This window comes from Dama dama, chromosome 10 (assembly GCF_033118175.1).
Source record: "Dama dama isolate Ldn47 chromosome 10, ASM3311817v1, whole genome shotgun sequence".
Classification (NCBI taxonomy): Eukaryota; Metazoa; Chordata; class Mammalia; order Artiodactyla; family Cervidae; genus Dama; species Dama dama.
This window is the reverse complement of record NC_083690.1, coordinates 28,148,362-28,202,523: the sequence shown is the minus strand read 5'-3', so window position 1 is coordinate 28,202,523 and position 54,162 is coordinate 28,148,362. Positions and strand designations below refer to the sequence as shown.

Here is a 54,162-nt window from a genome sequence, read left to right as displayed (position 1 = left end):
ATTCCTTCCTTGAAAGGACTGATGCCAAAGCTGAAGCTCCTATATTGTGGCCACCTGATGCGGAGGGCCAACTCATTTGAAAAGACCCTGATGTTGGGAAAGACTGAGAGCAGGAGGAGAGGGGGGCGACAAAGGATAAGATAGTTAGATACCATCACCGACTCAATGGACATGAATTTGAGCAAACTCCGGGAGATAGTGGCGGACAGAGGAGCCTGGCATACTGCAGGGGTCACAAAAAGTCAGACTTAGCAACTAAATGACAGCTAAGTAAGAAAAGAAGGGTGGAGATTGCAGAGATTTATTCTGAACCAAGGGATCTCCAAAAGTAAAACCAAGGACAGACTTTCCCAGGTTTATCTGCTTCTTCACCAGAGATTTATGGCCCTGTTTATTAGTAACTTTGGGGTCGTGCTAGGGTAATTTGTCACTAGAAATAATTTACTTTTTAACCCATCATTAAGCTCCTAGCTGGCTGAATTCAACACAAGCTTCCAACGCAAAGAGGCTATGTGGACTTTGAGCCTTGATTGCTTGTCCAAGGGCTGCTGCCTCGAGGTACAGAGGCCCTCTTCTTTCCTGGGTCAGTTAAGGACTCTGGAGATCTTGAGGCCATTATTCTTTCAATTTAAGGAGGGAGAAAGTCATTTCAAGGGTTCTGAAGTCAGAAAAAGAAGGTGGGTAGGACCATTTCAAGGTGGACTTCCCTGGTAGCTCAGTGGTGAAGAATTTGCCTGCCAATGCAGGAGACATGGGTTCGATCCCTGGGTCAGGAAGATTCCCTGAGGAAGGAAATGGCAACCCATTCCAGTATTTTTGCCTGGGAAATCTTATGGACAAAGGAGTCTGGAGAGCTATAGTCCATGGGGTTGCGAAGAGTCAGACATGATTTAACGACTGAATAGCAACAAAGATACAAAGGGCCATTTTCTTATGCGTCACCCTTCGATGACATCTTATTGCATTTTGAATAAAACTGAAACTCCTCACTCTGGCTCACAAAGCACATAAGCCCAGGGTCCCGCCCAGTCTTCCAGCCCCGAGCATGCTGCCCTCTGACTGGAAGGCTCCTGCCCGTACTTGAGTCAGGGGTCGCCTCCCCCAGGAATCTTCCCTCACCTGCCCTCCGTCCTATCACATCTGGAGCAGATGTCCATCTAAGCCATAACTTCCTTGTCTCTAAATGAACTGCATGTACTTGCCATTTTTATCAACCTCCCTCACGCCTGCTGCAGGCCATTCCTCTGAGGCCATCAGGACAGCAAAAGAGAAAAGCTATGGAACCAGACTGAGCCAGGTTTGAATCCCACCTCCATCCCTTCCTTATCTGTATGAAAAGTGAAAGTGTTAGTTTCTCAGTCCCGTCCGACCCTTTGTGACCCCATGGACTATAACCTGCCAGGCTCCTCTGTCCATGGGATTCTCCAGGCTGGAATGCTGGAGTGGGTAGCCATTCTCTTCTCCAGGGGACCTTCCCGACCCAGGGATCGAACCTGGGTCTTCTGCATGGTAGGCAGATTCTCTACCATCTGAGCCACCAAGGTAGCCCCACTTAGCGTATGACCTCAAGCAATTAGGATAATCTTGCAAAGCCTCAGCTTCTTTGAAAGTGAAATCCAGGGTAAATACCAAGATATGGCCACTTAGCAGGACTGGTGTGACAAGTAGAGTGGGTGCTAAGAGCAGAGTGGTAGGTGCTACATTGGCGAAGGTTGGAAGAAGGGCAGTGGGAGAACTCCCCAGAGGAGGGAAGGCTACCTAGAAATAGGTAGCAAAACTTCACCTGTACACACTCGGGAAAGTAAGTGCAATTGGTGCCCTGCCCCGACCCCTGCAGGCCGTGCCAGGGCACAGCTATGCTCCCCTGGCGGACTTCCAACAGGCAGCATCTGCAGCCCTTTCGCTGGCCACCAGAGCCCGCTCTGCCTATATTCAGGGCTGGCTGGAAGTGTCAGGGGATTAACCCTTCCTTCTCCACTAAGAGCAACTCTCAGCCAATAACTATGGGGCATGGTGTATCCATTGAAAAAGACCCTGATGCCGGGAAAGATTGAAGGCAGGACGAGAAGGGGATGGCAGAGGACAAGACGGTTGGACAGCATCACTGACTCAATGGACATGAGTTTGAGCAAACTCTGGGAGACAGTGAAGGACAGAAAAGCCTGGTGTGCTGCAGTCCATGGGGCTGAAAAGAATCAGACGCAACTTAGCAACTGAACAACAACATGGTATATCTATCTGTGTACCTTCTCTGCACAGGTGGGAAGTGTCGAGGTGGGTGTTCTTCTTTATCTCCCAGACGTCCCCAGCCAAGTTACACTCGACAAGCTCATAGTGGTACCTCTGTTGATAATACATCCTTTACCGTCTGCCTTTCCCTCCCAGCTCATGTTCCTCCCCTATTGATATTCCCTGGGGTCTATCTTAAATAAGCATCTTTCACACAAATTCTTCTCTTGGGATTGACTCTCAGAGAACTCAAACTTCTGGGAATGTATCCTATAAATTAGCTTACACATACGCAAAAACCACATACATTCAGTTTATTAATTCACCATTTTTGTCACTGTGAGGTTGGAAACAATATACCAGAAGGAGACGGGCTTAGGATCCACCCACACAGTGGAATACAGAGCCACTATATAAAAGAATGAGAAAGTACTTTATGTCATGATAAAAAAACAATGTCTGAGCCATATTCATGAAAAAAGCAAGATGCAGAACAGTATAAATAATGCATGCTGCCATTTGTGTAAAAAAAAATTGTGTGTGTGTGTTTGCATATCCCTAGAATCATTGTATAAGACGAGAGGAAAAAAAGAATCTTAGTGAAGACCTCCAAATACATAACCTGGACTACCCTTTACAAGAGGTCTGAATGGCTGGGAGACCAGAATGGAAAGGAGAGACTTTTCATCATATACCTTTGCACATCTTTTGATTTTGATACTACAGACAGGTTCATTGTTTCAAAAAATAAAAGTACCATTAAAATAATAAATAAGTGAATACACGAAGAAAGGTGCGCCATTGTGCACTGAACACATCAGCTCTAGTGTGGAATGGTCGAACAGGCTCCTGCTGGTGCTCAGCCCCAGCTGCTCGGGCTCCTGCCAGCCTGCAGGCTCACCCACCAAAGTAGGTCCTACTTCCTTCCGGGGAGAGCAGGGGAGGATTTGTTGGCCTTGCCTTTGTGTTCACCCACAAGAGCTGCCATCACCTCTGCCCCCAAGGAAGGACCAGTGGCATCTTCACCCACACACAAGGAAGCCCAAGCAACTCCCTTTGGCCCCAGACCTTGTGCTGAAGGCACTTATCTTGGTTCAAGGGAGATCTGAGGCACACACACAACTCACACTCACGCACACACACACACACACACTCACGCGCACACACACACACACACACGCCTGTGCACACAGATGATAATGGAAACCCAAGCAGGTTGCTCCTGAGTGAAATGTCACAGCCCCGACTGCCTAACAGAGGTGTCCATCCAGCAACCTGGGCACCCGCTCTTTGGTCCCATCATGTCCTGACTGCTGCGGAGGAGGCCACTTGTGGGGAAGGAGCTGTTACTGGGGGGCGGCCGCATCAGGACCAGCTTCAGTCATCATGTCCTTGTACTGTCGTTTGAAGAAGCCGAGCTGTGGAGGCAGAAGCAAGTGAGTGAGGGCACCCAGGCTGGGGGAAGGGGGTGGGTGAAAGTCATGCAGGATAGGCAGGGAGACTGTGGGACCGAGAGATGCAAAGAAAAAACATGGTGGGGTGTAGAAGAGCCCCGGGGAATGTGGAACAGGAAGGGCACTGCTGCTGGGAAAGAAAAGAAGGAAAGAAATAGAAAACATAAGAAGAACTACTCCTTATACAGCGATTGTACCAGAGACCATTCTCAGTTCTCTAGAGTTATGAACCCAGTGACCTCCACAAAATGGGTATTTCCCTAGTGACTCAGAAGGTAAAGCATCTGCCTGCAATACAGGAGACCCAGGTTCAATCCCTGGGTCGGGAAGGGGAAGGGAATGGCCACCCACTCCAGTATTCTTGCCTGGAGAATCCCATGGACAGAGGAGCCTAGTGGGCTACAATCCATGGGGTGGCAAAGAGTCGGACAAGACTGAGCGACTTTCACTTACACTTAACCTCATTGTACAGTTGAAGAAACTAAGGTTCTGTGACCCGCCCCCCCTCCAGGTCACCCAACTGGCGGCAGAAGTGGGAGTTGAGCCCAGGAAGGCAGTGTTGAGTGAGATGCAGTGGCGGGGGCGGGGAGGGGGGGGGAAGGGGAGCGGGCAGGAAGAGGGTCCCGGGGGAGTTACCTTGTACAGGCCAGCAGAGATGAGGGCCAGGAGCACAAGCCCCCCTACCGAGCTGCCCGCGATCAGCGGGACAGGGTTATGTACTTCGTAGGATTCCACCTTGGTCTCTGTCTGGAGCAGGGAGGCAGGAGGGGGTACATCAAGGAGAAAGACTCTGGGTTTCTGGGGGGTCCCCCACCAGACTTGGGTGCTCCCTGAACCCCATGATTAACCCCTCCCTGTCCCCTGTCTCCTCCAGGCCCAGCGCTCACTCCTCATGCCCATCCTTCTCTGCCCCCCACAAGCCCAGACTCCTCTCCTGCCTCCAATGATCGCTCTGTGTCCCAGACACATACCTGGGCCATCACAAACCCGTCCTGTCCTGGAAGCAGGGTGAACTCTGACTCATCAAATAAGATCTCCGCTTTGCTCACAACTTGAAGGTGGTTGTGTGAAGTCTGTGGGAGAGAGACAGGGTGGGAGCTGGACCCCTGAGCCCTGAAGGATCATGACTCGTGCCCAGCCGAACCTCAGGCCCCCACAGACCTGGATGTACCAGTCAAATGAGAGGTTGCTCTTGAGGGTGACCTTGAACTCCTCCTGGACGCCAAAGGATGGGATCGCACACTGGATTCTCTGGCAGACAGCAACAGAGCAGTTCTGGGGATGGGAGGAAAAGAGACAGGTGAGCAGGAAAGCTGGATGCGGGACATGCCCTCTGAGCCCAGGCTGCTCAGTTGAGAGGTGGTCCTGGGCATGGTGAGGGGGTGGCACAGAGTCTGCATGCAGCCCCGAGGCTGGGACTTAGTCTCACCAGCACTGGGCTCTTCTTAAGCTCTGCCAGGAAGTCAGAGTGACGAGGGGCAACCTCCGTGATGTTACATCCACCGGATACGTTCTGAGGAAGAGGCACATGGTGAGGAAGGGATTGAAGTGAGGCTCCTGGGTCCACCCTCCAGGTCAGGAGAGGGTCGGAAATGGCTCCATAACCCAACAGAAGAAGCAGAAACAATTTTAGGAAAGACCAGGGGGCTGTGGAGGGAGGAGTTGGGCCCACTCCTCAGAGCCAGCTGGGCTTACCTGGGAGAAGGTGACCTGGGGCTGGGACCACACAGCCACCTTGTTCAGCTGGATGGGAATCCAAAAGACCACGCTGATGGGCAGTTTCTTCCGGCCCAGGTTGTTGAACTGTGTGGTGGGGGAAGGGTGAGTATCAGGGCTCTGGCCTTTCCACCCCCACCAGCAACTAGAATCAGGTTCCCCACTCCCGAATATCAAGGGAGTCCTGGGAGAGGGCCCAGGACTGAATAAGGCCTCCCAGACCCAAGCACCCTGCCTTCTGATGCTTTCTGAGAGGTAGGAGAGTGTGGTGGTTAAATACCCACTCCTGAGCCAAACAGGCTGTTGTAAGCAGTGGCTCTTCCACTTACTAGGGGTGACACTGGGGGGGGGGGGGGTGGGGATGATCTGTTAACCTCTCTGAGCCCCAGTCTCTTCATCTATAAACTGGGGGAGATGACAGTGCCTCCGTCACAGAGTCGTTATGAAAATGAAGAAAAAAGAGGTAACTACATACGTGTGTGTATACACATGTGTGCTCAGTCACTTCATTCGTGTCCGACTCTTTGCAACCCCATGGACTGTAGCCTGCCAGGCTCCTCTGTCCATGGGGATTCTCTAGGCAAGAATACTGGAGCAGGTTGCCTTGCCCTCCTCCAGAGGATCTTCCCAACCCCAGTATTGAATCTGGTCTCCTCCACTGCAGGCAGATTCTCTACTGCTGAGCCACCAAGGAAGTCCCATGTATACACATATGTGTGTGTGTACATGTGTGATGCATGTGCTTGTGTGTGTGTGGAGTCAGAGCAAGCTTAGAACAGAGCCTGGCCCAAAGCAGGCACCTCATGCATGTTTCCCATCTTTCATTTTGTTTTTTTTTTTGACAACATAACATGTGAGATCTTTGTTCCCTGACAGGGACTGAACCCTTGTGCCCTGCAGTGGAAGAGTGGAACTTTTTAAAAAGATTTTTTGATGTGGACCATTTAAAAAAGTTTTTATTGAATCCGTTACAATACTGCTTCCGATTCATGTTTGGGTTTTTTGTCCTGAGGTATGTGGGGTCTTAGTTTCCCGACTAGGGATCAAACCTGTGTCCCATGCAGTCAAAGCGTGGAGTCTTAGCCACTGGACCCCAGGGAAGTCCCTCCCGTTGTTCTTTCCTATCATCCTGGTTTCCCTCCCCAGGCTCCTTCTCCACTCCCCACCTGATACTGATGCTCCATAACGTGTCTGGTCTTCTCTGAGGCTGTGAAGTTGAGATATTTGGTGGAGGCCTCGAGGCTGACGGGAGAAAGAAGAAGGGGCAGGAGGTGACAGAACATCAGGGGAGTCCTGGGAGGGGGTCTCCGGCTAAGGGTGTTAAGGGGTGAACAGGGACATGGGAAATGCAACTGAGAGAGCGAGAGCAAGATGGTGTGCAAGGACCGTGTCAGGGGGCCCACATCATGTGCCACTTTGGCCCCCCCCACACACACAAATGCACACGTGTGCACACATAACTGCAGACACACACAGGCACACGTGCACAGACTCGCACGCAGATGCTCGATGCGCCACGTCCAGCCCAGGGGCGAAGGCAGAGCGAAAAGCCCCGGAAGCCAGTACCTGGTGACCACCATGTACACGGCGTATTTCACAGGCAGCTCCAGCTGGAATTGAGTTTTGTTGTTCCCGGGCATGTTGTTCTCACTGAAGGGAAACAGAGAGCTCTGACCAGCTCTTGAGAATTGAGAATCAGCCTTTCCTTCTCCTTTCTCTCCCTCACCCTCTAGCACCAACCAACCACTGAGTCTTGTCCTCTCAGCATTTTAAACACTGTCCTTTAAATCCAACAGAGGAAATAGAGATTGTAGGAAAGACCAGGGCTGCCCCATGGAGTTCAGGCCCATCCCAACTCACCTGGATGGATGCCTGGAGCATCTGCTTTTTCTCACCGGTCCCCTGAACTCAAAACCACTCCCACCCTAATCCCCCCCGCCCTCCTGGAGAGAGATCTTTCTAGCATGTAAAGGTGATCACATTCTGTCCCTCCCAAGTTCAACTGCAAACTCCCTAATAGGACCTGCCGGTCACTACACGAAATGGGCCATATCTAACCAAATCCAACTCTGCCTCCTGTGTTCAAACTTAGCCTGACGTTTGCAGTATCCAGGCATGGCTTGGTCCATACTTCCTTCTCTCTCTATTGAGGCCCACCCTCAATTTGTGCCTTTGCTGGGCCTCCCTGGTGGCTCAGATGGCAAAGAATCTGCCTGCAATGCAGGAGACCCTGGGTCAGGAAGATCCCTTGGAGAAGGGAATGGCTACCTGCTCCAGTATTCTTGGCTGGAGAATTCCATGGACAGAGGAGCCTGGTGGGCTATAGTCCATGGGGTCACAAACAGTCGGACATGACTGAACGACTAACACTTCCTTTCACTTTTTTTTGGCTAACCCACAGCCCAAATAAATCTTCCTCTCTGAACACCAAACTCCCAAGAACACTGGACATCATTCATTTCATACTGTATGGCAATCATCAACTTTCCTGTCCATCCTTGCCACTTAAATTATAACTTCCATGAGGCAGGAACCACAGCCATCTGGTCTGCTGTTATCCCATCAGCCCTGGGCAACATGCCTGGCATGTGATGGGTGCTCAGTTGGCATTTCTTGAGTGAATGAATGAGCTGAAGGGAGAACCAGTGGGGAGAGTGTAATGATCCACCATCAGCATGCGGCTGGGACCTCAAAACTGATGATGTGGTGGGCAGCCAGGCATAGCTCACCTGGTAACATTGGCCTTGAGAAGTAGCTTGTTTCCAAAGTAAGTATCAGGGTTCACGTCAAATGTGACATTAAAGGTGATCTGGAGTTGGAGAAAGGAGAGACAGTGACAAGAGTAAGAGAGAAGAAACTTCCAAGATGTTCATCAGCTGAAGAATGGGTAAATAAAATGTGGTACGTCCATACAACAGAGTGTTATCCAGCAGTAAAAAGAATCAGAGTATTAATACATCTTGCAACATGGGTAACCCTTGAAAGCGTGATGCTCAAAGAAGCCATCATATTGTATGATTCCATTTATATGAAATACCAAGACAGAAAATAGATTAGTGGTTGCCTAGAACTGGGACAGATGGGAAGACATAGGCTGATGGCCAAGGGGAGCAAGGTGTTTTGAGGGGGAGGTTATAAAATACTCTAGGACTTCCCAGGTTGTCCAGGGGTTAACAATCTGCCTTGCAATGCAGGGGACTCGAATTCAATACCTGGTCAGGGAACTAAGATTCCACATGCCTTGGAGCAAGTAAGCCCAAATGCTACAACTACTGAGCCTGTGGACCACAACTAGAGATTTCAAGAGCTGCAGTGAAAGATCCTGCATGGTGCAGTGAAGACCCCACATGCTACAGCTAAGACCCAATGCATCCAAACAAGTAATATTTTAAACATTAAATTAAAAATATAATACTCTAAAATTGATCACGCTGATGAATGCACAACTCTGTGAACATTTCAAAAGCCATTGGATTGTATACTTTTCTCAGTTTATTTATTTATTCATTTTTGAGTGCATCAGGTCTTGGTGTGTGTGGGCTCTCTAGCTGTAGCACTTGGGCTTAGATTGCCCAGTGGCATGTGGCGTAGGATCTTAGTTCCCTAACCCAGGATCAAACCCGGGTCCCCTACATTGCAAGTCAGATTCTCAACCACTTGACCATCAGAGAAGTCCCTGGACCATATACTTTAAATGTTTGTGTTAGTCATTCAGTCGTGTCTGACTCTTTGTGACCCCATGGACTATATAGCCTGTTAGGCTCCTCTGTCCATGGAATTCTCCAGGCAAGAATACTGGAGTGGGTTGCCATTCCCTTCTCCAGGGAATCTTCCCAACCCAGGAATCAAACCCAGGTCTCCCACATTGCAAGCAGATTCTTTACTGTCTGAGCTGCCAGGGAAGCCCTATGGGTGTATTGTAATGGTAGATGGATTTTATCTCAGCAAAACTTTAAAAAAAAAAAAAAAAAAAAAGACAGAAAGAAAGCTCTACTTTTAAAAAGAAGAAGGAGAAGGGAATTCCCTGACGATCATTGGTTAAGATTTCACGTTTTCATTGCCAAGGGCCTGAGTTCAATACCTGGTCCGGGAACTAAAATCCCACAGGCCATGCAGTGTGGGAAGAAGGAGAAGAGGAAGAACAAGGGAAGAATTCAGAAGAAAACAAAGGAGAAAAAGGGAGGAGGAGCCAGCAGTCTGACCTCCGAGTTGTCTGGGAAAATGGGGTGGTTTATGCTGCAGGTGGTGCTCTTCAAGGTTTCAGACCCTTCAGTGGAGACATCAGACTCACAGGCCAGGCGCCAGGATCGATGTGAGCGCTGGTTCTGGAAGGCCAGGGAGGCAGAGCTGGTGAAGTCAACTGGGAGCCAGGGCGGGCAGGGCAAGCAAAGTCAGATGGAGCCTGAGAAGGGTTTGGCTACCTGGCCGGCTGACACCCTCCGGTAGGACAAGCCAGATGGATAGAAGAAGGTGACCTGAGTTCTGTAGGAGTCCTCGCCCTGGTTTCTCACAGTCAGCGTCACGTTCAAGTCCCGGGGACCACCCACCACCAGGGTGTCCAGGCTGTGGAAGGAAGAAGCCAGGCCATGAGAGGCTGGGGGCTTCCCTGCCGCGAATGTGCTCTGGAGGGAAGGAGGCGCAGACACTGGGAGAGAGAAGGTAGTGGATGAGGCGGCAGCAGCTGCTCTGCGCCGGGCTCCCTTGGGGGCCAGGAGGAGAACAGAGCGCCAGCTTACCGTGCAGGTTTGGGGGTAAAAACGAGGACAGGGAACTCACTCCAGAAAACTGAAGGTGATGCTGAGGTCATCCTGGCAGACGGTGTCATTGCCACAGTTCTTCTCAAAGGGAAGCTGCCAAACACAGAATATGAGAAAAACGAAAGGAAATCAGGACAGGATGTGAAACGAAACAGTAAAGTGAAATCCTGAAATAAAGTGAAAGTGTTAGTTGCTCAGTCGTGTCCGACTCTTTGGGACCCCGTGGACTGCAGCCTGCCAGGCTCTTCTTGCCTGTGGGATTCTCCAGGCAAGAATACTGCAGTGGGTTGCCCTTGCCTGCTCCAGGGGATCTTTCCGACTCACCGAGGCTGTGAAGAGTCTCAGAGCGTCCACAGCCAGCACTGGCCTGAGGCCCCCATAATTGCGCGCGGGCTCCCCCACAAGAGAGAAGTTGAGGCGCAGAGCAATGGGGGTCACTGAGTCCTCCACACAGTCCTGAGAGACAGTGGGGGGTTGGTGATCCAGCCTTCTCAGCTTCACAAGGCCACCCCTGCTTGGAGGACCCAGGAGGGTGGTCACCCCCTGCTCACCAGTAACCGGATCGTCAGGGTCTCGCATTTCTGACGCAGCCTCAGCGTCTCTACATGTCTGCGTGTGTTGTTCTTTGTCTCATCAAAGACGGCCTGGGAATGGGGGCGACCTGGGTCCAGAGCCAGTTCATAGGTGATAGTGCTCTGGGTATCTCCTGAGGGGCAGAGAAGAATGGTGGTAAAGAGCCTGGCTTTGGAGTCAGACTGGCAAGAGGTGGAGGCCCCTTTCCTCTGCTCCCCAACTGTCCAACTTGGGCCACGTTAGCTGACCTCTCTGTGTCTCTCAGCTCCTTATTTAAAAAAAAAAAAGAGTTGGATATGACTTAGTGACTGAACAACAACCTGGGGTCTTCAGTTTCAGCATGTGGGATCTAATTCCCTGACCAGGGATTGAACCCTGGCCCCTGCATTGGAAGCACAGTGCCCTAGCCACTGGACCAGCAAGGAAGTTCCTCCTTATTTTTAAATTGAAGATAATAATTCTAACTTCCCAACAGTGAAAATAAAATTGTGCCTATGAAGCCTTGAGCATAGTGCCTGCCACATAATAAGTGCTCAGTAAATAATAGCTATTCTGTTACAAGCTAGAAAATTAAGTATATTTTTTAAGTATATTGCTTTTCACTTTTTCTCTTTGTCTTTGTTCTTCAGCAGTTTGTACCTTGGGATGATACAGTGTCTAGTGTTGTGGGCATTGGTGTAATGTACCAATTTATGGTTCCTTTTATATTTATCTTGCTCTGACTTGGTAGAGAATCTTGATGTCTTTCACCAGTTTTAGAAGTCTTTACCACCATTTCTTTTTTAAATTCTGTTTTATATTGAAGTATAGCTGATTAATAGTGTTGTTTTAGTTTCAAGTATACAGCAAAGTGATTCAGTTATACATATATATTTTTTCAGCTTCTTTTCCATTATAAACAAGATATTGATTGAATATGATTATCTGTGCCATACAGTAAATCCTTGTTTACCTATCTTATATATAGTAATGTATATCTGTTTGTTCTGCTTCTAATCTGCTATTAAATGTATTGAATTCTCAATTCCATTCCGTGTGTTTTTCAGTGCTAGTGTTTTGATTTAACTCTTTCAGGAAATCCAGATTTTTTTATGAAGTTCTCCATCCTTTCCCTTTTTTCTTGAAGATATTAATTTTAGTTATATTTTAAATTCTGATTTGATAATTCTGAATCATCTGTGGGTCTGTATCTATTTTCTGTTGTTTCTCTTGCTTGCTGGTCTCAATGGACATTTTCCCAATAGAAGGACCGAGGTGTTTTTCAAGGCCCCACTCAAATCTCTGCTTCCTCAGCAGCTGGATTTCTTTTTAACTCATTAGCTCTCCAGTTGTTATCTTCCACTGAGTTTCTGGAAGTATTGACCTGGACATGCATGACTTAGAAGTCAGCCAATGACTTGTATGGAATTTCCATGTAGATTTTGGGGGATCTTCTCTGTAATTCTCTACTCTCCAAGACTTCACTCTCAATTTCTAGCCATGTTGTTTGCCCCAAACCCTGGCTGCTATCTCCTCAGTCCAGTAAGATTACTGCTAGAAAACTAATTTTATCTTCTCCCCTTGTTTCCCTCTAGAACCACCATTACTCTTCCTCACCCCAAGCACAATGCCACTCAGAATAGAGACAAGGGAGGAAGTCAAGTTAGTTGTGATAAAATACATGTCTGAATGCTTTGTGAGTTTGTGTTTAGCTTCATCAACTCAATCTCCCGTTTGACCAAATTATCGTTGCTGCTTAGTTGCTAAGTCGTGTCTAACTCTTTGCAACCCCATGAACTATAGATTTCCAAGCTCCCTCTGCCCATCTCTCAGTTAAAAAAATATTTCTGATTAGTTCACAGGGTGGGGCCCTTCATTCTATAGAGAACTGAAATTGTAAAGAAGTGCCAGAGATTTACTTCTTTGGGGGTGCTTTCTGGGCCTCCCCACCCATGCCCTAGCAGGGGAACCATCTGCTTACTCCATCCAAGCTTGAAGAAGGCTATCAGAGCCCATCAATGTCCCAGTCATTTAACCTCTTGAAATTCACCCACCCAGCCTCACCTTCTCCCAGCCGATCCCATGTACTCTTGCGAACTTGGAGACAGACTTTGACCTGCCCAGCAATCCGGTCTTTTATCACTAAGTCACGACACTCATACACATTCCTCTTCACTTCCTTGGGTGTGAACTCCATCGTCGCCTCAACTTTCAGCACAGGCTGTGACCTGGGGGGACACCAGAGGGCCATCAGGAGCCATCGTACAGCAAACTCACTCCTTAAAAAGAAGATACCCGGTATGATCTCACCTGAGCAGCAGCACATGCCCCTGAGCCCCGACAGCCAAGTCTACCAGTCCATCCATTGTGAGGTCCTGGCCCCCGCTCAGTGACTGCCCAAAATACTGAAGCTTGGGGGAGATCTGTGAGCCTGTGATCCGCTGAGGGTAGAAAAGAGGAGGAGAGAAAGAGATGGGAAAGAACAGAGAAGAGAGTAACTCAGTCTCCCAGGGTGACCCAAGGAGAGATTGTCTGAGCTCCACTCAAGTCACACCTCCCACAATTTCTTTAAAAATTAGAGTAACTATTCAACTTTAAACTGCAACCTTGAGATGATATCAAAAATTTCCATAATTGCTGGGTTTTTCAGAGAAAACAAGAAGCTTCACAGGAAAGAAGAGACAGTATACTATTTGACTAAGCTGAATCTCTTGACTCAGTTGGATCTCTCTTACGTGGTCAAGAAAATGCAAACACTCTGTATTGACCTAACCAAAATTATCAAATAAATTTAATGTGGGGGGGTGGGATGGAAAGCATGTGAATACCTGAAAAGAGAGGCCTCAAAGAGAGTTCAGTCCTCACCTTCCATAGTAGGAAGTCAACGCAAAAACAAAAATCAAGCAGCAGCAATATAATTGTGTCCTTGGGAAGTATGGAGAATTATTGAAAGAGCTGAAAGCGGTTTCCTCAAGAGGATGAAAAACAAAGAGGAAATCACAGTGAGGGTATGAAAATTGTTACTTTTCATAATAAGCTGTTAGGAACAATTTTGACTCTTCAATCTATGTGGAAGATTAACACTGAAAGGATCAGTTCAGTTCAGTCACTCAGTCGTGTCTGACTCTTTGCAACCCCATGGACTGCAGCACGACAGGCTTTCCCGTCCGTCACCAACTCCTGGAGCTTATTCAAACTCATGTCCATAGAGTTAGTAATGCCATCCAACCATCTCATTCTCTGTCGTCCCCTTCTCCTCCTGCCTTCAATCTTTCCTAGCATCATGGTCTTTTCCAGTGAGTCAGTTCTTCACATCAGGTGGCCAAAGTATTGGAGTTTCAGCTTCAGCATCAGTCCTTCCAATGAATATTCAAGACTGATTTCCTTTAGGATGGACTGGTTGAATCTCCCTGCAGTCCAAGGGACTCTCAAGAGTCTTCTCCAACACCACAGTTCAAAAGCATCAATTCTTCGGTGCTCAGCCTTCTTTATAGTCCAACTCTCACATCCATGCATGACTACTGGAAAGATCATAAGACTATACAGAGCTTTGTTGGCAAAGTAATGTCTCTGCTTTTTAATATGCTATCTAGGTTGGTCATAGCTTTTCTTCCAAGGAGCAAGCATCTTTTAATTTCATGGCAGCAACCACCATCTGCAGTGATTTTGGAGCCCCCCCAAAAAATAAAGTCTAACTGAAAGGATAACAGCCAAATATATTAAAAAATTTTAAAAGTGACTTTGTCATGTACTTAATGCCGCTGAAGTGTGTACTCTTAAAAATGGTTAAGGTGGTGAGTTTTAGGTCATGTATATTTTGCTGCCATTTTTTAAGTGAATTTGTCAACTGGAAAGAAGAATGAGGAAGTGCAGGACGCTGGAAATGTGCTATATCTTCATCTTGGTGGTGCTTACTCGGGTTCACAGATGTGATAATTCAACACTTAAGATTTGTGTGTTTACTGAACATACATTATACTGCAAATTTTTCTGAGAAAAAATTATTTTATCCTATTGGGAGGAAGTTTTGTTTTGAAATTATATAATATGGTAGTTGGGAGATCCACAAGACATTTGCTTGTTGAAATACTGACCATCCCCAGTTCCAGTCATAGAAAAAGAACAACTAAAAATTACAAACAGTAGAACAAGCTTACATGATCCTTTTTGTATTTATTTTTAATTCCAAAGTCTGTGGTGTGGGAGAGGAGAATGTGAGTGGAGTGGGAGTGTGTGTATGGGTGTGAGTGGATGTGGGTGTCTGGGGGGGTGTGGGTGGGTGTGAGTGTGGGTGTGACTGGGTGTGAGTATGGGTGGGGATGGGTGCACGGGGGTGTGGGTGAGGGTGGGTGAATGTGTGGACCCTCCCCTTACCCTTGTTTTCCTTTCCAGGGCAAGTTCTGGTGAAGATAAAAGGGCAGAAGGAGCTAGGGCTTTTGCTGTTTACTTTAGATATTTTAACTTATACAAGCATGTAAAGTGTTGTAATAAAAATAAAGTAAAACCAGAGCCTTCAAATCCCATTTACACAAAGAAGCAACAGATGCCAATGAGATAAAGGCTTATCTATAATATTCACAAAATTGTGGAAAGAGGTTCCGTGACACAGAAGGAAGAACGTGAGGAGTGCTGGGCTGTAACTAAAGAACGTGTGACTACTGAAGACCTCGAGCCCTAGAAGCCTGTATTCTGCAACAAGAGAAACCACTGCAATGAGAAGCCCATGCATCGCAACTAGAGAATAACCCCTGCTGGCCACAACTAGAGAAAAACCAGAAAAGCAATGAAGATTCAGTGCAGCCATAAATAAATAAGTAAAATTATTTTTTTTAAAGGAGTGTGTGAAAAATACTAGGGCTGACATAGCATAGTACTCCATACACTAGAATGGGCAAAACTGATCTATGGTGGAAAATAATTGGAACAGTAGCTTCCTCTAGGATGGAGTGGGGTCAGAAATTGACTGGGAGGGGACAGGTGGGAACTTTCTAAAGTGATAATGATGTTCGGTACAGTAAGTGAAATTGCTCAGTTGGGTCCGACTCTGCAACCCCATGGACTGTAGCCTGCCAGGCTCCTCTGTCCATGGAATTTTACAGGTATGTATCTTTGTAGAATTATTGGGGGTTGTTTGTTTGGTTTTTGGTTGTCTGGTCACCCCACACAGCTTTCAGGGTCTTAGTTCCCCGATCAGGGATTGAACCCAGGTCATGGCAATGAAAGCACTGAGTCATAACCGCTGGAGAATTCCAGAGAATTCTAGAGAATTCCAGAGAACACCAGAGAATTCCCAGGATTTGGGGTTATGTTTTTCAAAATTCATTGACTGGCCAAAGATCTGTGCATTTTCTGTCTATACATTTTATCTTAAAATTAACGGTAAGCAAATATTAAATTCTAGTTAAAGATATACATGGTGAGGTATTTAGGGGTGAAGTCAGACTGGTGTTGCAAATTACTTTGAAATGCATTTTAAAATGTGATGAACTGATGAACAGGCAGAAAAGGATGAATATAAGGATGGAGATGTGAAAAAGTAAATCAAGTAAAATATTCATAGATTTTAGCTTATAAATACATGGGTGTTCACTGTACATTAAAATTTTTCTTAATAAAATGGAAAATTTTTACTGATGCCTGGGGCTCTGTCCACATGTGCTTCAGTCGTGTCTGACTTTTTGCCACCCCATGGACTATAGCCCACCAGGCTCTTCTGTCCATGGGATACTCCAAGCAAGAATACTGGAGTGGGTTGCCATGCCCTCCTGCAAGAGATCTTCCCGATCCAGGGATCAAACCCTTGTCTCCTGCATTGGCAGATGGGTTCTTTACTGCTGGTGCCACCCGGGAAGCCCCTGGAGCCCTGACCTCAGACCAATTAAATCAGAACTCCTACTGGCAGGGCCCAGGCACCCATTTTTTAAGAACTTCAGGTGATGTTAGTGGGGTTGAACCTTGTGAGGGATTTGGCAGGAGTGATGAAGAAACAGAGAAAGGACATAAGAAAAATTTGGGGGGGAAAATGCTGGAAAAAAGTCAAGAGACCAGAAGACTGGATGGCCTCAGTGGGCTGTAAGGGAGAAAGCCAGACTGTGGGGGTCCCTCTAGATGGTGGGCTTCATCTGGCAGGAAAGAGGGCGCTTCTTCAGGAGGAAACAAGTTGTGGCAATCAACATTTCAAGTGACCAGCCATCAGGATCAGCTGCACAATTTGCAGGACCCCATGGGGGGAAAACCATGTAGGACTCCTTATTCAAAAGTTGTTAAGAATTTCAAGATGGCTGGAGCAGAGCATTAATCTAAGCACAGCGCCCGTTTGAGAGAGGAGCCCTGAGTGACTACACAGGTCACACACCTGTGAAGAATGCAGTCCTGGTAGAATGACCAACCACAGGGCTTCCTGTGTTGTGAGACTCTCACTGCTAAAATCAAGAGGTTAGTTAGTTACTGTTAGTTGCTCCGTCGTGTCTGACTCTGTGCAACCCCACGGACTGTAGCCCACCAGCCTCCTCTGTCCATGGAATTCTCCAAGCAAGAATACTGGAGTGGGTTGCCATTTCCTCTTCCAGGGGATCTTCCCAAGCCAGGGCTTGAACCCCGGTCTCCTGCATTGCAGAGTCTTTACCATTTGAGCCAACAGGGAAGCCCCAAACCAGGACAGATGTGGGGCAAACCAGGTCTACTGGTCATCCTACAAAGACTGAGATTCAGAGGAGAGGAACGTCTACATCCTAACACTTCTGGCTCACCATTCATTACCTCTGAGCCTTCATCTTCGCTCCTGTAAAGGGGCAGCAGTGATGCTGGCCCTGTGCACCTCCTCTAGTTGTCAGAATGAATCTTTTCTGTGAAATGTGTATTGTTTTTGAAGGTTCTGAAAAGGGCTTCTGGGAGAACTAGCCTAGCAGCTGCGGGAATGTCAATTTAGAAAGGAATAGATGACCCGGCCTCACCTGGCTGTGGGAGGGGTTGATGCCCAGTTCTGAGGTTCCGTGGAACAGGTAGACAGCACCCTGGTTCTCCTGCTCTCCTGGGGCCCCAATGGCCACATCCGCCAGCCTGTCCCCATTCACATCCCCCAGTGCTGTCAGGGCTGCCCCAAAGCGGCTCCAGGGGTGGCCCGGCTCCCCTCGCAGGACAGCATCACACTGCCACTTAGCTCTCTGCAGAACAAAAATAGTGTCAGGTCCCACCCCAGGCGACCCCTCCATCCCACACCCAGCCCGGGGTCTCATCACTACTCACCCCCCGGGGAAAGGGGCACACAGACACCTGGCCCCCTCGCATCTGCTCATAGAAATGGGGGGCCCCGATGAGGATCAGGTCAGAGCTGCCATCTCTGTTGACATCCACGGAGTGGAGGGAGGCCCCAAAGTAGGAGCCGATCTGAAAGAGATAAGGCCAAGATCACATACCTCTTCCCACCTAAAACAGGGCATGGGGGTTTTCTCCCTGGGACGTAAAATCATGCCTGCTGAGGCAAGCCCTTTGGAGTGGATGAGATCCTCTCCCTGTTTCATGATCAATCCTTGTTTGAATGTACTGCCAGCTGAAGAGCCTGTTATAGAGTTGATGGGTGGTGGTGAGGATTCACCCTGAACCATGTTCCAGGGAGATGATTAAGGTAGCAAAGAAGTTGGATTTGAAAATACAGACAGGGGCTTCCCTGGTAGTCCAGTGGTTAAGAATCCACCTTCCAATGCAGAGAAAGTAGGTTCTATCCCTGGTTGGGGAACCAAGGTCCCACATGTTGTGGGACAACTAAGCCTGAGTACCATAACTACTGAGGCTGCACACCACAGCTAGAGAGAAGCCTGCATCTGCGACAAAGAGTCCTCAAGTTGGCTCCTATGAAATATCCCACGCACTGCAACTAAGCCCTGGAGCAGCCAAAAATAAAATAAATATTTTTTTAATTAAAAAAAAAATAAGGAGAGAAAAGCCTAGAAGGCCATACAGGATATCCTTTCAATATGTTGGAAGTCTTTAGGGGGTAAATCAAAGTTGGCAGTCTGGCTAATAAGGAATCAACTGGCTTGGATGAAAAATAACTATTGCTACAGGAATTTTTTTTGCATGATACTGAGAAATAATGTTTACCTTTTAAAACAGTTTTAAAATATGTTCAAAAAATATCATGATATGTTCTCTGTAAATGGGTAGACTTCATCCATAGAAATCACCCGTTAAGTCATTCATTCATTCGTTTAACAAACAAAGGGTTGCTCTTTGCTGAGTGTGAGGCTGGGTAGTGGAGACGGTGCCTTCAAGGCTTTCGGTTCAGGAGGTTGGAAGGGAGAACAGTACCAGATAAAAGGGAGATGTATATGGAAATTTCTCATTTGTGGGGCAAGTTCTAGGAAGGAAAAGTGCAGATGGCACCAAGACAGTGACTTACCACTGTCTGATTTCTGCCCCACACACCTCTGAGGGAAGCCTCCTGATAAGTCTGAGCATATGCATGCTAAGTTGCTTCAACTGTGCCTGACTCTTTGCGACCCTATGGATTGCAGCTTGCCACGCTCCTCTCTCCATGCAGAGGAGACTCTTGCCTGGACTCCCCAGGAGATCTTAATAAATTCTTGCCTGGATTTCTCAAGGCAAGAATCCTGGAGTGGGTTGCCATGCCCTACTCCAGGGGATCTTGTCCACTCAGGGATCAAACCCATGTCTTCTGTGTTTCTTGCACTGCAAGAGGCTTCTTTCCTGCTGAGCCATCGGGGAAGCCCCACCTCCCCCACCCCACCCCGCCCCCGCCTCCTCCCCCATAGTTCAATAAAGGCATTTAAGCTTCATCATAAATTCAATAGGATTTTTTTTTCTTTTAGGTCAAGTTTATTGGGTATAATTTCCACATAATAAAATCCAACCTTTTTACTACAGTTTTATGAGTTCTGACAAACACATAAAGTCATGTAATTACCATGATGGTCAAGATTCAGGACAGTTTCCTCACCCCCAAAATATTCCCTTTTGCTGTAATCAACCTCTTTCCTCAGTCATCAGCCCCTGGTAACCACTGATCTGTTTTCTGTCCCTATAGTTTTGCCCTTTCCAGAATGTTATATAAAGGGAATTATACAGTAGGTAGCTTTTCAGATCTGGCTTCTTTCAACTAGAGTAAGCATTTGGGATTCATCCATGTTGTTGCATGTATCATTAATTTGTTCTGATTTATTTCTGACCAGTATTCCATTGTACAGACGTACCACAGTTTGTTTATCCATTACCCAGTTGAGGGATATTCAGGTTGATTCCAATTTGGGGCATTTATGAATAAAGCCACTAGAAACATTCATACGTAGGTTTTCATGTGAATGTCTATTTCTATTTCTCCTGGATAAATACCTAAGAGTGTTACGGCAACTACATATTGAACTTTATAAGATACTGATGAACTTTTCCAAAGTAGTCATTTTTCCAATGCCATTTTTCCATTCTGACAGCAATGTATGGATGTTTTAATTGCCACACATCCTTGCCAGAACTTGATATTGCAAGTTTTTTGTGTTAATCATACTAATAGGTGTGCAATTGTACCTCACTATGGTTTTAATTTGCATTTCTGTGATGAATTAATGATATGTGACATTCTTTCATGTGCTTATTTGCCATTCACATATCTTCTTTGGTTAAGTGTCTGTTCAAATATTCTGCTTATTTTTGAATTGAATTATTTAACTTCTTGTTGTTGAGTTTTGAGAATCCTTTATGTATTCTGGATATAAGTCTTTTGTCAGATATGTAATTTTATTTTATTTCAAATATGTCATTTTTAAAAAGGAAGGGAAATTTGCAAATAGTTTCTTCCAATCTGTAGCTTATCTGTTCATTCTCTTAATAAACAGAGCAAAACTTTTCTTAGTTATCTTTTTTTTTTCTTTATGGGCCATGTTTTCAGTGTTATATCTAAGAATTCTTCGACTAATGCAAGGTCACAAAAATTTTCTCCTAATGTTTTCTTTCACAAGTATAACAGTTTTACATTTTACATTTAGCTCTATAATCTATTTTGAATTAATCTTAACATGGATCAGTTGACAAGATATGTGTAAAATGTTTTGTTTTGTTTTCTTACTATGGGTGTTCAATTGTTTCAGCACCATTGAACTCTCCATTGAATCGTCTTTGTGTCTTTATTGACAAGCAATTGACTATACATGTGTCAGTTTACTTGAGGCCTGTTCTGTTTCTCTGATATTCCTGCCACACTGTTCTGCTTACTGCAACTTTCATAGGAAGTCTTAAAATTTGGTAGGTTATGAATCTTCCACTAAATACCTAATAGTATTCACCTAAGATCTTTTTCAAACCTGTTTTGAATATTTACTTTCTTTGATTTTTTCATATAAATCTTAGAACCAGCTCATTAATTCTACAAATAAATTAGAATTTTGATTGGCATTGTGTTGCATCTATAGATCAACTTGAGAAGTAACATCTTAGCAATATTGAGTCTTCCAATCCATGAACACAGTATATCTTTCCATTTATTTAGGCTTTTGATTTCTCTCATTAGTGTTTTGTACATTTCAGTATAAAGATATTGTACACATTTTATTAGATTTATACTTAAGTATTTCATGGTCTGGGCTTCTCAGGTGGTGCTAATAGTAAAGAACCCACCTGCCAGTGCAGGAGATTCAGGAGACACAGGTTCAATCCCTGGGTCGGGAAGATCCCCTGGAGAAGTAAATGGCAACCCACTCCAGTATTCTTGCCTGGAGAATACCATGGACAGAGGAACCTGGCAGGCTACAGTCTATGGGGGGGGTCACAAAAGAGTCAGGTATGACTGAGCAACTAAACAACTAAACAACAACAACAATAGTAAATCTATAGTTAACTTAAATTGCCAAACTGTGTTCCATAAGAGCTGTATTATTTTACATTCCCAGCAGCAAAGTATGAAGGTGCCAATTTCTCGACATTCTCACCAACATATGTTATTTTTCTTTTTTTTTTTCTCTGAAATAGCCTTTCTAGTGCTATCTCTATTGTGGTTTTGACTTACATTTCCCTAATGACTAGTAATGTCAAACATCTTTTCATGTTCTTATTGGCCATTTGTATATCTTATCTGAAGAAATATCTATCTGAATTCTTTGTCCATTTTTAAATGAAGTTGTCTTTTTATTGTTGAATTGTAAAAGTTCTTTATATATTCCAAATACCAGATCTTTATCAGATATATGACTTGTAAATAGTTTCTCCCATTCTTTTCATTTTCTTTACAGTGTAATTTGATACTCAATGGTTTTAAATTTAATGAAGTCCAACTTACCTATTTTATATTTGCTTGTGTTTATGGTGGAATGTTCAAAAACTCATTGCCAAGTCTAAGGTTACAGAAATTCACCTAAGAATCTCTCTAAGAGGTTTATAGCTTTTATTTTTACATTTAGGTTTTTGATCCATTTTAAATTAATTTTTGTATATTGTGAGGTAAGGATCCAAATTTATCCATTTGCATGTGGATATCCAGTTAACCCAACATCTTTGTTGAAAATCTTTTTTTCCTTAGTGAATGAACTTGATACCTTTGTTGAAAATCAACTGGCCATAGTTATATGGGCTTATTTCTGGACTCTCAGTTCTATTCCATTGATTATAAGTTTGTCCTTAGCTGTACCATCCTGTCTTGATTACTGTAACTTTAAAGTAAGCTCCAAATTGGAAACTGTGACTCCTCCAACTTAATTCTTCTTTTTCAAGATTGTTTTGGCTACTGCGGGTCTGTTGCATTTTCATATGAACTTCAGAATCAGTTGGCCCATTTCTGCAACATTGTTGAACAAGCCCTATGTTTCTGGGATAAACCACACTAGGTCATGATGTATTATTCTTTTTATAGATTGATGAATTCAAGTTGCTAACACTTTCTTAAAAACAGTTTTTGCAGGGGTGATATTCAAAATATTGACCTCCTAGGACTGCTCAGGCAGCAACCACAGGCTTAGCTGAAGTGGGTCCTAGAAGTCTTCTGAGTCAGGTTGTGTCTGACATCATAGTTGCTAGATTATGGTGAAGTTCAAACAGTACTGGGTGAGGGGACCAGTGTGCATGGTGGGGGTGGGGAGAGAGGTGGGGGAGGATGTCTCAACGAAGCAGTTATTTATTGACAGATGTAGAATTATTTCAATATTTTAATAACTAATACAGTTTACTTGTTAGAAACAGTGAAAGTGCTAATCACTCAGTCATGTCCCACTCTTTGTGACCCCAAGGATCAAACTCAGGTCTCCCGCATTGCAGGCAGATTCTTTACCGTCATAGCCATCCTGGTTATGGACTGGTCAAATGCCAGTTTTGTGTACAGATAGACTTGTAGAGAGCTCTGGACAGGTCAAGTGTTGGTATTTACTATTATCAGAAAAGTGAGGACACAATATTTTCAAATGCAAGTTTGTCCCAGAGTTGGTCCCACTGCTGTCTAGCTTAAAGCCCTCTGAAATCTGCTTTACAAAACTCTGCCACACCTTATATATATGACTGAGTCCCTTTGCGGTCCACCTGAAACTACCGCAACACTGATAATCAGCTATAATCCAATACAAAATAAAAAGTTTAATAAAAAAAAAACTCTGCCCCATTGGCACCTGGTGATGCCCATCCTGGAAGCCCTCAGTTCCCAGGGTACTTCTGTTGGTACATCCATGCCCTACACACTCGGCACTCACCTGGCTTCCTTTGATTTCAGCGTTTTTCTCCCAAACACCTGCATTCTGTCTGAATATCACCACCAGGCCAACGTGCTGATATCGAGGCGCTCCCAGAAACAGGCTTTGCACCCGGTTCCGCAAGGTGACTTCGGCAGCATAACCTGAAGATGACCAATTAAGAGGAGAAAGTGCTTTCCCTCAGAGACTCTGCCCCCACCAACAGGACTGTCCCATGAGTAGGGGCAATGGGGCTGCCCCGCGGTTGTGAGATTGGGGTAATTGAACCCGGCACTCTATTCCTCTTCATTTGTTGTTGGTGGTAGTGGTGTTATTGTTTAGTCACTAAGTCACATCCAACTGTTTTCGACTCCATGAACTGTAGCCCACCAAGCTCCTCTGTCCATTGGATTCTCCAAGCAAGAATACTGGAGTGGGTTGCCATTTCCTTCTCCAGGGGATCTTCCCAACCCAGGGATTGAATCTGAGTCTCCTGCATTGGCAGACAGATTCTTTACCTCTGAGTCACCAGGGAAGCCCATTCTTCCTCATTAGCATAATTAAAATGAAGTTTTGATATTTCTGTCTTTAAATCTATCCCAAGAGCCTGTGAAAGATCCAAGGACATCTACACTGGTTGAATTATGCCACATCCTGACCCCTTCTTATAGTAACTCTGCCCTCTCTACTTACCCAAGTAAGCATCATTCATGTCTGAATCTACCCTGGTTGTATTGATGAAAGTGATTTTATCCTTTGATGTATGCAGAAAGGCTCCACCAGCCCAATCAAAGCTCCCCACAGCACCCAGCAAGGGACCATCCTGGGAAAGAAGGTAGAATAAGAAATCTAGAGCTTCAGTGCCATCAAAATCCCAATGGTATTTTTCACAGAAATAGAACAAACAATCCTAAAATTTGTATGGGATCACAAACGATCCCAAATAACCAAAGCATTTTGAGAAAAAGAACAAGTTAGAGGCATCACACTTCCTGGATTCAAACTATATTGCAAAGCTATAGTAATCAAAACAGGATGATATTGTCATAAAAATAGACGCATAAGTCAATGGAACAGAATAGAGAGCAGTTTATATATGAATGTATATAAACCCATACATATGTTCTTCTTATGTATTGTGGGCTTCCCTGGATAGCTCAATGGTAAAGAGTCTGCCTACAAGGCAGGAGACATGGGTTCAATCCCTGAGTTGGGAAGATCCTCTAGAGAAAGAAATGGTAATCCACTCCAGTATTCTTATCTGGGAAACCCCATGGACAGAGAAGCCTGGTAGGCTAAAGTCCATGGGGTCATAAAAGAGTTGGACACGACTTAGTGAATTTACAACAAAGGACAGAATAATATACATTGGGGAAAGGATAGTCTCTTCAATAAATGGTTTTGGGAAAATTAGACAGCCACATGCAAAAGAATGAAACTGGACCACTGTTTTACACTATTCATAAAGATCAATTCAAAATGGACAAAAGACTTGAACATAAGGTCAGAAACCATAAAACTCCAAGAAGAAAACATAGGTAGTAATCTCCTTGACATCAGTCTTGGCGATGATTGTTTGAATTTAACGCCAAAAATATAAGCAGTGAGACTACATTAACTAAAAACCTTCTGCATAGCAAAGGAAACCAACAACAAAATTAAAAGGTAACTTATAGAGCAGGAGAAAATATTTTCAAATAATATATCATATATCCATATTTGGGTTAGTACCCAAAATATATAAAGAACTCATACAACTCAAAAGTTTGTTTTAAAACCTGAATTTTAAATGGGCAGAAGATCTGAAAAGACATTTTTCCAAAGAAGACATACAGATGGCCAAGACATACATGGAAAAAAAAAAGCTCAACATCACTAATCATCAAGGAAATGCAAACCAAAATCACAATGAGCTATCACTTCACACCTGTTGGAGTGGCTGTCATCACAAACAGAAGAAATAAGTGTTGCTGAGGATGTGAAGAAAAAGGAAACCTTATACACAGTTGGTGGAAAAGTAATTGGTATAGCCACTATGGAAAAGAATAAGGAGGTTCCTCAAAATTTTTAAATTAAAACTAGTATGATCCCAGCAATCATACTTCTGGGTAAATATCCAAAAGAAATGAGAATACTAACTTGAAAAGGTATCTGGGGACTTCCCTGGTGGTTCAGTGGTTAAGAATCCTCCTGCCAATGTAGGGGACACAAGTTCAATCCCTGGTCTAGGAAAGTCCCACATACTGTAGAGCAACTAAGCCCATGCACCTCAAGTACTGAAGCCCATGCACGTAGAGCCCATGCTCTGCAACAAGAGAAGCCACCGCAATGCGAAGCCTGTGCTCTGTAACTAGAGAGTAGCCCCTGCTCTTAGAGTAGCCCCCACTTGCCACAGCTAGAGAAAGCCCGTGTGCAGCAATGAAGACCCAGCACAATCAAACATAAATAAATTAGCTTTTAAATGATGCTACTGAACTTGTTTCCAAAGCAGAAACAGACTCACAGACATAGAAAACAAATTTATGATTACCAAAGAGGAAAGTGGGAGCAGGGATAAATTAGGAAACTGGGATTTATAGATACACACTACATATAAAACAGATAAACAAGGTCCTACTGTATAGCACAGGGAACTGTATTCAATATCTTATTGTAGCCTATAATGGAAAAGAATATGAAAAAGAATATAAATATATATATATAGAGAGAGAACTGAATCACTTTGCTGTACACCAGAAATTAATACAACACTGTAAATTAACCATACTTCAATTTTAAAAAAAGAAAAAAAGATGTACCTCCCAACAGGTACCCATCACAGAGAATAGCCCCCAAACCTTTGCACCTCTTCTCCCGCTTTATCTCACCCCTCAACTCCAATTAAACAAAAGGCCACTTACGGAGGTGAAGGCAGCGCTGAAACCTTCCTGAGACATCTCATATTCAAAGGAACTGGTACTTCCTGTCTGCGTACCTGTGAAGAAAAGAGCACTCTACATTAAAGAAAGCAGAAGAACCAAGAACAGGGGCTGGAAACTCAAATGCTATCGCAACCAGACAAAAGGAGCCTCAGATGAGGGCCATACAACACACTCCCCTTATTTTACATTTCCTCTGTTACGCTTTTCTTTTGTTTTTCACTTAAGTTATAGTTAATCTACAATATTAATGTCAGTTTCAGGTGAAGAGCATAGTGATTCAGTATTTTCGCAGATTATACTCCTTTATAGGTTATTATAAGATAATGGCTATAATTTATATCTTTGTTGCTTATCTAGCCGTATTGCTGTTGTTCAGTCACTAAGTTGTGTCCAACTCTTTGCACCCCCATAAATTGCACCACACCAGGTTTCCCTGTCCTTCACTATCTCCTGGAGTTTGCTCAAACTCATGTCCATTGAGTCTGTGATGCCCTCCAACCATCTTATACTCTATCACTCCTTTCTCCTGCCCTCAATCTTCCCCAGCATCAGGGTCTTTCCAATGAGTCAGCTCTTCACATCAGGTGGTCAAAGTATTAGAGTTTCAGCTTCAGAATCAGTCCTTCCAATGAATTTTCAGAGTTGATTCCCTTTAGGATTGACTGGTTTGATCTCCTTGCTGTCCAAGGGACTCTCAAGAGTCTTTTCCAGCACCACAATTCAAAAGCATCAATTCTTTGGTGCTCAGCCTCCTTTATGATCCAACTCTCACACGACTACTAGAAAAACCACAGCTTTGACTATATGGACCGTTGTCAGCATGTGGCCCCTTTTTAATATTTATTTTTATTTATTCGGCTGCACTGGGTCTTAGATATGGGTGCAGGATCCAGTTCCCTGACCAGGGATCAAACCCTGGCTCCCAGGATTGGGAACATGGAGTCTTAGCCACTAGACCACCAGGGAAGGCCACATATGCTCCTTTTAAAGGGATGGTGGCTATTTGGTTCCAATTATTGTTTGTCCAGTGGGTATATGGTCCTCAAGGTGTCTAATCTTCCAAATTTTCAAGAGAAACCATAAATTGACTGTATGTGAACATTCCCCCCATTTTTAAATTCTTTCCTTCAACAAACATTTATTGAACATGCTTCATGTACCAGGCATTATTCTAAGCACTGGAGATACAGCAGTGAACGAAACAGACAAATGTTGGCAACACATCCAAATTTGGGGGAAATACCATATGGGATTTGTCTCCCCTACCTCTAATTTTGCAGCCAAGACTTGCAAAATTAGATCTTTCTATTTCAAAGAAATGGAGCGAGAGGCCGGGGTTGTTGAGAACAAGAGGAAGAAGAGAGTTGATGATGAGGGTCAGAATGCCAAGGGCTAGGCGGTCCTTGTTTCTTGAGGGAAATACATGTTTGGGGATAAGGGGCTGCCTTGGAGCTGCTCCAGGATTACAAAACCTTAGCTTACCCTCAATTGCAAAGATCTTTTCTTGAAGCTGGTTCTGAATGGTCTTCAGAGCTTCGAAGTTATTCACCCGGAACACGTGGTCAGCAGATGGCTTAGATGCAATAGTATGGAGCTCCTTTTGAGTGTTCTCACCCCTAAAAGCATCTCCCACCTGTTAGCAAAAAACAGAGGTCGAATCAGACAATTTCTGGAAGTAGCACTCTCCTCCAGCAAAGAACATTCTACAGGAAAAGATTCTGAAAATATCTCTCCAAGGAAGGAATGTACCAGAAGGCCCCCGGGACGGGGCTGCCAGGTACGGTGGAGCAGGTTGTATACTCTACATTCTGTCAAGGGGGAAATTGCAGCTGAAATTCAGCCTTTGGTCCATTTGCTGTGCCATGCCTCCTGACATGGAACTGACCTCTCTTTAGAGGACAGGGAGTTTTCTCCTTCACATGAATTTGTTTCCCATTTGCCAAACCAGGGACCCCAGATGATACATCTTTCTATGCCATACAAGATACTGTAGTAATTTGATGACACTGGTGCGCCCAACCCTTTACCCCTTCCTGTATCCAAGCCCTTTCCCCAAAGCTTTGCTGTGCCCTCCTCCTCCTGGTAGAGTATTCTGCTCCATTCATTGTCTCTGGGCTCTGCCACATGTATTGCTTTAGCTCTCAGATATTATTACATGTGATACAAACAGAGGCTTGAAAAGATGCTCGCAACATTTCTACTTGCTCTTTTGTTCCTCCGCTTTTACCATGAGAACATGCCCAGGCTAGCCCACTGGAGGAAGAGACACATGGAACACAAGCATCAAGCTACCCCAGCCCCAGGAGACAAACATGGCAACCCTCAGACATGGAGAGAGCCCAGTCAAGATCAGCAGAGCCACCAACCAGCCTGCAGCTGATTACAGACACGTGAGTGAGTCCAGCTGGGACCAGAAAAACTGCCCAGCCTGACCCACAGACTCACTTACCGTTTTAAGCCACTGAATGTTGGGATCATTTGTTATACAGCATCATTGCAACAGTAGTTCGCTAGACAGGTGCATCTGTGCTAGCAGAGATGACCCTGGCCCCATTTTGACTTTATTGATGCTTGCAAGTTCAAAGGAGGGTGTGTTTGAGTAGAAACCCACACAAGTATCAAGTAGGAGAGCCACATTTCCTACCCCAATGACGTAGCGAATGATCCCTTTTCTATCAGCTTCAGGGATGACATCCCTATACTCCAAAGGATCGAGATATTTTTCCCCATCTGTGATGACAATCATGATCTTAAGGGCATGATCCCGGGCTCCACGGCTGCTGTGAAACAGTTCTCTTCTATCCAGGGTAAAGGAGAGAAAAGTCAAATTCAAGCAGACAGAGATGCGCTTAATACCGGGAAAGGAACATCAGCAGTTACAGATGCAACTGGACTCTGTCTAGAAGGCACTTATGCTCCCCTGGGACAAACGCTGAGCTGTAGGTGCCCCAAGATCTAGAAGGGCAGCAGAAGAACAGGAAAGTAGAAGGAAAAGAATCCTTCATTGCTTTTATATTCTTTGGCATAGGCTGATTTTTTAAATTGAGTACTATTCCTTCTAAATTAAAAAGTTGATAGCTTATTTATGCCTTCATCACACCTCTCCTGATGACTCTCCAGCTAGTCTTCCTGCACTTTTGTCTCAACCCCTACCCTTGCCTCTAAACACACACACACACACACACACACACAGATCAGAGGGAACTTTCCAAAACAAGATATGGGTACATCTCCCCACTGAAAACTTGAATGGATCCATTGGCTTTTCAGTTGCCTTGCTAACCTGGCCTCAACTGATCTTTCTACACTCCCTCCAGCCTTGCCCTCTCTCCCCCTAATCCCTGCCTTGTTGTTGCTTAGTCGTTCAGTCATGTTTAGCTCTTTGCAACCCCATGGACCAGAGCCCATCAGGTTCCTCTGTCCAGGGATTTCCCAGGCAAGAACATTGCAGTGGGTTGCCATTTCCTTCTCCAGGGGATCTCCCGACCCAGGGATGGAACCCATGTCTCCTGCATTGCAGGCGGATTCTTTACCACTGAGCCACCAGGGAAGCCCTTACTCTCACTTTTACTCACAATTTGTATGTCATGAACATACCAGGCACAGTCCCTCCTCCACACCTAACTCAAACCGCCCCATCCACTGGAAATACCCTCTACCCCAGCCGTTTCTGAACAATACCGCTTTATCCTGCAAAGCTCAGCCAAAAAAAAAAAAAGAGAAAAATTCCTCCTTTCATCCTAAGCAAAGAGGGAAGAGCTTACACCACTTTGCGGATCCCCGTGGCTGTGTGTGTCCACCCCTGCAGCTGTCTTATTGGCTCCACCAGCAATTTCGGGTCAGAGTTTCTCTTGAAATCATTGAAGGTGAAGTGAGTCCGGAAGTCATTCGAGTACTGCATCAGAGAGAACTGGGAACAGGCACCTGGTATTAGACTGGAGAAGGCACCACTCCTCCCACTTAGCTATCTCCCAGAAAGCTCTCCATAAATCCTGAAATAGTCCAGGCTCCAAATTCCTCCAAATTCTGCCCCATCCCAGCCCTTCTGCCTCACCAGGAGGACCCCGATTGGCCATCAGCTCCCACTTCTCAGACTAGAACTTAGCCAGACATGACAAATGGGTTTCATGTCCCACGCCAACCCCTATCAATTATTGTGCCTGCTTTACAGAGGGCTGGAAGAAGGCTGAAGCTGCATCCAGTCAGAGCAAGACAGCAAATCATGAAAGAAAATGCTGATCAACTGGCAATTTGGCACCATCTGGACAGGAAGTAGGACATGACCCACCTTAGGCAGGCGGTTTCCTAACCTATCCATTTGCACTTACCAAGGTTTTGGACTTTTGGAATTGACTCATCACAGTTGAGACAAATTTCTTCATCCGATCAAAGTCTTCTGGGAAGATGCTACCAGAGCCATCAATCAAAAAGGCAATGTCACTGTCTTCCTGAGGGCACCCTGGGGGAAAAGGAAGAGAAACTAAGTACAAGAGACTTGGGCTCATTTTTTTTTTTTTAATCAGCTGTCTGCTGAGCAATGAGAATGAAAGGCAGACAAAACGACAACCATGTGCCTAGCTAAACAAAAACATGTGACAAAGTGGTGTGGGAAACTTAAAATTAGTTCGTTCTGCTCAAGGCAGGGAAAGTAGAGTTATCACAGCTACCTCATAGAAGAATAAGAAATAATTTGCAGACTTCCCTGGTGGTCCAGTGGTTAAGAATCTGATCTCCCAGTGGGACATGGTTTCGATCCCTGGGGCAGGAAGTATCCACATGCCGCGGGGCAAGTGAGCCCATACGCCACAACTACTAAGCCCACGTGCGCTAGAGCCCATACTCCGAAACAAGAGAAGCCACTAGAATGAGAAGCCTGAGCCCCACACCTAGAGACTAGCCCTCGCTCACTGCAGCTAGAAAAAATCCCCCGACCAGCCATGAAGACCCAGCCCAACCAAAAATAAATAATTTCCTTAAAGGAGAAAGAAGAAAAGCCTGGAATGTTTAAGAGTGAAAACTGAAGAGAGACACTGGAACCCAGTTTCCTCACCCTTCTGCACCAAGATCTGTAAATAACCCCCCAGACTACGACTCCCTCAGTCCAGTCCTGCCCAGGGCCCTCCAGTCTCACACTGCTCCTCTGTACCCACCTCTGAGAGCCTCGGGGATCGTCCTGGGTTGCTGGCGTAGATTGGATCCAAACAAGAAGCAGAGGCCATTTGCATAGGCGTTCTCCTTGCAAATTTGGTGCACTGTGGGGCCACAGGCCTGGGGGCAGGGAAACAGTGGGAGGCGCTGTCTCTGTTCCCTGTCCTTTCAACCCAGCACCTCCACCCATCAAGACCCCAGGCCCAGCAGCCTTGGGCCCCCAACTCCTTCCCTCGGAACGCTCCCAGGACCCCAGGCAACTCACCAGCAGCCGGAAAGGGTTGGCAGCAAAAGCAAGAGACAAGCCCAGGGACATGTTCACAGCCTCCGGGGGAACTGAGAGGACAGATATACACATGGTCAGCCTTGGGGGATGGAAGGGACTCTGTAAGAGCTAGATGGGCTTCCCTGACGACCCAGCGGTAAAGAGTCTGCCTGCCAATGCAGGAGACTGGGGTTCGATTCCTGGGTCAGGAAGATCCCCTGGAGGACGAAATGGCAACACACTCCAGTATGCCTGAATGGGAAATTCCATGGACAGAGGAGCCTGGCGGGCTACAGTCCATGGGGTCTCCAAGAGTTGGACTTGACTCAGCGACTAAACAACAAGAGCTGGACTGGGGTCACCTCAACCTGGGAGATTCGGAGGTCTGACAGATCCAAAGAGGCACGTAGGTCATAGAAAGGGACAAGGAGGGGGGTGCCTGAGAGTGACTGCATACAGTTCAGAGGCCGAGGAGCTGCCCCCCGAGCACCCCACCACAGACCCCAGGACAAAGGCCTGACAGGTCCAGCTGTGTGCAGGGGTGGAATCCTAGCCCTGGGTCCCGGCCAGGGGCGCGATGACTCACCCCGCAGGGAAATGGCCTCACACCTGCCCAAGCTGTAGTCACACTGGTAGAGGCCGCCTGTTTGATTAGCAGCCTTTACCTCCTGGGGGGCTCCAACCACCAGCCTGGGGGGAGAGGGGAAACAGGTCACCACGATGACAACTGGGGAGGAGACCACTCAGAGGAAAAGTGGGGGGGCCACCCTCGCAGGGATTCCCCTCCTCCCCCCAACAGGAAGAAGACTCAGCGAAGAAAAAATGAGGAATTTATTTTTAAACCATTGTTTGTTTATTGTGAATATTCTCGTAATCCAGTCATTTGAATTTATGGTCCCAAGGGTCAGTTCAGTAAGTTCAAAAATTTCTAAATCGTGAAGGTAGACAGTCTACTTTCCTAACTTGAAAGCATTTCCCTCTTCCTGTCAGGCAAGGATGCAATATTGCAGAGTGGAAAGGAATAGAGGCCTTGGAGTTTTACTGTTTGAAATCAAAATTTAGTCCCACCCTTAATTCCTGTGTGACCTTGAAGGACTGAATTAATTACCTTATTATTCTTCAATGTTCTCATCTCTAAAATACAGAGAACAGTACCTACCTCAAAGTTATTATCAAGATTAAAAGAGTTAGTCCATGTACAGTTCCCAAACAGGAAAATGTCTGGGGACTTCTCTGGCAGTCCAGTGGTTAAAATTCTGCACTTCCATTGTAGAGGGCATGGGTTCAATTCCTGGTCAAGGAACTTCCCTGGTGGCCCAGTGATTAAGACTTCTGCACTTCCACTGTAGAAGGCATGGGTTCAATTCCTGGTCAGGGAACTAAGATCATGCCTGCAATATGGCACAGCCAAATTTTTTTTTTTTAATTTTTTAAAATAGGAAAATGTTTAATCTTGGAGTGAGAAGAGTCCTTCTAAGGAGGACATAATATATCCAGAAGTCATTTTTAAATGAATACAGTCAACCCCACAAGTTTTTTAGTTTTTTTTTTTTTTTATCATGCCACAAGGCATTTGAGATCCTAGTCGCCAACCAAGGGTCAAACCCGTGCCCCCTGCCACAGAAGCACAGAGTCCTAACCACTGGACTGCCAGGGAAGTCCCCCCAACAGTCATTTAAAATAAATTTCTGTATGTGATCTACTACCAAAAACAAAGTCAAAAAATAAATGATAAACTGGGGGAGGGAGATGAACACCCAGACTATTTCCTCAGTAGTCAGATTTCCCACAGATCAAGAAGGCAAAAAAAAAAAAGAGAGAGAGAGGAAGATGGGCCACAGATAAGGAGGAAAAAAAGTGCTCACAGAAAAGGAAATAAATCTCTCTTAAAAGAAGAAATGCAATTTATTTTCTTTCCATTTATTTTTATTAGTTGGAGGCTAATTACTCTACAATATTGTAGTGGTTTCTGCCATACGTTGACATGAATCAGAGAAATGCAATTTAAAACTAAATTGAGATACCATTTCTTCCCTATTTGATTTACAAAGATCGTTAAGTTTGCTAACACTTTGGGTTGGCTAATTGGTGGTGAAGTAAGTGTTTGCACAAATTTCTGGTTCGAGTGCAAAGTGTTGCCACCATCATAGAAGGTAATCTGGAAAAATCTATTAAAATTACATACGCACATATACCCTTGGATCCAGCGATCCTAGTTTTAAGAATTTACTTCCAAAATACACTTGCTCATGTACAAAATGTCAGCATTGTTTATAAAGCAAAAGTTGGGAAACAATCCAATGTCTGCTCAGAAGAGATTTAAATGTAACAAAAAAGTAAATTACAGTATTTCCAAATAATAGATAATAATAAAAATAGAATATGATGTCAGCATAGAAAAGAACAAGGAAGCTCTTTATATACTTATTCAGTAAAATCAGCAAGCTCTGCTAATTTTTAAAAAATTGCAGAAGACAGTTTAGAGCAGAAGTTGGCAAACTTTTTCTCGAAAAAAGGTGCTATTTCCATAAGCATTATTTTTGTAAAAGTAAATATTTTAGGCTTTGCAGGCTATAGAGTCTGTGTCCCAGCCTCCCTGTTCTGCTACTGTGCTCCAGAGCTGCCATAAATAATAAATGACTAGAGATTGTCTTACTAAGTGAAGTCAGTCAGAAAAAAAAAAATACAATATCACTCATATGTGGAATCCAGTAAAAAAAAAAAGAAAAAGGTATAAAAATGAACTTACAAAACAGACACAGACTCACTGATTTCAAAAACAAACTTATGGTTACCGAAGGGGAAATGTAAGTGGGAGAGATAAATTAGGAATTTACTATTAACATACATACACTGCTGTATATAAATTAGATAACCAAAACAAGGACCTATGGTATATAGTACAATGAACTCTACTCATTTTTTCTGTAATAACCTATATGGGGAAAGAATCTCAAAAATAATGAATATATGTACATGTATAACCAAACCACTTTGCTGTACATCTGAAACCAGCACAACATTGTAAATCAGCTGTACTCCAATAAAAAATTCAAGTATTAGAAAATAATAATCACAATAATAGTAACAATAATAAATGGCAAGTAGGGGGTGGGGTGGCCGATTGTCAATAAAATGTATTTACAAAAATAGGCAGCAGGCTGTGGTTCGAGTACAACATGTGCTACAAATTGTGTGCAGGATGGGTGTTAGAAAAAATGTGGTCTATGCAGTGTAGAACACCTCTGAAAGAACACACGAGAAACCACTTACCAGGGACCCTGCTGGGGAGGCAACTGGGGGAGGAGAGGGAGGAAGAGGTTTTCTATCACACTCTTTCGTATGTTTTGAATTTATTACTCTGATAAATTAAGAAAAACAGGAAATCAAGGAAATTTCTAATTTTTTCAGGTATGTTGTCTTTTTTTTTAATTGGAGGGTAATTACTTTATATTATTTTGTTGGTTTCTGCCATACATCAACATGAATCAGTCATGGGTATACATATGTCCCCTCCCTCTTAAGCCTCCCTGCCGCCTCCTAGCATATCCCATCACTCCAGGTTGTCACAGAGCCCCGGGTTGAGTTCCCTGAGTCACACAGAGAATTCCCACTATCTATTTTACATACGGTAATGCATATGTTTCAGCATTACTCTCTTAAATTGTCCCACTCTATCCTTCCCTCGCTGTGTCCACAAGTCTGTTCTTTACGTCTGCATCTCCTTTGCTGCCCTGCAAATAGGTTCATCAGTAACTGTCTCTCTAGATTCCATATATGTATGTGTTCATATAAGATATTTGTTCCTCTCACTTACTTCACTCTGTATAATAGGCTGCAGGTGATATTCCATTGTATACATTTACCACATCTTCTTTATCCATTCATCAGTTGATGGACATCTAGGTTGCTTCCATGTCCTAGCTAGGTATGTTAAATCTTGAATGGAAAGAGTGTGGGCAGGGAGTGCCCCTGCAACCCTTACCGGGATCCCTGAATCTGGACCACGCTCTGCCCGAAGCCCCTTGCGTTGTTTTGGAAGATGACTGCTTTTTCTGTGTCCAGGTTGAACCCATGACATAAGGCCAAGGCTGGAGGGAGAACAAGGAGGTGGAAGTCAGGAAGTGATATGGAAACAGTTAAGAAAGCAGCCTGGGACTTTCCTAGTGGTCCAGTGGTTAAGACTCTGAGCTTCCAATTCAAGGGGCACAGGTTCCATCCCCAGTTGAAGAACTAAGATCCCACATGCCCACAGAGCTTGGCCAAAAAATTAAATTAAATTAAAAAATAAGAAAGATTTAAAAAAGAAAGAAAGCAGCCTGCTCTCTTGCCCCAAGCATATTCCTGTCAGGATTCACCCTAACCCTACATGGAGATGGGTCCCCGCCAGGTCCCAACCTGGAGCAGAGGTCACCACACTCTTTCTATAAAGGGGTACATGCTAAGTCCCTTCAGTCATGTCCAATTCTTTGCAACCCCATGGACTATAGCCCACCAGGCTCCTCTGTCCATGGGATTCTCCAGGCAAGAATATTGGAATGGGTTGCCATACCCTTATTCAAGGGATCTTCCTGAAGCATGGACCGAATCCCTGTCTCTCACATCTCTTGTATTGGCAAGCAAGTTCTTTACCACTAGCACCACTTGGGAAGCCTTCTATAAAGGGTTCAATAGTAAATATTTTAGGCTTTGTGGACCAAGAAGCAAATGGAATCTAACTATGTATGTATTTATATAAGAAAAGAAGGGGCTTCCCTGGCGGCTCAGACAGTAAAGAATTTGTCCACAATGTGGGAGACCCAGGTTCTATCCCTGGGTCAGGAAGATCCCCTGGAGAAGGGAATGGCAACCCAGTCCAGTATTCTTGCTTGGAAAACTCATTGGACAGAGGAGCCTGGTGGGCTACAGTCCATGGGGTCACAAAGAAGTGGACACAACTGAGCAACTACACTTTCACTTTCAAAAAAAGAAAAACTGCATTTCTCATGAAGGAAATTAAAAATATAATAATTGAGTAAAAGTTCTTTTAATATAATTTTGCTGATGAGACAGATGGAATTTTGCAAGAGAACTAACACTTTGCTTCATTGGGATTTAAAGTTAGTATTCCTTGTCATGGATCAATTATAAATATTCTTCTGGATCTCATGGCTCCAAATATTCATCTGGGACCCATGTACAAAAACACATGGTGGAGTGCTCACATTATGCCCCCAGACTACAGTTTGCTGACTCCTGGCCTTAGAACATCAATATCAGTTATAACGGAAGAAATTTTGATATATTGAGCTATGGGAAGTCATTCTGGCTTCTGTGCATGCTAAGTCACTTCAGTGGTGTCCAACTCTTTGTGATCCCATGGACTGTAGCCTGCTAGGATCCTCTGTCCATGGGATTCTCGCAAGGATACTGGAGTAGGTTGCCATGTCCTCCTCCAGGAGATCTTCCAGTAGGAGGTTTGACCCAGGAGACACAGATTTGATCCCTGGTCTGGAAAGATCCCACATGCTGCAGGGTAACTAAGCCCATGCGCAACCACAGAAGCCCTAGAGCCCGTGCTCTGCCTCAAGAGATACCACCACAATCAGATGCTCTCGCACCACAACTAGAGAGTAGCCCCTGCTTGCCACAGCTAGAGAAAGTCTGCATGCAGCAGTGAAGACCCAGCGCAGCCAAAACTAAATAAAAATTTTAAAATAAAAAAACAAAGATGAAATGCCTCCTTTCCTGGGGCGCCAATGCTGTTCCTGCTTTGATGATAAGACTTCCTTCCCAGGTGCCAAGTCCATACCAACTTTCTGTGTACTTTCTGATGATCTGTTTGGCTTTCATGTCTCTTGAAACCTCGAAAGAATGCCTCCCTGACTTGTTTGATGTGCTTTCTTCTGACAAAACATAAAACTATGCCCAAAACCCTGCTTCTCTGGAGCAGTTCCTCCAAGTTCTCAGGAGGCTGTCTCCTGGGCTATAGTCCTCAGTTTGACTCAAAAAACAAATGAACAAAAAAACCTCTTTTCATGTTTATTGATTATTTCCATCAATAGGTACACATTCAACCCCTCTCTGAGCCCCACCCTAGGTTCCCACTCCACTGATTTGCCCAACAGTAAGTTCCTAAAGACTCCATTAGGTAAGTTCCTCGCTGTGCAACTCACAAGCATTTCTTTCCCCTCTTTGACTCAAATGCCACAAAACACAGACAAAAAAGGAAACAAACTTGAATCATTTCAGTCAGTCAGTCATTTGACAAACATTTACACCTGGGTCCTTGGAAAAGAGGAGACAAACAGGCGGAATCCAAGAAAAAATCACTCTGAGAAGAGAAGCCAAGATCTACTGTGCACCCTTTAATATGTCTTTTCACCTCTCTACACCTCAGTTTCCTCATCCGTGAAGAAGGGACCAACCAAATCCAGGGCATACTCTATGAACCGAGTCATTTATCCAAGCTTCTGTGATCATCCCATTTCAGTCTAGCTCTACTTCGTGAATCCTTTCACCTTCCTCCAATCCCCTTTGGCTCTCCCCAGTCTCACTCCTAAGTATTCTGGACCCTTTCTCTCCACTCACAAACTCAAAAACTCCCCTCCTCCTTCCCCGAGAACCCCCAGCTCCAGGCATACCTGTTAGTAGAAGGATCCTGTGATTCATAGCTGGAGACAGCAGGAACCGTAAGGCTGCAGGCACCACTGAGCCACTTCAAGGAAGCCACCAAAGCCAAGAAGGACAGAAAAAGAGAAGTAGGAGGCAGAAGTCTGTCAGACTCAAAGGAAGAGGGCGGAGGCTCAGTGAGCACACAGTCCTGCCTGACCTTCCTCTCCAGGCTGTGTGCACACAGCTTGGGCTGCCTCCCTACCCAGCTCCCTGGCCCAAACCATCAAGGTCAATATCCCAAAGTTATCTTTGTTTGCCCACCTGCTTCTATAGTTGGCCAAAACATTATGAAAAACAAAGAATAGACTGAGGACCTGCCTCCCAGAACGTGTCTCCCTGAAGCACAGTTTGCAAAATGTCCCTCCCTCCCACCCAAGGAGCTGTCTTCTGGTGTGGCCATCAATAAGGACAACTCAGGTACAGGGACATCTGGTGATTTTTGAATATTATTTTGCTTTAAAAAAAAAAGTCTCAAACTCTTTTGCCCAGGAATTTTCACTTCCAAGAATTTATCTTGGGACTTTCATACTGGTCCAGTGGCTAAGACTCTGCACATCCAATGATGCAGAGGGCCCAGGTTTGATCCCTGGTCAGGGAACTAAATCACACATGCCTCAACTAAGGAAACATGTGCTGCAAGTAAGACCCAGCACAGCCAAATAAATAAATTTGTTTTATTTTTTTTAAGTTTATCCTAAGAAATAGCTGAGAAGTACAGTCAAAGATGTCTGCACAAACTGTTTTCAGGGACACAGGAGCATAATTTTCATGAAATATATAGAACCCCAAACCATACCTTGTGTCTGTCTGCTAATGTGGCCCCCAAGCCAATCATTTTTCAATCTCTCTCAGATACATTCTCTCTTGCCCTAGTTCTGCTTTAATAACCAGAGCAAAGAAATGTGTGTTAGTCACTCAGCTGTGTCCAACTCTTTGCGACCCCATGGACTGTAGCCCACCAGGCTCCTCTGTCCATGGAATTCTCCAGACAAGAATACTGGAGTGAGTGGCCATTCCCTTCTCCAGGAGGTCTTCCTGACCCAGGAATTGAACCCGGGTCTCCTGCATTGCAGGCAGACTCTTTACCATCTGAGCCACCATGGAAGCCTACTCTCTGAAAAAAATTCCATTAAAATTCTGAACATTTTGTTTTCAAATTACCTGTTTAAAGATACGAGTGTGGGAGCTTCCCCCAAAGAACCCATCTGCCCAGGCAAGAGACACGGGTTTGATCACTGACGCAGGAAGATCCCACATGACATGGAGCAGCTAAGCCCGTGCATCATGACTACTGAGCCTAGCTCTAGAGTCTAGGAGTTGCAACTACTGAAGCCTGCATGCCCTAGAGCCTGTGCTCTGCAACAAAAGAAGCCACTGCAATGAGAAGCCTGTGCGCTGCAACTAGAGAAAGCCCCTGAAGTGAAAGTTGCTCAGTCGTGTCCAACATTTTGTGACCCCATGGACTATACAGTCCATGGAATTCTCCAGGCCAGAATCCTGGAGTGGGGAGCCTTTTCCTTCTCCAGGGGATCTTCCCAACCCAGGGATCAAACCCAGGTCTCCCACATAGAAGGCGGATTCTTTACCAACTGAGCTACCAGGGAAGCCCAGAGAAAGCCCAGACACAGCAACAAAGACCCAGTACAGCCAAAAATTAATTAATTAAATTATTTAAAAAATTTTTTAGATACATGTGTGTAGGAAAACCAAAACATTAACAGCATTTATTGCCTGATCACAGGACAATGAGTCTGTTCTTCTCTATTGCCACACAGCAAACTACTCCAAATTTTAGCAACTTAAAACATCAACTTCTCTTTTTTAAATTCATTTAATTGAAATATAGTTGATTTACAATGTTGTATTTGCTTCTGGTGGACAGCAAAGTGACTCAGTTTTACATACATAGAATAGCTTGCATCTGCTAATCCCAAAGCTCACAGTCCATTTCCTTCCCTCCACCCACTCCCCATTGGCAACCACAAGTATGAAACAGCATCCTCTCATTGTATCATGATGCTGTGGATTATCTAGCCCCAGCATTTCCCACTAGGGAAACTCAGATAGCTGTAGTCAGATCGTGACTGGGGCTAGAGTCCTTGAATGCTCAGCCGGGCTGGACTTTCAAAATAGATCATTCCCATGGCTGGAAGTTGGTGCTGGCTGTAGGCATGGAGCTTGGTCGGGGCTGTCAGCTGTAGGACCTCCATGTGGCTTCTCTGTGCGGCTCGGGCTACTCACAGCAGAGTGGTTAGACTTCAAGGGTAAATATTCCAAGAGATAAAAATGGAAAGTTTCCAGTCTCTTAAGGCGTTAATCTGGAAACTGTCACAGAGTCACTTCCACCATATTCTATTGGTCAGGCAGTCACAGACCTCAACCTCCATGACAGGGAGCACAGATCTCATCTCTCAAGGTGTTAAAGAAATTGTGATCAACCTTTAATCTGCCACAAGGTGATTTTCATTTTCTTCTCTATATATTTTTGTACTTAAAACTTTCATACCAAAAAAGAATGATGTTTAAAATCAGAAAGAAAAGAAAAACACCAATAAATAACTTAAATGACACCATGCCCGTACTTTTTAGCAGGAAAAGGAGCTGAGGAAAAACAAATATGGCCATCGGCTCAGGATGAGACGATACCAGCAAGGGTGTGGGGACATAGTTTAATAAGTAAGCTGGGTTTATTTTTGGTGAAAGGCTTTCATACTCTGATTACCACAGGAAATTGCTTGGCCATCACAGACCCTCCTTTCCCAGAACAGTGGCCAAGGGACCACTTTAAAGGCCAATGGAAAAATCACAGAAAGATTGTCCAACCCCCAGAGCCTTTCTTAATGACCCATCTAGACGTGCACCTGACCAGGTGATCACAGGTGGGCATCTAGTGACATAGGTTTTTATCCATTCCCTCCCACCCATCCCCTAGTCCTACTCTTGACAAAATCTTAGCTTGGGTTCCGCTGTAAACAGACCCTGAGACAAGGATTCGAGTGCAAGTAATTTATTGGAGAGGTTATCTAGGAAACACTGGTGAAGAAATGGGGATGGAAAACAACTCATAAAAGTAGTGAGACAGGGCTTCCCTGGCGGCTCAGTGGGAAAGAGTCTGCCTGTCAATGCCAAAAGTAGTGAGACGAAACAAGTTCCCTCTGTGAACAATCAGAGTTTAATATACTGAGGAAATCTGAAATCCAGAGTAGAACATACCTCAGAGTTATCCATTTGAGAGAAGGGGGCGATCGCAGGACTTCTCTGGTGGTCCAGAGGTTAAGACTCTTTACTTTCAATGCAGGGGGTTAAGGCTCCCTGCCTGGTTGGGGAACTAAGATCCCACATGCCCTGGAATGTAGCCAAAAAAAAACAATTAAAAAAAAAAATGTGGATATTCTTATCCACAACCCACATCAGCTATTAGTGGAGGACTGCTCTCTGGGAAAGCCTTACTTCTCTAGTGCATCTAACTTGCCCTGCCCCAAGACAGAGAAGGTTCCAGGAGCCATAGAGAGCCTGTAGGCAGACAGATGCTGGCAGCTAGAAACCTGGGCAGCTTGCATGAGAATGATAAGCGCTGATGGGATGTGAATGGAGCAATTGCAGCATCTGCTACAGATACTCAGATGTTTTTTCATTAACATTCATCATTATATTAAATTATATATTTAGTTTATCTACTGTCTGACTCCCCAGCTAGAATGTAAAAGCTCCAGAGAGCAGAGATTCTCGTGTGTTTTGCTAATCACTCTGGTTCATATGAGATCTTCCCCCTAGGAAATTGATTTGATCAGAGAGAGAATTCTGGGAAGAGGGCAGAGTAGGAAGCACCAAGAATCCTTCCTCCCCATTGAGATAGCAATTGTGCCAGCAGAATCTTGCTGATGTAACTACTTAGGAGCTCTAGAGTCTATTCAAAGACCTGTGCTTCACTTCAGTGTATTTCAGCTCTTAGCACCGTGGCAAGTACCAAAGTGTAGTTGCACCAGTTGTGTCCAACTCTTTGCGAACCCATGGACTGTAGCCCACCAGGCTCCTCTGTCCATGGGATTCTCCAGACAAGAATACTGTAATGGGTTGCCATTCCCTTCTCCAGGGGTTCTTTCCCACCCAGGGATCAAACCCAGGTCTCCCTCATTGCAGGCAGATTCTTTACTGTCTGAGCCATCAACCCTTCACCAACAACCCTTCAGGCCCTTTGCAAGCTTCCCAGGAGCAGGTTGTGTACAACTATTGGGAAACAAGGTGAATGTTAAGAACCTGTCCATTGATGATGCCTATCATGGAATTCTAATTACAAAAGCTTCAAAACTTGAAATAATTTGAGTGAATGGATGTTCCTAACATCAAATCCATCTAAACAGAAAAGAAGGCACCTTGTTGGGATAGAATAAAAACAACCATTTGCCTGGTGATTCATAGGTCACTTTCACAGACATAATCTCTTCTGATACTCACATTCAAACTATGAGTTAGATGTTATTATTAATTATAATTCTCATTTCTCTTGTGAAGAAATTCTTATGTTTGATGCAACCAAATTTATTATTAGCCTTTCTGTGACTTGCTTAAGAAATCTCCTGAGTTAGAAAAACTTTTTTTCATCTATATATTCTTCTCACATACTTCTTTTGTTATTTAATTTCTTACTTTGTGTAGAGTTGAATTTTTTGTGTGCGGTGTGAAATAGGAAATCCAGTTTCAGTTTTGTCCATAGTAATAATTTCGTTTCCTTTTTTTCATCTATATATTCTTCTCAAATACTTCTTTTACTTCTGTCATTTAATCTTTTACTTTATATAGAGCTGAATTTTTTGTGTGCGGTGTGAAATAGGAAACCTAATTTCATTTTTGTCCATATGAGAAAGTAATTTCCCAGTTCCTTTTTTTTCATCTATATATTCTTCTGAAATACTTCTTTTACTTCTGTGACTTAATTTCTTACTTTGTGTAGAGTTGAATTTTTTGCACACAGTGTGAAATAGGAAAGCCAATTTCATTTTTGTCCATATGAACAAATAATTTTCCAGTTCCTTTTTTTTTTTTTTTTTGGCTGTACTGGGTCTTCACTTGATGTGGCTTGATGCCTCTATAGTTGCTGCCTGCAGGCTTAGCTACCCTACAGCATGGGGGATCTTAGTTCCCTAACCAGCAATCCATCGAATTTGCATCTCTTGCATTGGAAGGTGGATTCCTAACCACTGGACCACCAGAGATGTCCCTCCAGTTCCACTTATTGAAAAGAACTTAACGCCCTTTCCAGTGCCCTTTTAAGGCTGACGCAGTGCCTTAAGAGGCTAACACAGGAGGGTAAAGGAAGTCTCCATAAAACCCAGAGAAGAGATTTTTAGAACTCCTCTCTGGATCCTGTCTGGAGTCACAACTGAACCGGAAGATTTTAAGTCTTAGCACTTACTAGTGTGTGTATAGTTAATACCAAAGTCATTAAATTTAAACTTGACCTTCGGTTTGACAATAAAAAAAAAAAAAAAAGAAAAAAAAAGAGCTTAAAATAAGCCTTTAGAAGGAAATTTGCATTTCCTATATTTGGCAAATTTTTCTTTTACTGCTCATCTATTTTCTATCCAAGTGAATATAATGCAAGATTGCTGTATTATATATCCACCCTGTGCAACTATTTTCTCTGTGAGTCTGAGTAAATTGAGGTATCCAGAACCCACAGCCCAACTCTGTGGAAACCATTTCAAAGAGAAAAAACTTTTATTGCCTCTCCAAGAGCAAAAACGATTGGCAGGAGGAACATCCAGTCAAAACTCTATTTCCTACTAAAGAGGAAGAAGAGTCAATGAGCAAAAGAGTCATCATGTGCAGAAAGTATGAAAACCCAGGACCATTCAGTGATAACTTGAACTTAACCTTATTCAGCAAGATCAACATATAACAGTCTTATTTATTTCTTATTCATCTAAGACTGATTATCTAGTTAGAAAAGATAATAGGAAAAACACCATTCATAACACCAAAAAGCTATAAAACACCCAAACATAAATCTAAGGCAAAATAGGTGAAACTATATGTGTATTTTTTTAACTGTTAGTCTTTTCTGAAGGACACAGAAGAATAGAGAGAGATGCCATATTCCTGGGTGATAAGGCTTAACATTATAGAGATATCAGTTCTCCATCAGATTACTCAGCAATTCACTGTAACCTGACCCAACGGGATTATTATCGATTTAATGAGCTAATTCTAAAATTCACCTAGGGACTTCCCTGGTGGTCCAGTGATTAAGGATTCACTTGGTAATGCAGGAGATGCTTGGCAATGTAGGAGACTCCGGTACAATCACTGGTTGGGCATTAATCACATGCCTCCAGGCAACAAAGCCAATGAGCCACCAGCACTAAGCCTGCTCACCACAGCTAGAGTCCACGTGCCACAATGAAAGATCCACACAACACAACAAAGATCCTGAGCGCCAACACCAAGACCCAATGCAGCCAAATAAATAAATTCCTTTTTAAAATACAAATTTAAATAGATAAATAAAATTCACCTTGAAGAGAAAACACACAAGAATAGTCTAGAAAATTATGAAGCATAACCTATTTACATAAGTCTGTTCCATAGCCAAACATGCCCTATCACAGTACTACCCTAAAATCAGATAAGCAAAAGTTAAATGTGTTGGTTCTGGAAGAAAATACATAAGACCGATGGAATGAATATTGGGTGTTTATATAGAAATCTGAGTGCAACGGACAAAGAATTAATCTCAAAAATATACAAGCAACTCCTGCAACTCAATTCCAGAAAGATAAATGACCCAATCAAAAAGTGGGCCAAAGAACTAAACAGACATTTCTCCAAAGAAGACATACAGATAGATGGCTAACAAACATGTGAAAAGATGCTCAACATCATTCATTATCAGAGAAACGCAAATCAAAACCACAATGAGGTACCATTTCACGCCAGTTAGAATGGCTGCTATCCAAAAGTCTACAAACAATAAATGCTGGAGAGGGTGTGGAGAAAAGGGAACCCTCTTACACTGTTGGTGGGAATGCAAACTAGTATAGCCACTATGGAGAACAGTGTGGAGATTCCTTAAAAAACTGGAATAGAACTGCCATATGACCCAGCAATCCCACTGCTGGGCATATACACTGAGGAAACCAGAACTGAAAGAGACACATGTACCCCAATGTTCATCGCAGCACTGTTTATAATAGCCAGGACATGGATGCAACCTAGATGTCCATCAGCAGACGAATGGATAAGAAAGCTGTGGTACATATACACAATGGAATATTACTCAGCCATTAAAAAGAATACATTTGAATCAGTTCTAATGAGGTGGATGAAACTGGAGCCTATTATACAGAGTGAAGTAAGCCAGAAAGAAAAACACCAATACAGTATACTAACGCATATATATGGAATTTAGAAAGAAAACAATAACCCTGTATGTGAAACAGCAAAAGAGACACAGACGTATAGAACAGACTTTTGGACTCTGTGGGAGAGGGCGAGGGCGGGATGATATGGGAGAATGGCATTGAAATATGTAAATTATCAATTGTGAAACAAATCGCCAGTCCAGGTTCGATGCATGAGACAGGGTGCTCGGGGCTGTTGCACTGGGATGACCCAGGGGATGGGATGGGGAGGGAGGTGGGAGGGGGATTCAGGATGGGGAACACACGTACACCCGTGGCGGATTCATGTCAATGTATGGCAAAACCACTACACTGTAAAGAAAAAATACATAAAGAAAAGTCTATAATTAATGCATAAAAAAAGAAATCTGATATTCATCAGGCTAACGTGTTTCTCAACGAAAAAGCAAACAAACTTTATCTGATCCCACTTTCCCCACCAACCACTGCCCCAGTTTTTGTTTTTGGTTTTTTTTTTTTTTTTTTTTGCTTCCCTTTTGCAAAACAGGTTCCAAAACATGTGTCTGTATTTTTTGCTGTGCCTGGGTTTGCCCCTCCCACTCACCCTTGAATTGGTTCCAATCCAGCATTTGCCCCACCCCATCTTTCACTGCACCAAAACTCTTTTCAACACCAAGGATACCTGATTGACTCAGGGAGTGGGTTTGTGATCTTCATCTTAAGGGATTCTGCAGCAGCTTTTGAGCTTCACCCACTCCTTCGTTTTCATACTGTTCATGGGGATCTTAAGGCAAGAATGCTGAAGTGATTTGCCATTCCCTTCTCCACGGATGTGAGAGTTGGACCATAAAGAAAGCTGAGTGCCAAAGAATTGATGCTTTTGAACTGGGGTGTTGGAGAAGACTCTTGAGAGTCCCTGGGACTGCAAGGAGATCCAACCAGTGCATCCTAAAGGAAATCAGTCCTGACTATTCATTGGAAGGATTGATGCTGAAGCTGAAGCTACAGTATTTTGGCCACCTGATGCAAAGAGCTGACTCATTAGAAAAGACCCTGATGCTGGGAAAGACTGAAGGCAGGAGGAGAAGGGGACAACAGATGGTTGACTGGCATCACCAACTCAATGGACATGAGTTTGAGCAAGCTCCAGGAGATGGTGAGGGACAGGGAGGCCTGGTGTGCTGCAGTCCATGAGGTCACAAAGAGTCAGACACAATGGAGGGACTGAACAACAACTACTCCTTCCGGGAACTAATTTGCATATTGGCCTCTAGGGCCCTGTCTGTTCTTCCTTCACCTTCATCACTCCTCCCAGGTTCTTTGACCAATCCCTCCTCTCTCCCCAACCTTGTAGAAGGATTCCAGAGCTCAGTCCTTGGGCCTCTTTTTTACCTACAGTCTGTCCTTAAGTGCCACATCTGGTGGCGCAGACAGTAAAGAATCCCCTGGGGGCTTCCCAGGAGGCACTAGTGGTAAAGAAAAAAACCTGCCTGCCGATGCAGAAGACATAAGAGACAGAGGTTCAATCCCTGGGTGGGGAAGATCCCCTGAAGGAGGAAATGGAAATGGCAACCCACTCCAGTATTCTTGCCTGGGAAATCCCATGGACAGAGGAACCTAGTGGGCCACAGTCCATGGTGTCACAAAAGAGTCAGACACCACTGAGCGACTAACACACACTGTCCTTAAGTGGGCTCAGGGCTCTAAACATCATCATATGCCAATGTTCCTATGTTTCTGTCTCCATCCCAGACCTCTCCTCATCCAGACTCAGGTGGCCAACTGCTTGACCCCTGTCTAACAAGTCCGGTAAAACAAGTACATCTAGCTAGACCTGAACTCGTGATCACTCTCAATCATGCTCCTGCATCTGGGCCCATGTCAGCCTCCAGCAAACAAGACAAGTCTAGGCCAAGCCAAGGCCACCAGTAAAGATAAAAGGAGCCACTGTTAGATTCAGACAGTTTATTACTTACATAGACAGCAAACATAGGGTTTCCCTGGTGGCTCAGACAGTAAAGAATCTGCCTGCAATGTGGGAGACCTGCATTTGATCCTGGGTCAGGAAGATCCCCTAGAGAAGGGAAAGGCAACCCACTCCATTATTCTTGACTGGAAAATCCCATGAACAGAGGAGCCTGGCAAGCTTTAGTCCATGAAGTTGCAAAGAGTCGGACATGACTGAGCAACTAACACTTTCAGACAGCAAAACCAATCACTCCATGGTTGTTGCCCCACTCATCAAAAAAGATGATACTTCAAAAGCAAAGGGTATGTCCTAGACTAACAGACAAAGCAGTTTCAATCTGGGGCTCTCTTGGCGGGCAGGGGGTGGTGGGTGAGGCAGAAAGCCCTGGGACATGAGTCATGACATTTGAGAGAGAGCCCAAGAGAGGCAAGAAGGCAGGCAGGACTTGGCCGCAGAGCAGCTCCTTATCCTCTGTTCCAGGAAGATCACAGACATTCTGCAGAAACTCAGACGAGCTGTGGCTCAAGACTTTGCCTGTGTGGCCCATGTGGTAGTGCCAGGTGGCTGGGGCGCCATGGTGGAGCTGTTCCCCCACTTTCGACCAACAGCAGCAGTGTCCTTCTGAGACAGGATGGGGTCTGGCATCCTTTGCAGCAGCGCTGCAGTGCTTGCACCTGTGCAAACACCTCCTCAAGCAACAAAATACAAAGAATCTATACGGGCCTAAAAATAACTGCTTGCATGGCTGGGGCAAATTCTGAACAAAAGACCAAAAAAAACCAAAAAAACCCCGACTGCCTTTTCTGAAGAGCTAGGAGCTAAAACAAAGTGTTGGGAGCAAAAGAAAGCAGGGTACCACGCATGCCCCTTGCACTCAACACCACCAGAGGGGTGGGCAAAACACCTAAGCCACCTCTCTGGCCTGACCCTTGGACACACCCCTACCCTCATCCCATATCAGAAACCAGCTCACCTGCCCTCTCAGAGAGTGAGCAGGCCCCTCCTGCGACCACAGAAGCCCCAGTAAAGCTTCGCCTGACTTTCCTGACTGGCCTCTTCTCAATCTCAGTTGATTGGGGAAGACTGAGGACTCCACTCAGTAACACCTCCAGTTACTCAGACTGAAAATCCCAAAGAAATCCTACGGGTCTGCCTTCAAACATGTTCAAAAATATGACCCTTTTTTACCGGCTCACTGTTACCAAAAGCGTGGAAGCCACTACCATCCCACCTGCGCTGTAGCATCAGACCTTATCTCTGCCCCACTGCTCTCTACTTCCTCCCAACACCACAAAGTCAGTTTTCAACATCGTAGCTAGAGAGATCCTTTCAAAACGATATATTATTATTGTATTAAAAAGCATATATGACTCCTCTGCTCATAAGCTTACAAAGGCTCCTCACCTCGCTGGTAGCCCAAGTCAGTCCTTTCCATTACCTACCAGGCCCTGAGTCATCTGTTGTCCCAGCACCCCCGCTTACCACTCTAAGCTCCTCTCCTTTTCATTGACCCCTTGCTCCTTCCGCTGCAGCCACAGTGGCCTCCTTGCTGTTCTTCAAGCACGCCAGACACACTTCTACCTCAAGACCCGCACACTATCTGTTCCCTCTGATTGGACAATTTTTCCCCCAGATATCTGCATGGCTCACTCCATTCTCTTTCAGACAAGTGGATTTGGTATCCCATGACTCTCTATACTCAACTTTACAAATCCTCTTTGCCATGTTTCGTCTCCCAAGCTTTTCTGGCTTTGCTCCCAAGAGAATGAAGATAGAAGGGTCTCCATCTCCCGTTGCCTCACAAAGCACCCAGGATCATGGCTCTTTCCTTCCCAACACAATTTTTCAGACTAGTCTCTCCAAATCTCTCTTCCCTCACCTACTCAGACAATTTACCTCTGTCAAAACCCCTCCAATTTACCTGATATACCACATTCAAAGGAACTGGCCTCAAGGGATCTACCCTCCCAAGAAGGTTCTAGCAAGAACCAACAACAGAATACTGTGTTTGGTGGGGGGACTTTCCTGGAGATCCATCCAGTGGCTAAGACTCTGTGCTCCCACTGGGGCCCAGGTTTGATCCCTGGTCAGGGAACTAGATCCCCCATGCCACAACTAAGAGTTTGCATGCTGCATCTAAAGATCCCGTGTGCTGCAACTAAGACCCAGTGCAGCCAAATAAATAAATGTAAATTTTTAAAAGAAGAATAGATGGCACCCTCACAGAGATGAGAGTTACAAAAAGGTTTAAAAAAAAAAAGAATATTGTTTTTCCATTACACTGAATTGCCAAGGAAAGTTCCACTTGAACATCATCTTCAATAAGTTGGTTGAGCCTTTGCTGTCTGGGGCTAGTCTGGGAGTTAAATCCTAAGTCTATAAGCCTGCGACCTTGAGCAAGTTATTCTCCCATTGTCCTCACTCAACTGGGAAATGATGGTAATAATGGTACTCGCCCCTTGGGGTTGTTGTGATGATTAAATGAGATAACAGATGTCAATGTGCATCTAGTGAATATTTAGTCAATATGAACTGTAATTATTCTACCCGCTGGGTTGATCATGATATAGCTGTCATGGCCCCAATGACACATAAAGGTTATATTGGTCTCAGAGTTGCTTATTGCCCAGTTCAAAGCATTGTAGACTTTTCTACCTGCTCTCTCAGTTGTCCAAGCAGGAAGCCAAATGTCTGGCAGATTCTGAGAAAAATTCCTACCATAGGCTTGATGAGAGTCTTGAGCATCTCCACCAAAATCACACTAAGAGCTTAGCTGGCCAGAGGTCAATCGCAGGGCAGGGACAGATGTTCACTGCCACAGTCCCTGAAATACTTCCTCCACCCTTTCCATCCTTGAAAGCAGAAGTAGCTCAGGACCTGACCTGAGCAGCCAGATGAAAACTGCTAGTTCTTGGAATCAGTCAGAAAGGAAGTTGTGCTTCAGTCACTGGAGAACCAGAAACTCTTTTATGAGGTCTCTTTGGCTTCCAGAGGTGAAGGAAGTGGAGGCAAATGTCAGAGGGCAAAGACCTCCCCAACCCCGAAGGACAGGTCTTTTTTTTTTTTAATATTTATTTATTTGGCTGCCTCAGGTCTTAATTGTGGCAAGAAGGATCTTCCTTGCATTATGCAGGATCTTTAGCTGTGGCACGCAGGCGCTTTAGTTGCAATGTGCTGGCTTAATTACTCCCTGGCATGTGGGATAGTAATTCCAAGACCAGGGATCAAACTTGCATCCCCTCCATTGCAAGGTGGATTCTTAACCACTGGACCACCAGGGAAGTCCCAGGACAGGTCTTTTCTGTAGCATGATCACATCAGCTATGTCCCAAGATACCTGACTGTTCAACTCCAAAGAACAACACCTAGGAAGCCACTATAATTGTATTTCTTTCTCCAAGTTGTATGAACTATGCAAACAGTATGGTGACAATATTAAAGAAAATGAGAAAAAACAAACACAAAGTCCCAGCACCATAATATATCAGCTTTTCTGCACAGATACTGTTTACAAGTTTGTCATGATAGGATAGGTTTGGTTGCGTTTCGTGGTTTTGTCATAAAACATCTTAGCACAAATGTTTCATGTAGCTTTAGAGGACTTTATTTTTAAAATTTTAGTATAGTAGATTTACAATGCTGTGTTAGTTTCATATGTACAGCATAGTGATTCAGTAAGCATGTACATATATTCATTATTTTTAGATTCTTTTCTCATATAGGCTATCACAGAATCCTGAGGAGAGTTCGCTATGCTATACAGTAGGTCCTTGTTGGTTGAAAGAAAGTGAAAGTAAGTTGCTCAGTCGTGTCCAACTCTTTGGGGTCCCATGGACTAAACAGGCCATGGAATTCTCCAGGCCAGAATACTGGAGTGTGTAGCCTTTCCCTTCTCCAGGGGATCTTCCCAACCCAGGGATTGAACCCAGGTCTCCCATATTGCAGGCAGATTTTTTACCAGCTGAGCCACAAGGGAAGCGCCTTATTGGTTACCTATCTTATATATAGTATTCTGTGTATGTTCATTCCAAGCTCTATAGGATATTTTTTTAATTATTTATTATTTTTTTTTTAATTTTTGGTTGCACTGGGTCTCTGTTGCTGTGTGCCGGCTTTCTCTAGTTGCAACAAACAGGGGCTACTCGCTAGTTGCCATGCATGAGCTTCTCATTGCAGTGGCTTCTCTTGTTGCAGAGCATGGGCTCTAGGCACATGGGCTTCAGTAGTTGCTGCCCAGGGACTCAATAGTAGTGACTCGTGGGCCCCAGATCACTCACACATGGGCTTAGGCATGTGGAATCTTCCCAAGTGTTAGTTGCTCAGTCGTGTCCAACTCTTTGCAACCCCACGGACTGTAGCCCTCCAGGCTCCTCTGTCCATGGGATTCTCCAGACAAGAATACTGGAATGGGTTGCCATTCCCTTCTTCAGGGGATCTTCCCAACTGAGGAATCGAACCCAGGTCTTCCCCACTGTGGACAGATTCTTTACTGTCAGAGCCACCTGGGAAGCCCCAAAAGTGCCTTACCCTTCCTTAACTAAATGGGTAGCCTCTTGCCCAAAGTTAGGTCAAGTGGACTCTGCTCTTAATTTGAATTCTGAGCACAATGATGCAAGGGTAGAAAACTAACATTTGCTTTATTTCTCTCTTGTCAGGACCTACAAAGTCATGGTTTCTGTCCTCCGAGTCTGTCTTTCAGCCCTCTCTTACATTCTTTAAGCTACTCTATTTCCTTCCAGGAAATTCCAAGCTCTACTTGTTAGCCAGAGTCTGTTTCTGTTATTTTTGCCCCAAATGCCCTAACTGATGCACTACTTAACAACAACAACCAAAAAAAAAAAAAAATTTAAAGATTAAGCTAAATAATGTATGTGAAAAGCTTAGCACAGTGCATGGCATGCAGGGTGTGACTGATAAATGGTAATTGTATTAGCCGAGGGTGAGGTTCAACTGCTCTATGGTGTGCCTAGTCGCTCAGTCATGTCCAACTCTGCAACCCCATGGACTGTAGCCACAAGATTCCTCTGTTCATGGCATTTTCCAGGCAAGATTACTGAAGTGAGTTGCCATGCCCTCTTCCAGAGGATCTTCCCAACCCTGGGGTCAAACCCAGGTCTCCCACACTGCAGGCTGATTCCTTACCATCTGAGCCACCAGGGAAGCCCCTCAACTGCTGTAATTAGACCCCAAATCTCAGAGACTTAAGTCAGACTGTCCTGCTGACAGTCCAGGGAGATAGAGAGGCCCCACAGTGTTAGAGACTTAGGCTCCATCTAGCAAGTTGCTGTGTTATCCCAAGCTACTGTCCTCATCCACTCCATCGAAGATTGCCCACCACCATGTCCACCCTGTAGCTGGCAGGAAAAATAGAGAATGTGGTGTGACTCTTTAAGGGTATGACCCAAAAGTTGCACATGACATTTCCCTTCCCATTTCATTGGCCAAAACTCAGACACATGGCAATACACAGTGACAAAGAAGGCTGGGAAATATAGTCTTCATTCTGTGTGATTTAGCCACATGCTTGGCTAAAATTTGGAATTGAATTAGTAAAGGAAAAAGAGAAAGACAGATACTAGGAGACAACTAGCTCTCTCTGCAACTTTATCGCTGTTGTTGTTCAGTCACAAAATCAAGTCCGACTCTTTTGCAACCCCATGGACTGTTGCCCACCAAGCTCCTCTGTCCATGGGGTTCTCCAGGCAAGAATACTGGAGTAGGTTGTCATTTCCTTCTCCAGGGGATCTTCCCAACCCAGGGGTTGAATGCACATCTCCTGCATGAGCAGACTGATTCTTTACCACTGAGTCACCCACACTATCATTACCATTACACTAAGCATCCTCTGTATGAAATATCTCCAGTTCGTCAAATCCTGGCCTGATTCTTGACCAGATGCTGTATCCTTATTGTCACATCCAGCTTCAGAGCCCCCCTTATTCAGCACTTTATAAGCCTTGGTGTTTGAATAAAGGCTGCATATATTAATATAAGAGCTTTCCTCTAGAGAAGTTTTGTGTGGCTTAAATAAGATCAAGAAACAGGAAGAAGTGGGGACCTCATGGTTCCAAATGAAGCACAAGGGTTAGAAAACAGGCCTGGAGAGGCCAAAAAAGACAGGCACTACTGCCCCCAAGGGGCTCCTCAGCAGAGAAGGGACCCATGGTAAAGCTAAATATCACCTCCAGGAATAGCTTGAACCTCAGATCCTGAGGACCATAAGCAAGAGCCTGCACATGAGTGAGATTAGGGGCACCTCCAATCACAAATAAGCAGTCAGGCACGTGGGAAACCCTCTGACATCTCTCTGATTCTTCCTCCCAGTCTCTCCCCCTGGAGGAACTACAATCTGAAGAAGGAAAAATAGGAGGAGGAAGAGAATAGATCATAGCCCCAGCCTCTCAAAGTCCCTAGACCCAGAAATAGACCTTACAGGAGATGATGAATTACATACACATCTATCTTTCCCCTATACTA

At 44.6% G+C, this 54,162-nt stretch overlaps 1 protein-coding gene and 1 non-coding gene across 4 annotated transcripts; one reads left to right on the top strand and one right to left on the bottom strand.

The window, feature by feature from the left end:
- Window positions 1-2,528: 2,528 nt before the first annotated feature.
- Window positions 2,529-38,463, bottom strand: ITGAM (integrin subunit alpha M). 3 transcript variants are annotated; one of them, XM_061153298.1, is made up of 31 exons: window positions 38,325-38,463; window positions 35,687-35,792; window positions 32,288-32,391; window positions 31,702-31,772; window positions 31,439-31,556; window positions 30,617-30,747; window positions 30,053-30,198; window positions 28,933-29,086; window positions 27,771-27,921; window positions 26,268-26,341; window positions 24,061-24,190; window positions 23,389-23,531; window positions 17,954-18,094; window positions 17,662-17,871; window positions 13,019-13,149; window positions 12,773-12,936; window positions 10,708-10,862; window positions 10,481-10,612; window positions 10,176-10,249; window positions 9,821-9,962; window positions 9,602-9,724; window positions 8,129-8,208; window positions 6,966-7,049; window positions 6,566-6,641; window positions 5,875-5,988; window positions 5,379-5,486; window positions 5,113-5,196; window positions 4,845-4,958; window positions 4,655-4,756; window positions 4,320-4,430; window positions 2,529-3,647 (listed from the first exon to the last, which is right to left on the bottom strand). In XM_061153298.1, the coding sequence occupies exons 1-31, from the start codon at window positions 38,350-38,352 to the stop codon at window positions 3,576-3,578; spliced, it is 3,573 nt and encodes a 1,190-aa protein (XP_061009281.1). In that variant the 5' UTR covers window positions 38,353-38,463; the 3' UTR covers window positions 2,529-3,575. The 3 variants fall into 3 exon arrangements, with proteins under 3 accessions (XP_061009281.1, XP_061009282.1, XP_061009283.1); XM_061153299.1 differs by lacking the exon at window positions 5,875-5,988; XM_061153300.1 differs by lacking the exon at window positions 32,288-32,391.
- A 5,151-nt stretch (window positions 38,464-43,614) lies between these two features.
- On the top strand, window positions 43,615-43,737 carry LOC133064080 (small nucleolar RNA SNORA26). Its single transcript, XR_009694559.1, has one exon. It is a non-coding gene; the product is annotated as a small nucleolar RNA SNORA26 (small nucleolar RNA).
- Window positions 43,738-54,162: the final 10,425 nt, after the last annotated feature.

Bases quoted from the DNA above. Each gene is read 5' to 3' on its own strand.
- ITGAM (XM_061153298.1), bottom strand. From the start codon at position 38,352: ATGAATCACAGGATCCTTCTACTAACAG. The intron at 31,557-31,701 runs GTGAGTTGCCTG...CCCTGCCCCCAG, and splicing joins CCAACCCTTTCCGGCTGCTG to GCCTGTGGCCCCACAGTGCA. The intron at 8,209-9,601 runs GTCAGACTGCTG...CTCCAACTCCAG, and splicing joins TTTTCCCAGACAACTCGGAG to ATCACCTTTAATGTCACATT.